A 72089-nucleotide genomic window follows, 5' to 3' on the forward strand; every position below is an offset into this window, starting at 1 on the left:
TAGAAAAAGTATCCAACTGTTCAAACTACAGTTAGATAGCAGTCATAACATAGAGGATCATTTCATAATAGAGAATAGTCCTTAAAAGATGTTATATTCAGCAGATCAAATAACAGTCTGTATGGGAGGCCACCATCCCAGTGATCAAGATGTAAAACGATTGTGTCCAGACAAATGCATTGTCACCAACAGTAAAATTGCACACACACTTACTGGCTACTGTTACAGCAGCTAAAGCACTTCAAACACACAGAAACATCTCTGAAAATATTTCAGTAAATCCGTATTTTGAACGGTTTGATTTTTTGATGAAAAAAAAAAAAGATCAAACACTGATTGCCCAAACCTATAATGTTAATTTCATTTATGTTTTAATATTTTACGTTTTTAAAAAGAGTATAAAGATATAACACAGTACAAAGTGTCTTTATATAAAAGGATTCATACTCATCAAATGCGGTTCTCTTAAGATAACCTAATATAAAGAATTACCAATTGCATTTGTAAACAAGTTCCCAGGTCATGCCATTACAACTGAAAATAAATGTTAGAGTTTGCCTACTACTAATGTAAGAAGTAATACGAATAGAGAGTAAATTATAAACCAGGAAATCATATTAATCAATAGGAAAAAATGCATTGCAATTTTAATACAAATGTTACAACATACATTGTATCCAGCTAGAGAACCCTATTCGAAAAAATAGCAGGGATTCTAACCTACCCAACAGGGAGCCCAAAAATTCTTGAATCTTTCACAAAACAACCTAGCCAGTAGAACTGGTTAGGCTGCGACCCTGCCTGTCTCTTCACAAAGAAGGATGTATATGTAGGTAGTTGGTGTTCAATGGAGTCATGCTAGAATAAACAATGCCTTACAAAACAAAACACGCCCCAAACAGGTAAGATCTTATCTTACAGAGTTGGTGGTGAAAAGAGACTGTAAAATAATTTTTTACTGTGGTTGGGCAGTTTTACTTAGATTTCAGTCTATTACCTAATGCTCAAACATGAGTTGCAGATCCAAAAAAAAAGTTGCACCAATGTTTTAAGCTCCTTTGTCCTTGTCTTTAGGATTTCTCCAGAGCGTCTCCCATCCTCTGGAACATGCTACCTCAACCTGTCCGGCTATCTCTTACTCTTGCCACCTTCAGGTGATCCCTGAAAACTCATCTCTTTAGGGAAGCCTATCATGTCTCCAACTAATCTTTACCACTTCCATCAGCTCATTTCCCACAGTTACAACCTTTTGTACCACCTGCCCCACCCTATTAGATTGTAAGCTCTTGAGCAGGGCCCTCTTAATCCTCTTGTATTTTATTGTATCATAACTGTATTGTCTCTCTTTTATATTGTAAAGCACTGCGTAAACTGTTGGTGCTATATAAATCCTGTATAATAATTATAACAATTTATTTGTTCTATGTTTTATTTTCAGAGTCCATTGGGATATTAAACTGCATATATTTCAATAAAAAAAATGGAAAAATGGGGTTGTTCTAAAATATTTGACCAGTTATGTATGTCCTTTGATGTAACTTTTAATTACCTGCCATGTAGGGTTGGTACTTTTTCTTCAAGTCAAATTCAAATAGCAGGTCACAGCAATTTTTTATTTATTTTTTAATAAACACTATATGATTGTAACAGACCTGGGGCTCCTTTGGGCACTCCAAATAGACTGTTAATGCGGCACACATAGGGCCCCTCACCCTCCTGTCAGGCCCAGTTCCGTGCCATTTTCCAGTCTGAATAATGTGTCCAGGTTTCAGGCGGACTTAAACCTGGACACATGATTTAAAACCCGTACTGTCCGGGTGAATGTATGTTTTCATCTTTAATTCATATAAAAAGGGCATGGTGAATACGTGGACATATTAACCCTTTGTGACAGTTTATTCATGCATAGTTTAGGAAGGATTAAATGGTGTGCAGAATTCATTAATGATCAGTGTGTATACATACTGTATATACATGCACCAGAGGTATAATCAACACTAGGGATGAGCCAAACACCCCCCAGTTCGGTTCGCACCAGAACTTTCGAACGGACCAGCAATTCCTACGAAATTTAGAACCCCATTGAAGTCTATGGGACTTGAACGTTCAAAATAAAAAGTGCTAATTTTAATGGCTAATATGCAAGATATTGTCCTAAAAAGGGTTTGGGGACCTGGCTCTTGCCCCAGGGGAAATGGATCAATGCTAAATTTGTTTTTAAAAACAGCTGTTTTTTCAGGAGAAAAAAAAGTGAAATATTCCTTTAAATATCATGCCTGGGGGGTGTCTATAGTATGCCTGTGAAGTGGCACGTGTTTCCTGTGTTTAAAACAGTCCCTGCACAAAATGACATTTAACGGAAAAAACGCCATTTAAAACTGCTTGCGGTTTTAATGTAATGTCTGGTTCCGGCAATACGGATGAAAATCATTGAGAAAAAAATGCCCATTACCAGCCCCTTTGGGTCTTGTATGTATATCAAGGGGAACCCCATACCCAAATAAAAAAAAAGGAAATACGTGTGGCCCCCAGGCCCTGTATACTCAGAACAGCAGTATACAGGTGGTGCAAACAAGACAGGGACTGTGTAAGTTTGTTGTGCTAACCACTTCGCGCCCGCTCGGCTACAGAGCGGACGCTAACTGCCGGGAGGGTGTCCCTGGACGTCCTCCTGTTTACTTCCCCAATGCGCGCCGCTACGGGTGCGCATCGGGGAAGTTCTGTGTTGGCCGTGTCCCTCGGACACAGCCAATCACAGATCTTGCTAAATGGCCAATCACAGCGGCCATTTAGCACTCGATCGGCCTGTCCAATGAGCGGTGATCTCATATGTAAACAGAGACAGCGTGTGAGGAGGGAGAGCTTCCGTGCTGCAGCGTCAGTGTCAGTGAGTACACATACAGTACACACACACACACACCACACACACACAGTAAAACACACACACACAGTGAAACACACACACATGCCCACCTGTCCCCAGTGCCACCTATCAGTGCCATCTGTCCCCAGTGCGATCTGTCCCAGGTGCCACCTATCAGTGCCATCTGTCCCCAGTGCCACCTGTCCGTGCCATCTGTCCCCAGTTCCACCTATGAATGGATGTTCGCTGATTTCCCTTCCCTCTACCCAGCAGCACCTGCCATGCTTGTCCCGGGTGGTCCCGATGGATGCGAGGAGCCTGGAAAACATGGCAGGGGTGCATGTGGGGGGTGTGGACTGAGAGTAACAGGGATGCAATCAAGTAGCTGCACAGCTGCCAGTTGGCTTGCATCTGAAAGCTGACAGTCGGCTTGTCAGATTTACACAAAACACCCCAAAGTGACTGACGTACAGTAGTTTCTAGATTGTTGGCAGTAAATGGGTTAATTCTTTCACTGTCCCAGTAAAATATTAGTACTCCTAATCTGAATACTTGTTCTGGGACAGAAAATACTGAAACTATTGGATCACCATGCATTTTGCATTTTCAGAAAGAGGTCAGCAGCAGCATGGGTGTTTTTTTTTAGAACAGGTTTACGTTAAAGATCTCCTATGCAGTGGAGTCAATAGGAGCCGTGTCTTTATCCAGGTACAACATCACTCCAACCATCTAATACACTTGTCTGTCTATTCCTTACAGCCAGTGCACATTACCTACACACGTCCTCACTGGAGGTAAGACTTTCATTTCCACCAGTTTCATTTTATTTGTGCAAAGTGTTTTATTTTGAAGACTCCCAGTTTGAGCAAGGACATATATTTGTATTCCATAAAAAAAAAATCAAAGACAGCAACCTAGCATCAGTAATTTTAGGATAGGTTCATGCCACAAACTGCACGCCGGGAATCTGCATTGTGTTTGTGATATGGTTTTAAGTGCATTCTTAAGAGATTACAGCTGACTATTAATTAGAAAAAAGTAAATCTTTCTGATCGTGTTCATGTCTAGATCCATTTTATAGTTAAAAAATGCTTGTGAGCGTAACCATTAAAAAAAAAATGATCATAAATTTAATGTAAAAATTTCTGCGCTGTGTGTCAGCAATAATGCATAGAAAAAACAATTCCGGCACCTGAGACATAAGTAGTATAGATAACGTATGACATAGATCATAGAAAAAGTATCCAACTGTTCAAACTACAGATAGATAGCAGTCATAACATAGAGGATCATTTCATAATAGAGAATAGTCCATAAAAGATGTTATATTCAGCAGATCAAATAACAGTCTGTATGGGAGGCCACCATCCCAGTGATCAAGATGTAAAACGATAGTGTCCAGACAAATGCATTGTCACCAACAGTAAAATTGCACACACGCTTACTGGCTGCCGTTACAGCAGCTAAAGCACTTCAAACACACAGACACATCTCTGAAAATATTTCAGTAAATCCGTATTTTGAACGGTTTGATTTTTCAATGAAAAAAAAAATATATATCAAACACTAATTGCCCAAACCTATAATGTTACTTTTATTTATGCTTTAATATTTTAAATTTTTAAAGAGAGTATAAAGATATAACACAGTACAAAGTGTCTTTATATAAAAGGGTTCATACTCATCAAATGTGGTTCTCTTAAGATAACCTAATATAAAGAATTAACAATTGCATTTGTAAACAAGTTCCCAGGTCATGCCATTACAACTGAAAATAAATGTTAGAGTTTGCCTACTACTAATGTAAGAAGTAATAAGAATAGAGAGTAGACGTGTATTGCATTGTATTAAACGAATAAAAAGTTATTTGACAAAAAAAGAATAGAGAGTAAATTATAAACCAGGAAATTATATTAATCAATAGGAAAAAATGCAATGCAATTTTAATACAAATGTTACAACATATATTGTATCCAGCTAGAGAACCCTATTCGAAAAAATAGCAGGGATTCTAACCTACCCAACAGGGAGCCCAAAAATTCCTGAATCATTCACAAAACAACCTAGCCAGTAGAACTGGTTAGGCTGCGACCCTGCCTGTCTCTTCACAAAGAAGGATGTATATGTAGGTAGTTGGTGCCCAATGGAGTCATGCTAGAATAAACAATGCCTTACAAAACAAAACATGCCCCAACCAGGTAAGATCTTATCTTACAGAGTTTGTGGTGAAAAAAGACTGTAAAATAATTTTTTACTGTGGTTGGGCAGTTTTACTTAGATTTCAGTCTATTACCTAATGCTCAACATGAGTTGCAGATCCAAAAAAAAAAGTTTCACCAATGTTTTAAGCTCCTTTGTCCTTGTCTCCAGGATTTCTCCAGAGCGTCTTCCATCCTCTGGAACTCGCTACCTCAACCTGTCCGCCTATCTCCGACTCTTGACACCTTCAGGTGATTCCTGAAAACTCATCTCTTTAGGGAAGCCTATCATGTCTCCAACTAATCTTTAGCACTTCCATCAGCTCATTTTCCACAGTTACAACCTTTTGTACCACCTGCCCCACCCTATTAGATTGTAAGCTCTTGAGCAGGGCCCTCTTAATCCTCTTGTATTTTATTGTATCATAACTGCATTGTCTCTCTTTTTTATTGTAAAGCACTGCGTAAACTGTTGGTGCTATATAAATCCAGTATAATAATTACAACAATTTATTTGTTCTATGTTTTATTTTCAGAGTCCATTGGGATATTAAACTGCATATATTTCAATAAAAAAAATGGAAAAATGGGGTTGTTCTAAAATATTTGACCAGTTATGTATGTCCTTTGATGTAACTTTTAATTACCTGCCATGTAGGGTTGGTACTTTTTCTTCAAGTCAAATTCAAATAGCAGGTCACAGCAATTTTTTATTTATTTTTTAATAAACACTATATGATTGTAACAGACCTGGGGCTCCTTTGGGCACTCCAAATAGACTGTTAATGCGGCACACATAGGGCCCCTCACCCTCCTGTCAGGCCCAGTTCCGTGCCATTTTCCAGTCTGAATAATGTGTCCAGGTTTCAGGCGGACTTCAACCCGGACACATGATTTAAAACTCATACTGTCCAGGTGAATGTATGTTTTCATCTTTAATTCATATAAAAAGGGCATGGTGAATAAGTGGACAGTCTATTCATGTATAGTTAAGGAAGGATTAAATGTTGTGCAGAATTCATTAATGATCAGTGTGTATACATACGGTATATACATCCACCAGAGGGATAATCAACACCCATACTTTATTGTCATTTGACATTATTATTATTATTGTGGTAATAGTCGTTGCAATTAGGATGTGAATGCCGCTTTGAGAGGAGTTCATAATTAAAGATCTGTATTCATGTGAAGTGAGTTTCAAGTCAAGTAATAATTTGACAATCAGAAAGAAAATAATAATATTAATAATGTGGAAATGTGAAAAATTCTATACTATTCTCACCATGCCCATAATCTCAGATTTACCATGCCCATAATCGCAGCCTCGCTGTTCCCATAATGCAGTCTCATCGTGCCCATAATTGCAGCCTCACTTTGCCCATAATCCCAGCCTTACTGTGCCCATAATGCTGTCTCACCGTGCACATAATCGCAGCGCCTATAATCGCAGCCTCACAGTGCCCATAATGCTGTCTCACCGTGCCCATAATGCTGTCTTACTTTGCCCATAATCGCAGTCTCACAGTGCCTATAATGGCAGCCTCACCATGCCCATAATGCAGTCTTATCGTGCCCACAATCATAGCCTCACTGAAGTCAGTGCCTATGCCTGGATTACACAGTCTGCGGGCATCTACTGTTGTGTGCCTCTGAGCTCTGAGTGTGAAAACTTTGGCCGAGCTGTGAGAAAAGTCCCACCCTCCTCCTAGATCAGCTCATGTGATAGACAGAACACTGCTGTGTACATGTACATCTTTACACACTCCACATGTAAATGAAAAAAACACAGCCTCCGATAGCGTAAAACCTTCACACACTTTAATCTCATAAAATTTCACTGCATTGCACTCACATGTGGAATATCAAAGGCACACCAGAAACAAGTGGCCATCCATTATCCAGCTACTTTGGTCTTGGAGTGCTGTGCAATTTGTTTATGGTGTGCCTTTGATATTCCACATGTGAGAGCAATGCAGTTAAATTTTATGAGATTAAAGTGTGTGAAGGTTTTACACTATCGAAGGCTGTGTTTTTTTCATTTACATGTGGAATGTGTAAAGATGTACAATGTACACAGCAATGGTAATAAAACTAGCATAGTTAGTGAGATAAGAAGAGGAAGAGCTGGGGCTGGAAAAACTGTTGGATAAATGAGTAACAAAACCCAAGTCAAGGCCCTTATCATTTTTATCAAATAGAACTATCATTCTTAAGCCCCATACACAAAATCAGAAAGTCGTCTGAAAATCACCACTTTTGAAGCAATTGTACAATAATCTGATTGTTAGTATGCAGCTTTTGAGAGCTGATCACGATAATTCATGCAAAATTTTCCAATGGAACAAGCACGAAAATGTTTCTCGTATGATACCAGATCGTCCGATCTTTGTTTAATCAGTACAGTTGTCATTAAAAATACAATACAAATACACTACAACACGTTACATCACTTCAGAATTTTTATTCTGTTGTACAAGCATTTTTGTAAATTTACTCTTCATTTTCCCCATGAGATTAGTATGTAAAAAAAGAAAAAACAGACGATCATTCGTCTGATAATCTCATTGTGTGTACCAGGCATTAGGCAGGCCATACATGGTGAAAGATTTGCACGATTCCCCAATCAACAAAGGAAGTTATAACCCCTGATGGGGAGTAGGGGCACTTAGGCTTTCTGCTCCTCTTCAGAAGGGGTTCTGCCTCTTTCTCTCGGCAATCCGGTGACCTGGCCACTGCCCTTTCCCAGTGGCATTGAGAAGTGCATCTGACTTCTGGTTTAGCATCCTGTTAAAGCCTCTTCCCGGGATCCTTCCTCAGCCCTGTGTTGGAAATCCTCACAAGTGGGCAACAATACATTTTGACCACTCTGCCCCTGGCTCCGATAGTCTTCTCCCAGCAGACAGTTAACTGTTCTCTGCCCAACTTATACTTGCATCTGACAAGCTGAAGCTCTGAGGGGGTAGTGGGTTTTAAGGAACCAACAGTTCCTCTCGCAGTTCTGAGGTAAGAGCTGAACAACTTCACCTTAGTAGCAGAGTCTGACTGTTCCTCACCCAGTTTTAAGCTTTTTTTAAGCCTCGTAAACAGCTGTTTCTGTTTTTCTGTTTTCTGTGTTTCAACCTACATACTGTATGAAATTGATAATCATCTGTTTGATATAATTGGTTAATTCCACACCTAACTGTAATCCTACAATATCCCTGACTTTGTGCAAGTGTTCAAAGTGTGCAAGTGTAAGAATTGATGCTGGTTTTTTGATTTAATAAAACTTTTTTATCACATTTTTTTTACACTGATAAAAATGAGAAATTAAAAAATATATTTGAAAGCATTATTACTTTACAGCATTTCTTCACACCTGACTAAAACTTTTTCACAGAACTGTATGTGGGAAGCGGTTCAAAAAAGTTTTTGGGAGGTTATTTTAGGTGCTTGGTTTGAACTTTAATTGTTTACTCTTTGTTTACCACTTTTTTACTAAACTTTTCTTCATCACATAAGGGACATGTCCCTTATGTGATGCATTTTTGGTAACAGGTTTAATGAGACATCAGAGGGCTAACAAAGCTATCCGAATGTAGATCAGGTTGAATTAGCTTCTTCCCAATGGTAAGTCACTTCCAGGTCAGTAACAGGAAAGGGAGATCAGCGAATGGATGTTCGCTGATTTCCCTTCCCTCTACCCAGCAGCACCTGCCATGCTTGTCCCGGGTGGTCCCGATGGATGCGAGGAGCCTGGAAAACATGGCAGGAGTGCACGTGGGGGGTGTGGACTGAGAGTAATAGGGATGCGATCAAGTAGCTGCACAACTGCCAGTTCACTTGCATCTGAAAGCTGACAGTCGGCTTGTCAGATTTACACAAAACACCCCAAAGTGACTGACGTACAGTAGTTTCTAGATTGTTGGCAGTAAAAGGGTTAATACTTTCACTGTCCCAATACAAGATGAGTACTCCTAATCTGAATACTTGTTCTGGGACAGAAAATACTGAAACTATTGGATCACCATGCATTTTGCATTTTCAGAAAGAGGTCAGCAGCAGCAGCATGGGTGGTTTTCTTAGAACAGGTTTACGTTAAAGATCTCCTATGCAGTGGAGTCAATAGGAACCGTGTCTTTATTCAGGTACAACATCACTCCGCCCATCTAATACACTTGTCTGTCTATTCCTTACAGCCAGTGCACATTACCTACACACATCCTCAGGACAGGAGCATACACTGGAGGTAAGACTTTCATTACCATCAGTTTTATTTTATTTTTGAAAATCGTTTTATTTTAAAAACTCCCAGTTTGAGCAAGGACATGTATTTGTATTCCATAAAAAAAAAAAAAAAAAAAATTAAAAACAAAGACAGCAAGCTAGCATCAGTAATTTTAGGATAGGTTCATGCCACAAACTGCATGCCAGGAATTTGCATTGTGTTTGTGATGTGTTTTTAAGTGCATTTTTAAGAGATTACAGTTGACTATTAATTAGAAAAAATCCTTCTGATCGTGTTCATGTCTAGATCCATTTTATAGTTAAAAAATGCTTGTGAGCGTAACCTTTAAAAAAAATGATCATAAATTTAATGTAAAAATTTCTGCGCTGTGTGTCAGCAATAATGCATCGAAAAAACAATTCCGGCAGCTGAGACATAAGTAGTATAGACAACTTATAACATAGATCATAGAAAACGTATCCAAATGTTCAAAATACAGATAGATAGCAGTCATAACATAGAGGATCATTTCATAATAGAGAATAGTCCATAAAAGATGTTATATTCAGCAGATCAAATAACAGTCTTTAGGGGAGGCCACCATCCCAGTGATCAAGATGTAAAACGATTGTGTGGGATATATATGTATATATATATATATATATATATATATATAGTAGGGAAAAAAGTATTTAGTCAGCCACAAATTGTGAAAGTTCTCCCACTTAACCACTTCAATACTGGGCACTTAAACACCTTCCTGCCCAGACCAATTTTTAGCTTTCAGCGCTGTCGCACTTTGAATGATTGTGTCCAGACAAATGCATTGTCACCAACAGTAAAATTGCACACACACTTACTGGCTACTGTTACAGCAGCTCAAGCACTTCAAACACACAGAAACATCTCTGAAAATATTTCAGTAAATCCGTATTTTGAACGGTTTGATTTTTCGATGAAAAAAAAGATCAAACACTAATTGCCCAAACCTTTAATGTTAATTTTATTTATGTTTTAATATTTTATGTTTTTAAAGAGAGTATAAAGATATAACACAGTACAAAGTGTCTTTATATAAAAGGATTCATACTCATCAAATGGGGTTCTCTTAAGATAACCTAATATAAAGAATTACCAATTGCATTTGTAAGCCTGTTCCCAGATCATGCCATTACAACTGAAAATAAATGTTAGAGTTTGCCTACTACTAATGTAAGAATTAATAAGAATAGAGAGTAGACGTGTATTGCATTGTATTAAACGAATAAAAAGTTATTTGACAAAAAAAGAATAGAGAGTAAATTATAACCGAGGAAATTATATTAATCAATAGGAAAAAATGCAATGCAATTTTAATACAAATGTTACAACATACATTGTATCCAGCTAGAGAACCCTATTCGAAAAAATAGCAGGGATTCTAGCCTACCCAACAGGGAGCCCAAAAATTCCTCAATCATTCACAAAACAACCTAGCCAGTAGAACTGGTTAGGCTGCGACCCTGCCTGTCTCTTCACAAAGAAGGATGTATATGTAGGTAGTTGGTGTCCAATGGAGTCATGCTAGAATAAACAATGCCTTACAAAACAAAACATGCCCCAAACAGGTGAGATCTTATCTTACAAAGTTGGTGGTGAAAAGAGACTAAAATTATTTTTTACTGTGGTTAGGCAGTTTTACTTAGATTTCAATCTATTACCTAATGCTCAAACATGAGCTGCAGATCCCCAAAAAAAGTTGCACCAATGTTTTAAGCTCCTTTGTCACCAGACAAAAAAAAATACCATTTATACCATTTATATGTTTAACCACTTCAGCCCCGGAAGAATTTAGTCCCTTCCTGACCAGAGCACTTTTTGTGATTCGGCACTGCGTCGCTTTAACTGACAATAGCGCGGTCGTGCGACGTGGTTCCCAAACAAAATTGACGTCCTTTTTTTTTTCTCTCACAAATAGAGCTTTCTTTTGGTGGTATTTGATTACCCCTACAGTTTTTATTTTTTTGCGCTATAATCAAAAAAAGAGTGACGATTTTGAAAAAAAATCATTTTTACATTTTGCTATAATAAATATCCCCCAAAAATATATTAAAAAACAATTTTTTCCACAGTTTAGGCTGATACGTATTCTTCTACATATTTCCACAAAGGAGGAAGAAATTAACTCTAGAATGGGTTACTGATGTTTGGTAATTGATTAATTGGCTCGTGCTGTAAATAACTGCTTGATGGGGATATATATATATATATATATATACATATAGATATATATAAATATATCTATCTATATATATATATATATATATATATATATATATATATATAGTGGGGAAAAAAGTATTTAGTCAGCCACCAATTGTGAAAGTTCTCCCACTTAACCACTTCAATACTGGGCACTTAAACACCATCCTGCCCAGACCAATTTTCAGCTTTCAGCGCTGTCGCACTTTAAATGACAATTGTGCGGTCATGCTACACTGTACCCAAATGAAATTTTTATCATTTTTTTCCCCACAAATAGAGCTTTCTTTTGGTGGTATTTGATCACCTCTACAGTTTTTATTTTTTGCTAAACAAATAAAAAAATACCTAACATTTTGGAAAAAAAAATGTTTTTTTTTTGTTTCAGTTTCAAAACTTTGTAAATAAGTAAGTTTTCTCCTTCACTGATGGGCACTGCTGGGGCTACACTGATGGGCACTGATAAGGCGGCACTGATGGGCACCGATGAGGTGGCACCAATGAAGTGGCACTGATGAGATGGCATTGATGGACACTGATATGTGGCACTTATAGGCGGCACTGATGGGCACTGATAGGTGGCACTGATGGGCGACACAGATGGGCACTGATAGGTAGCACAAATTGGCACTGATAGGCGGTACGGATGGGCATGGATAGGCGGTACGGATGGGCACGGATGGGCATGGATAGGCGGCACAGATGGGCATGGATAGGTGGCACAGATGGGCACGGATGGGCACTGATAGGCGGCATGGATGGGCACTGATAGGCGGCACAGATGGGCATTGTATTGTTTTATACTGTACTAATGGATGCCAATCAGTGCCAAACAATAATGTATGCCAATCAGTGATGCCCATTGTGGGCATTCCTGGTGGTCTGGTGGCGTCCCTGGTGGTCCAGGGTGGGCATCCTTGGGGGGGCTGCGCTGATAATCGATCAGCACAGACCCCCCTGTCAGAGGAGCAGCCGCGAGTGAGGAAAAGCCGATCACCGGCTCTTTCTATTTACACTGTGACCAGCCGTGATTGGACACGGCTGATCACGTGGTAAAGAGTCTCCATCTGAGACTCTTTACCCAGATCGTAGTTGCAGGGTGTCAGACTGACACCCCGCAACAACGATCGCCGCGGCTCAAAATCCTGATCACGTCATATGACGTCCGGTCAGGATTTTGAAACCACTATGCCGCCGTACTTTTGTTATAGGGCGGGCAGCAAGTGGTTAAAAAGATGAGAGAGGCCTGTAATGGTCATCATACGCATACCTCAACTATGAGAGACCAAATGTGGAAACAAATCCAATCACATTGTCTGATTTTTGAAAGAATATATTTGCAAATTATCGTGGAAAATAAGTATTTTGTCAACATCAAAAGTTCATCTCAATACTTTGTTATATATCCTTTGTTGGCAATGACAGAGGCCAAACGTTTTATGTAAGTCTTCACAAGGTTGTCACACACTGTTGCTGGTATGTTGGCCCATTCCTTCATGCAGATCTCCTCTAGAGCAGTGATGTTTTGGGGCTGTCGCTGGGCAACACGAACTTTCAACTCCCTCCAAAGGTTTTCCATGGGGTTGAGATCTGGAGACTGGCTAGGTTACTCTAGGAACTTGAAATGCTTCTTACGAAACCACTCCTTCTTTGTGGTGTGTTTGGGATCATTGTCATGCTGAAAGACCCAGCCACGTTTCATCTTCAATGCCCTTGCTGATGGGAGGAGGTTTGCACTCAAAATCTCACGATACATGGCCCCATTCATTCTTTCATGTACACAGATCAGTCGTCCTGTTCCCTTTGCAGAGTAACAGCCCCAAAGCATGATGTTGCCACCCCCATGCTTCACAGCATTCTCTCTCCTCCAAACACGATGAGTTGTGTTTCTACCAAACAGTTCTACTTTGGTTTCATCTGACCATATGACATTCTCCCAATCCTCTTCTGGATCATCCAAATGCTCTCTAGCAAACCTCAGATGGGCCCAGACAAGTACTGGCTTAAGCAGGGGGACACATCTGGCACTGCAGGAGTCCCTGGCGGAGTAGTGTGTTACTGATGCTAGCCTTTGTTACGTTGGTCCCATCTCTCTGCAGGTCATTCACTAGTTCCCCCCCTGTGGTTCTGGGATTTTTACTCACCGTTCTTGCGATCATTTTGACCCCACAGGGTGAGATCTTGCATGAAGCCCCAGATCGAGGGAGATTATCAGTGGTCTTGTATGTCTTCCATTTTCTAATTATTGCTCCCACAATTGATTTCTTCACACCAAGCTGCTTGCCTATTGCAGATTCAGTCTCTCAGGTCTACAATTTTGTTTCTGGTGTCCTTCGACCGCTCTTTGGTCTTCACCATTGTGGAGTTTGATGACTGTTTGAGGTTGTGGACCAGGAGTCTTATACTGATAACAAGTTCAAACAGATGCCATTAATACAGGTAATGAGTGGAGGACAGAGGAGCCTCTTAAAGAAGAAGATACAGGTCTGTGAAAGCCAGAAATCTTGCTTGTTTGTAGGTGACAAAATACTTATTTTCCATCATAATTTGCAAATAAATTCTTTCAAAAATCAGACAATGTGATTGTCTGGATTTGTTTCCACATTTTGTCTATCATAGTTGAGGTATAGCTATGATGACAATTACAGGCCTCTCATCTTTTTAAGTGGGAGAACTTGCACAATTGGGTGCTGACTAAATACTTTTTTTCCCCACACACATACACATATTATATATATATATATATATATATATATATATATATATATATATATATATCCCCATCAAGCAATTATTTAAAGCATGAGCCAATTAATCAATTACCACACATCAGTAACCCATTCTAGAGTTAATTTCTTCCTCCTTTGCAGTGAAGAATGAATGTCATTTGATAGCTGTCTTTCTGAAACACCAAAAACAAATGTATTAGGTGTTACTGATGTGTGCTAAATGATTAATTGGTTCCTGCTGTAAAGGAGAAGTACAGGAAAAGCTTGTTTGGCTATACTTTTCCTGTGGATAACAGGAGTACAGTTCGTTCTGCCCTCCTGTGACCCATTTTCTGACACCACAGGACAGGACCAGACTTGGGCAAGATCACAACCATGGATTCACCCACATGCCTGGACTGGAACCTGGCTCAGCCTCTCAGCGAGCTGCTGAGAGCCTGAGCCAGCCGATTCCTTCCCCTTCACAGCTCAGCGCTCCAGTGAGCAAGACGGGCTGAGCAGAGAGCGGTGACTGACAGTCAGCAGCTCTCTGCTCGGGGAGCTGGGAGAACTGAGCGATGTGTTTGCTCGCTTTTCAGTGTTATGCCCTGTACACACGGTCGGAAATTCAGACGGAAAAGGTCCGATCAGATTATATTGTTGGAAAATCCGATCGTGTGTGGGCTCTGACTTTTTCCGTTGGTAATTCAGACGGAAAAAATTTGAGAGCATGATCTCAAATTCTCCGACAACGAAATCCGATCAGTCTTTTTCCGATCGTTTGTAGAGAATTCCGATCGGACAAAGTGCCACGTATGCTCAGATCAAAGTACGAGAGCAAAGCTATTGGCTACTAGCCTGAACGTAGTCCCGTCGGAATGAACAAACGTCATCTTGTTCCGAACTATCGTATTTTCCGACAACTTTGACCGTGTGTATGCAACACCAGTTTCGGACAAAATCCATCGGAAAAAATCTGACGGATTTTGTGGTCGGAATTTCCAACCGTGTGTACGGGGGCTTAGAGGTGAACAGATGCAGCATCGAACCGTTGCTGCATCCACTTAGACAAGTATGATTCTTAAAAAAAAAAAACATACCTCTCTTTAACCACTAGAGATCCGCGCTATAGCCGAATGACGGCTACAGAGTGGACCTGCTTTGCCGGGACTACGTCTATTGACGTTGTCCCGTGCACGAGCAGCCTGTGCGCCCCCTGAGTCTATGAGACTCGCCTGATCACAGATCGGAACAAGGGGTCGATCCTGACCCCTTACCACATTATCAGCTGTCAGCCAATGACAGCTGATCATGTGACACAACAGAGCTGGTAATCGGCTATTGTTCCTCCTCACGCTGACAGTGTGAGGAGAAAAAAAAGCCGATCACCGGCGGCCGTGAGATGGACTTCAGTCCCGATCACGGCCAGCTCATCAGTGCCCACCTCCCCCCTGCTAGTGCCACCTACATATTAAAAAAGTGCCACCCATCAGTGCCCATAGTGCCACCCATCAGTGCCCACAGTGCCACCCATCAGTACCCACAGTGTCACCTATCAGTGCCCATAGTGCCACCTATCAGTGCCCACAATCTGCCTCAACAACAGTGCTGCACCCTAGTGCCACATATCCGTGCCCATCAGTGTCATCTACCAGTGCCCATCAGTGCCGCCCATCAGTGCCCAGCAGTGCCACCTATCAGTGCCCACAATCTGCCTCAACAACAGTGCTGCACCCCAGTGCCACATATCCGTGCCCATCAGTGTCATCTACCAGTGCCCATCAGTGCCCATCAGTGCCAAGCAGTGCCACCTATCAGTGCCCATCAGTCCCATCTATGAGTGGTACCTATGAGTGCCCCTTAGTGCCACCCATCCGTGCTACCCATCCATGCCACCCATCAGTGCCATCTTACCTGTGCCCATCTTTGCCCATCAGTGCCGCCTTATTTGTGCCCATCAGTACTGCCTTATCTGTGCCTATCGGTGCCACCTTATCTGTGCCTATTAGTGCCGACCTAAACTGTGCCTATCAGTGCCCACCAGTGCCCACCAGTGCAGCCTATTAGTGCCCACCAGTGCCGCCTCATCAGCGCATTTCAATAAAGGAGAAAAATTACCTGTTTGCAAAATTTTATAACAAACTATGAACCATGATTTTTTTTTTTTTTTTTTTGCATCTTTTTTTGTTTGTTTAGCAAAAAAATAAAACTCCCAGCTGTAATTAAATACCACCAAAAGAAAGCTCTATTTGTGGGGAAAAAATGATAAAAATGTAATTTGGGTACAGTGTTCTATGGCCGCGCAATTGTCATTCAAATTAGTGCTGCCTTATCAGTGCCCATCAGTGTAGCCCCATCAGTGTCCATCAGTGAAGGAGAAAACTTACTTATTTACAAAGTTTTTAAACTGAAACAAAAAAAAACATATTTTCCTGACGCCTTCATGGCAGCACACACTGGGTTGTGACTCCGCCCCCACAACCTGACAGGATTGGATTAACTATAAATTTGAAGGGGAGACACCCTGCTGCATTCTCTTTTTTATCCTCACCTGACAGGTTGGACGGACGGAGTTTTCCTGTTACAGATGAATAAGCCTCTACCGCATTCGCCCCAGCAGGTTCAAGCCTCTCCTGTTTGGAAGTCCCTCCTGTACAGTCTCTAAAGGAGCTTCTATGGAGGGAACCCCCGCTCTGGTGGTCTCAAGGGGCTACTGGATTTCTGGCATTACCAAAGCTTTAAAGAAGCTTTTTTACCTTTGCAGTGGACTCCCCTTCTTCCTTTGCCTATTAATTCCTCTTATTTAAATAATATCCATCTTTTATTCCTATAGTAAGTGGTGGTTTATATTCCCTTTTTTTCTCTACCTTTGGGATTGCTGTCTCTTGTAGTCCCTTGTCATGGCCGCCGTTTGTTTCTCCTTCAGTGGTGTTTTCTCTATGCTGTAATTCCAGCCTAGATGGCGCCGTTCGGCCACTCTGAGCACGTGCAGTGCTAGTGTTTTTTTTTTTTTTTTTTTTCCCCCTATGTTTTCAATGTGTGTTCCCTTATCCAAAATGGCGCCGGAACACTCGGGACGCTTCTGTGCATGCGCAGAGCGTCAATTAGCCGCCACAATGGCGCTATTTTCAAATACAGAGCTGTATTTCTCTGTGATTCTGCTGTGCAATCTGCAAAACTTAAGGAAGGTTGCTGCCTCTGCATGTAGATCACTCTGCAGTCTCCAGGTAAGTCCCTGTGGGACTCCTATATATATTATTATTATTGTTATTATATTGTTTCTTGCAGATAAACTTTGTTAATAAATAATATATATATTTATATTTATAAGTGAATTGTGTGTGTGTGTGTATGTGTATGTGTATGTATATATGTGTGTGTGTGTGTGTATATATGTATATATATATATATATGTATATATGTACACATTATTTCTCTCTATATCTCAGACTGTCCTTCACCCCTTTTTTTCTATGGAGTCCACTGCCCACGCAGACCACCATCAGCAAGTTAGGTAAGAGGCTTTACCGGGCAAGGTAAGTATTGAAGGGGAGAAAAAAAGAGTGCCAGACGTTAAATGCTGCATTTTTTTGGCAGCCCGTCTAGATCAAGAGGCGCAAGTTCCAGCCATGGGAGAAGGTCTAGCCATACGCCTAGCAGGATGTCCCGCAGGAGCCGCTCAAGATCTCCTTCATGGCACTGAAGACACAGCCACTCACAACATAGCTACTCACGCCACAGTCGATCAAGTCGCAGGAGATCTCCTTCCTCACAATGTCAAAGCCGCCACACCCAACCTGCAGCAAACGCTTGCTGGGTATGCGGCGCTCCGGCACTGCCAGATAACTAACAGATAATAAAGCCTGTCGCAGACGCAAGAATTGCTACAGACCTCATAAGAGAATCAGTGCGGGAGTCCATACTGGAAACAACAACACCAGCATTAGATAGATATATAAAGTGGAAAGTGCTAATGCGCTTCACCTCACTCACAAAAAAATGTCAAATAAAGGGGTGTATAAAAATCTAAATATACTAAAAAAACTAATGTTAGTATATGTGTAAAAAATACCGAATATACTAAAAAAGTGGAAGCAGCCAAGCAGTGAATAGTAATCTCAGTACTACATAAAAAGTAAGTGTTAATAATTAATGCGGCGCTGCCAGCAAACTATAATATAATATTACAAAGACACTAAATAAATAACCAGTGAAAAAAGTGAATCCACCTCACTGAGTGATCCAATGTGCAATAAGAGCAATATACTAGAAAACACTAGAACTAGTGCGTGTATAAAAACATCATGACCAAATAAATAAATAAATGAATGATCAAAAAATATTAGAACGTGACTAAAAATAAAATAAAAATAAACAGTGCACATAAATACAATAAACAATGTAACGTGCCGACTTAATTAAAAGTCCATAGAATTACTTCGTGAATATATAATCAAGTCCATGCAAGTGACGTGATTTCCAAGCCCGTGATACTCCAGCAAACAACTTCAGTGCCAAACAGGTGCACCAAAACATTTCCCCCAGCCTCTCACCTCAAAAGCTTAGTAAGCAGACTCTGAATACAGCCCAAAGGCTATTCCTTTCTCTTCCATCCAGCAGATAATAAATAGCTGCACATTCCTTTCCCAGACTCTTCCGTTATCTCCCAGTACAGTGTGCGGTATGGAGAGTATGAAATAAAGGACAGGGGGGCTCTCATGTGTAGTAATTCACAAAAAAGATTTAATGAAATAAGTAATCACTTACATAAAGGATAAGAACAGCAAATAGCGTCGAAACATTCGAACTTCCGGTCTCGGCCGCGACCGGAAGTGACACGTGTAACACCACAGCTCCTTCCCTGATGCGTTGCGTCACTCCCTCGTGACTTTCTCAAAGGGTTATGGGATATAACCCTTTGAGAAAGTCACGAGGGAGTGACGCAACGCGTCAGGGAAGGAGCTGTGGTGTTACACGTGTCACTTCCGGTCGCGGCCGAGACCGGAAGTTCGAATGTTTCGACGCTATTTGCTGTTCTTATCCTTTATGTAAGTGATTACTTATTTCATTAAATCTTTTTTGTGAATTACTACACATGAGAGCCCCCCCTGTCCTTTATTTCATACTCTCCATACCGCACACTGTACTGGGAGATAACGGAAGAGTCTGGGAAAGGAATGTGCAGCTATTTATTATCTGCTGGATGGAAGAGAAAGGAATAGCCTTTGGGCTGTATTCAGAGTCTGCTTACTAAGCTTTTGAGGTGAGAGGCTGGGGGAAACGTTTTGGTGCACCTGTTTGGCACTGAAGTTGTTTGCTGGAGTATCACGGGCTTGGAAATCACGTCACTTGCATGGACTTGATTATATATTCACGAAGTAATTCTATGGACTTTTAATTAAGTCGGCACGTTACATTGTTTATTGTATTTATGTGCACTGTTTATTTTTATTTTATTTTTAGTCACGTTCTAATATTTTTTGATCATTCATTTATTTATTTATTTGGTCATGATGTTTTTATACACGCACTAGTTCTAGTGTTTTCTAGTATATTGCTCTTATTGCACATTGGATCACTCAGTGAGGTGGATTCACTTTTTTCACTGGTTATTTATTTAGTGTCTTTGTAATATTATATTATAGTTTGCTGGCAGCGCCGCATTAATTATTAACACCAGCATTAGATAGAGCTGCTCCCAGTACATCTTCAGCAGACCCCCATCTCACTCAGGCATCACAATCTTCCTCTGAAGATGAGGGTCAGGAGATGTCAGTGGGCTTTGATTTTTCCCTGGTGGAACCCTTTGCAAAGGGCGTTAAAGAAGCATTCGGCTGGCAAGATGATGCGGCGGAACCTCCGAAAATACGGAAATATTTTCCAAACCTAAAAAGAGATCCGTTATCCTTCCCATTTATAGTGGAGCTGGAGGATCTCATTAAAGACGAGTGGGAGAGGTCTGACAAAAGATCTAGTCTTACAAACAGATTAGCCAAGATGTACCCTTTAAAAGAGTCAAAAGTGAAGCCTTTAATTAATGCTCCCATCATCGATTCCTCATTAATGTGCCTCACCTGCCACGTCACACTACCAATCGAGGATGCTGTTTCCTTTCGGGATATGCTCGACCGAAAGATGGACCTAGAATTAAAGAAGGCATATTCCATGGCTGGGGGAGCCTGTAGACCAGCAATTACCACAGCAGCAGTGGCCACAGCCATCTCAGGATGGGCATCTAATATAGAAAAAGACCTACAGGATGGCATTGAAATGGGAAAGATTATTTCCTCTCTGCAAGAAGTCAAGCTAGCAGAGGCATCAGTAGATATTATAAGATCTTCAGCCAAGGCTATGCTGGCCTCCGTAACAGCTCAAACCGTGGATGGCCGATACAGCATCAAAAATAAATTGGTGCAGAATTCCATATGATGGCGCAAATCTGTTCGGTGCCAAGTTAGACTCTGCCATATCCAAGGTAACAGGAGGGAAGTCAGGCCTGATCCCCTCCGACAGGAGACCCAAGACACAGAAGGGACCTGTTTACAGACGTAATCTTCCGGACAAATATAGAGAGTCCAGGTCCTACTCTCCTGGTAGGGAATTTAGAAGGGACTGGAAAAACACAAAACCTTCTTTTCTAAGGATACAGAAATCTAAGGCCACCCCGGCAGGGGAACAGAAGGAACTTCACCAAGATCTGGTCAGACCATATAAAGGATTTATGGACATTGTCCACAATCCGATTCGGACACAGGTGGAAATTAAAAAACAGACTCCCACCTAATCATTTCCAGGCAACCAGAGTACCATCCTCAGTACCCCAAAGGATTCTGCTAGTAAAGTACGTAGCAGAATTGAAACAAAAGGGAGCGATCCTGGAGGTCCCATCATGCCAAAAGGGAAGAGGGTTCTACTCTTCCTTGTTTCTGCTAAAAGACAGGGGATTTGCGTCCTGTATTAGACCTCAAGATGCTCAACAAGGATATCAAAGTGGAGGCTTTCAAAATGGAAGACTTTCAATCCATACTTCTAGCAATAAATCTGGGCGATTGGATGCTTTCAATAGATTTATCGGACGCTTATCTGCATATACCAATTCATCCGGCCTTTCAAAAGTTTCTCCGGTTAGCCATAAACCAACATCATTTCCAATTCCAGTGCCTCCCATTCGGCATCTCTTCGGCACCCAGGACATTTACAAAAGTATTGTTACCGTTGGTGGCTTTCCTCAGAGAAAAGGGATTACGCGTCCACCATTATCTGGACGACATCCTACTTTTAGCAAAGGATCAAGAGACGTTGATTCATCACCGAGAGATCCTCCTTACAACCCTCCAGAAGTGGGTGGATAATCAATTGGGAAAAGAGCTGTCTGCGACCCACACAAAATATGATATTTTTAGGGGCAGATCTAAACACCAAAACAAACAAGATACAGCTCCCACAAGAGAAGATCCGGCCTCTGATACAGAAAATGCAGAAGCTGCTATCAAGGAATCACTTACCAGCCAGAGCCTGTCTGAGTGTACTAGGGTCCATGTCCGCAACCATACCCATGGTGCGATGGGCACAGTGACACATGAGAACCCTACAGAACTCATTCCTCAGGCAGTGGGATGGAGTCTCAATGGGTCAGCCCATCTTCATCTCCAGATCGGTGAAGCAATCGATATGGTGGTGGACGCGCCCGAGCAATCTCAGGAAATACAAACCGATAGTCCCTCCAGACCCGGAAGTAGTCACTTCGGGTGCCTGCCAGAGCGGTTGGGGGGCCCACTATCAAGACCAGGCAGCCCAGGGCCAGTGGCATATTCAGGCTTAAGGTTTGGTCTCGAACATTTTAGAGCTCAGGGAAGCCGTTTATGCCTTAAGGGCATTTGCACCATTTCTGACGGACAAGAATGTGCTCATTCGAATGGACAACCAAGTAGCAGTGCCTTATGTTCAGAAGCAAGGGGGTATCAGGAGTGCCACCTTGATGGAAGAAGTTCGGCCCATCTTGGAGTGGGCTCAGATACATCTAACAAGTTTAAAAGCAGTGTATGTCCCAGCGGCACAGAACATACTACCCGACTGCCTGAGTCGAGAAACGCTATCCAACAACGAGTGGTGGTTGAACCCTCGGACTTTCTCCCTCCTTACGGAAATCTGGGGAACGCCGGAAGTAGATTTAGCAGCCACTCCGACGAATACCAAGTGCCACAGATTCCTGTCAAGAGGTTCATTCCCATCGGTGGAGGGAGTGGACTGTCTAGTTCACCCATGGAACTTCAAGTTGGGGTATATATTCCCTCCAACTCCGTTAATTGTGAGGTTCCTATCCAGGCTTAGGAGATCCTCGGTGACGGTATTTACGATTATTCCACTGTGGCCGAGGAGGCCGTGGTTCACGACTCTTACAGCTCAGCCTTCAACCTCCAGTTCCTCTCCCAATAACTCCGGATCTTCTGTCTCAAGGTCAATTTTTACATCCTGCATCAGAGAAATTGCACCTGATGGCCTGGAGATTGAGAGGGCTAGACTAAGAGCGCAAGGCTGTTCTCATGAAGTCAACCCTGATGCAAGCCAGGAAAGCCACTACCAATACCATCTATTCAAAGGTTTGGGGAAGATTCTGCTTCATGGCACAACAGAAAGGATGGAATTCCCTTTCTCCGCAACCCTCTCAGGTCCTGGAATTCCTCCAGTCGGGGGTCAACAAGGGTCTAAGCTTAAGTACCCTAAAGGTTCAGTTATCAGCTCTGTCAGCTAAAACAGATACTAAGTGGGCATTCCACCCATTGGTAATCCAATTTACAGAGCCTATCTAAACATTAAACCCCCCAGGAGGCCAGTCTTTCCATTATGGGATCTTTCAATAGTTCTCCATGCTTTCGCTTCTCCTCCGTTTGTTCCATTTGAAACTATCTCTTTATGGGACTTGACTTTAAAACTGTCTTTTCTCATTGTGATTACATCAGCTAGGAGAGTGTCGGAGATCCAAGCATTAAGTTAGTTCTCTTTCCTGACAAAGTAGTCCTCAGACCTTCCGATTCCGAACACTTCATACCCAAAGTGGCAACTTCCTTCCATTACAACCATCATCCTTCCATCCTTCACGGATGATCAGGGTAATCCTCATCCACTAGATGTCAAAACAACCATCATGAACTACTTAACTGCTACCACCTCTTTTAGGAAAACTAACTCTCTTTTGATCATTCCACATGGAACCAGGCGTGGGTAAGCCGCCTCCTCATGCATTATTGCATCCTGGTTAGTCAGAACCATTAAAAAAAGCTTACTCCACCCAGCATATGGCGATTCTTGAAGACATCAGGGCTCATTCAACTAGGGCAGTGGCTACCTCTTGGGCAGCGTATTGCAGGGTCTCACCAGAGACAATATGCAGGGCAGCAACGTGGTCCTCCAGGAATACCTTTTATTTCCCACTACAAGGTGGATTCTGCTCATTTATCCATGGCCGACTTCGGCAGATCCGTCATTAGAGCCAATTCTTCAGCATTATAAGGAATAAATATTATTTTACTTGCACCCACCCAACTGGCGAGTTATTTCCCAGTGTGTGCTGCCATGAAGGCGTCAGGAAAATGGAAAATTGTATACTCACCTTTCCGTAATTTTCCTTTCCTGACGCATCTTCATGGCAGCACACAGTTGCCCTCCCTGTTTCTTTTGTGATGATATTTACAGAGAATGCAGCAGGGTGTCTCCCCTTCAAATTTATAGTTAATCCAATCCTGTCAGGTTGTGGGGGCGGAGTCACAACCCAGTGTGTGCTGCCATGAAGATGCGTCAGGAAAGGAAAATTACGGAAAGGTGAGTATACAATTTTCCATTTTTTTTCAAAATGTTAGTTTTTTTTTATTTGTTTAGCAAAAAATAAAAACTGTAGAGGTGATTAAATACCACCAAAAGAAAGGTCTATTTGTGGGAAAAAAATGATAAAAATTTCATTTGGGTACAGTGTAGCATGACCGCGCAATTGTCATAGTGCGACAGCGCTGAAAGCTGAAAATTGGTCTAGGCAGGAGGGGGGTTTAAGCCCAGTAAGCAAGTGGTTAAATAATTTGCTTGATGGGGAGATATTTATATCTGAAACATGTATGTTATTCAGATTATGCTCCAGCCTGAAGAAGGGATTTCTGTACTTTGCCTAAAACTGTTGCTATTTGGAACATAACCTGTAACCTTCTCTCTCTTTTTCTCTCTCTCTCTCTCTATATATATAGATATATGTATATAGATATATATAGATAGATAGATATATTTAGCAGATGTTCTAGAGAATAAAATGGTGTTTTTGCATTTTTTTTATGTTGCACGGTATTTGCGCTGTGGTTTTTCAAACGCAAATTAAAAAAAAATACACTTTAATAAATTTTATGGCATACAAAGACAATATAATACCCAATTTTCTGCTAAAATAGAAAAGATGGTGTTATGCCGAGTAAATAGATACCTAATATGTGACGCTTTAAAATTGCACACGCTCGTGGAATGGCCACAAACTCCATAGGCAAGGCTTTAAGTTTAGCGTTTAGTTTAGTTTCACCAGTTTAGCGTTACAGAAAAGGTCTGGTGCTAGAATTATTTGTCTCGCTCTGGCATTTGTGCCATTACCTCAGATATGTGGTGTGATTGCCATTTATATGAGGGTTCTTTAAAAAGTTTCCGCACTTTTTTTTTAATACGTTTTGCAGCCATCCTAACCACAGCGTGACAACTCTTTTACTAAACTGTAAGGTCAGCCAGCATGCCAGACAGACTAGTCACATGACACTCTCAGACACAATTACTACTGCTCCTCCCTCACCATTTCTAATGAAAATATAAAAGTGTGGAAACTTTTGAAGACCCCCTTATATATATGTGCAAGACCAATGTGTGTATTTGCTTTTGTACACGAGCACGGGGGACAGGCACTTAAAAAAAAAATATATATATATACTGTTTCTTAACTTTTTTTTAGTGCTTTTATTGCTATTGTTAAACCCCAGATGTCTTCTCTGCCCTTAAAAGCATCTAATCACACCAAGATTGTTGTGCTCAGATGCTTTCACTCTTTAAAAATTGTGCTGTTTATATCCAGGGAAACCGGAAGTGACAAAAATGCTTGTTGCTTCCAGTTTCCTATACCATAGGGCTCACTTGGGACCTTCTGGTCCATGGTAAACCTGTGGAACCGCCAGCTTTATTTTAGGCTCGCCAGTGGGACAGGAGAGATACCGGTGGGAGAGGGCAACCTCCCGCCTCCTGTTAAAGCCATTCAGCAGCTAATTAGCCACTATAATGGCTTTTACCTAAAAGCTGATAGCCTCCTAAAAAAACAGTCCCCTGCTACTTGCGCCCAAGTTTTCTCCAAATTACCCCCGGGTTCATACATCAATTCTCCTTGCAGATCCTGGCTTTACTGTCCCACCACTGGGTTGTGAGCAGAGGGTTTAAACCTGGCAGTGGGGCAGCCAATAGGAAGTCTTTTTGATCCTGTAGTCCTCCCTTTGCCATTGCTAGGGGTGGGTTTAACAGCAGAAAATCAGATTCCTAGGCTGCACTCTTTCTTGTATAGTCAATTGCAGCAGGGGAGAGAGGAAAAAATGTGGGCTGTGCAGCAGAGGTGGAGTGTGCTGCTGAGTAGCTTAAAGGGACATCATGCAAACTGCAGCACACATGTATTGGGGGCCTGATAGGGTGACCACCCAATACTGGTCCCTCTCATTCATGCCCTGAATCCTGGGGTCCACATGTTTTTGAGCATGAAAGATAAAATTTGACACAAATTACTTACAGCAAAGCGCACTAAGGACAATACTTTCAAAATACTTTCACCTTCAGAATGTTACACCCATATTTAGGGTCTATCATGTTTCAGTTGGTGCCCCGCTTATCATCCCGATCCCGTTCCAAGGTTCTTCTCCCTGTACCAACTGTCACATTTTAAAAATGGCATGGCTGTGCGGGGCTCCAATCACACAGCCACATATAATTTATTCACAGGGATCTGTGAATAGGAAAACTACAAGTCAGGTCTGCCACTGTGGTAGAGGGACTGTGCTGGTAAAGCACCCACATAGTCCAATCATTTACCCACCAGCTTTGTAACTGAAAGCCTGTATGAAGGTACGGGCACAAAGCTGGAGGGAGTGTGCAGGAGCCTGACATTGCACACGTGATCTGCTGATCCTTAGTGCAATGCATTTTAGGATCCTGTAGGAAAAAATAATAAATGTACTTTTTTTCCCCTGAAAAAATATCTGCCTTTTTTTTAAATTTTCCTAAAAGGTGAACTTAGCTTTTAAATGCTTTTTTTTCCCATAAAACATCTAATAACAAATACACGTTCTTATTGTTTTTTTCCTATGAAATTCCTAATCTGTGTTTCATTTTGAAAGTTTCCTCCAGCTCTCTGTGTGTGTGTGTGTGTGGCTCTCAAAATATGGCATGTACAATTGATGTACAAAGCAGGAATGCATACGTGGAGGGAACTCCTGCAGGGACCAGCAGCACAGGGGGAAACACATAGAATTAGCAGCGTGTCAGCATGGACAGGGAGGAGAAACCTCCAAAAGTAAATGCAGAGGATTTTTTTTAGAAATTAAAAGAAAGCAAATATAAGTTTTATTATCTGTTTTATGGGGAAAAAAATAGGTTTTAATGTCACTTTATCAATCTTATTCCACCACGTACAACTGCACCATTTCTTTCTTTTTTCACCGTCTCCACCTCCTGGGATTCCTTCTCTGACCCACAAGGATGGAGGCATTAGGCAAAGGATCCTGCTCAGATTAGTCCTCTTCTTCTGCTGCACCTCCAGTGCCTGAGCTATGAGGCTATAGACTGTGTGTTGCAGGAGCAATATGAGTGGGATTATTATTATACAGATTTATATAGCGCCAACCGTTTGTGCAGTGCTTTACAACATGGGGGCAGACAGTACAATTACAAAACAATTCCATACAGGAGGAATCAGAGGGCCGAGTTTTTTATTTAGGAGGGAGGGTATTTGAATCACTAATCCCTGCCTCATTGCAACTCACCATTTTGATCATCTTTTTGAAAATTGCCAAAATGTTGCATGTTTCTTGAAGCTTCCCAGATCTTGTTTTTGTGCCATAATCACACAGGTTCTTTGATGGCACACTGCTGCTGGTGCATCCTCTGCAGTATGTCCAATGTTGAATTCCAGCACCTGGGGGTATTGCAGATGAAACAGTTGGCAGGAATCTTATGTTGGCACTGCATTTCTGCAGGTCAGTGTTCTGCAATGTTGGGGCCCTTTAATGTAGGCACACAGAAGTGAAGATGACTCAAGGGGGTAAGTTCAGCAACAGTCAGATGTAGAGTTATGCCCCATACACACGGTCGGACATTTTATATTTTTCCGACGGATGTTGGCTCAAACTTGTCTTGCATACACACAGTCGCACAAAGTTGTCGGAATTTCCGATCGTCAAGAACGCGGTGACGTAAAACACGTACGATGGGTCTATAAACGGGCCAGTAGCCTATACCTTTCGTCTCGTAATTTATTCTAAACATGTGTGGCACTTTGTCTGTTGGAATTGTCTACACATGATCGGAATTTAAACGATCGGATTTTGTTGTCGGAAAATTTTAGATCCAGCTCTCAAACTTTGTGTGTCGGAAATTCCGATGGAAAAAGTCAGATGGAGCCCACACACAATCGGATTTTCCAACAACACGATCCGATCGCACATTTTCCGTTGGAAAGTCCGGCCGTGTACAGGGCATTATGCCCTGTTCACACGGTTGGACATTCCGACTACAAAATCCGTCTGATTTTTTCTGATGGATTTTGGCCCAAACTTGTCTTGCATACACATGGGCGCACAAACTTGTCAGAAAATCTGATCATTCAGAATGCAGTGACGTAGTACACGTACGATGGGACTATAAAGAGGACAGTAGCCAATAGCTTTCATCTCATAATTTATTCTGAGCATGTGTGGCCCTTTGTCCCTCGGAATTGTCTACACACGGAATTTAAATGATTGGTTTTTGTTGTCGGAAAATTTTAGATCCAGCTCTTAAACTTTGTGTGTCGGAAATTCCGATGGAGCCCACACACGATTGGATTTTCCAACAACAAGATCCGATCACACATTTTCCGTCTGAAAGTCCGACCGAGTCTACAGGGCCTACGACTTAGTAGGTGGGTAGGATCCTTAGCGCAGTAAGGCAAAAATAAGGCAAGTTCAGATGGCAGTTGGCGCTGTACATACTAAGGTAATCTGCAGCACGAAAGGGGTAGGTAAAGAGAAAATCAGGGTCAGTGTTCTGTGATACTTACAGTTTTTGGGCTTTGTCTCTGATGTTGATGGCTGTTGCTTACAGGTGAAAGTGGCCACAGGTGCGATAGACTTCTTGTGGCAAAGTGTCAATAGTGAATAATGACTCCTTTCCAGGTTTAGCTTGAAGAAAGGGTTAAAAGTTGTAGCTGTTATGCGGGTCAGAGACCCTCTCACTGGATCCCTCGCCGGCAGTCCTGGAGCATAAGCAAGTATTCTGTATAGTGGGGGCCCCCCTTAATTAGAGGTGCAGCAACAGCAGCTGAGGCAAGGGCGACCTGACAGCGATTTTGGTTGGTGGTTGCCCATACTCACAATTAGTTTTGGCATGGCCCCATCTGGTGCAGTTCAGCCTGGCGTGGTTCAGTACAGCTTGACAAAGCACAGCTCACACACTCCTTGGTGAGTGCATCTCCCCCCCAACTGCCCAGCTTCTTCCTGGGCTTTTACTTATATATCATACCCCTGCTTATGAGCCTTGTAGTTGCAGCCCCTCGATTGGCTGTAGGTAGAATTCTCCTTCAAGACTACTTCTCCCAGGCTTTCCCTGGCAACTGTATTCTGATTACAGTCAATCACGCGTTGGCACTGCCATCTTGTGACCAAATTAATTTCTGCAACTCAGTATTAATGCCCAATGTTACACTTACAAAAACTGTATAAAGTGAGATAGTATGATGGTATATACATTATACTGAGAAGTAGGTTTAGGTTGTTTTTTAAGAACAGTCAGGAAAATGGTTTCCTGTTTGATTTCAGCATCATAAAGTCCAATACTATTAACTTTTGCACCATAAACTTTACACAAAATCAACATAAATTGAGCAGCTTGTAACAGATTATTGGAGACCAGCATAATGATTCTTTTCAGATTTACTGAGGTTTAAATAGTACAATGTCAATGTGCCTTGAAAGAGTATTCATACACCTTGAAATTTTCCACATTTTGTCATGTTACAACCAAAAACGTAAATGTATTTTATTGGGATTTTATGTGATAGACCAACACAAAGTGGCACATAATTGTCAAGTGGAAGGAAAATGATAAATGGTTTTCAATTTTTTTTTACAAATAAATATCTGAAAAGTGTGGCGTTCATTTGCATTCAGTCCCCTTTACTCTGATACCCCTAACCAAAATCTAGTGAAACCAATTGTCTTCAGAAATCAAAATGTGGAAAATTTCAAGGGGTATGAATAATTTTCAAGGCACTGTACAATGCCAAAAGCTTTACTTTTGTAAATCTCTAAACCAACTCAAAAAGTTTCAGAATGGTATTGGTAGGTTACCTGACCCACTAACTCTTGGAGTCTCTCATGGCGATGTTTCCCTAAAATTGTCTGACCCTGCCCTTCCCACAAGACCCCAATCAATAAATTAGTTCTCTGTTATGTCTGCATTGCATAGATTTTCTTTATTGTAAATGAACTATTGGTGGAAGATCAGCATTTTCTTATGGCTTTTGTAATGGCAACTGTAGTTGAGCATATCTGGAAAACCCGGTGGTCATATAAAGACAGTGAAGTTCCAGAATGCAAATCAACTTGTCAGATAAAAATAAAAACAAAATTTGAAATATCAGTTTAGCTGACACTTGGCTATAATCTGACTTTTTCCTTTTTGAATGTGCTTGGTTCTCAGATTTGTTTATATTTAACTGGTTTGTCTTTGTCAATTTTTTTTCAGGTATATAATGAAGCCAGACCTACAGTCATCATCACGTTCTCATTATTTTACTATATTTCTCATCCAAACTTTAGTTGCCTTTATGTTATTCAGTTATAATCATATTAGTAATAAACATATCAGAAATGAGGTTTCCATCATGACCACCAACTGCACAGATTCCGCAGCTCCCTCCAAGCCTGAATTGAATTTCACTGTCTTGTTATGGACGTGGCCATTTGGTACAAAGTTCCCTTTAGAAGAGTGTCCAAAACCCTTTGGTACTAAGTGCCTGCTGACAGCCAACCGTAGCTTATATAACACAGCAAATGCAGTAGTTTTTCATCACAGGGATGTATGTGGATCCAGACAGCAGATGCCACAAATGCCAAGGCCTGAAGGACAATATTGGGTGTGGTTTACTTTGGAATCTCCAAGTCATAATCCAAACCTGCACTTCATGGACAAACTCATCAACCTCACTATGTCTTACCGCAGTGACTCTGATATCTTTACTCCTTATGGGTGGTTAGAACGGAATGAAGCTGCTGCTAATTATACGATCCCAAAAAAGTCTCATCTGGTGGCTTGGCTTGTCAGTAACTGGAACCCTAATTCCAGACGGGTCAAGTTTTATAACGACTTCAAGAATTATATACTAATAGATGTTTATGGTCAACAACATCTCCCTTTAGCCAGGGACCAAACAATTTCAGTTATCTCTAAATATAAGTTCTACTTATCCTTTGAGAACTCAATACATACAGACTATATAACAGAAAAACTGTGGAGTAATGCATTTATGTCGGGAAGTGTCCCAGTGGTTCTTGGCCCACCCCGAGAAAACTATGAGAGATTTATTCCATCTGATTCATTCATTCATGTGGACGACTTCTCTAGTGCAAAAGAGCTGGCTTCTTACCTGCTTGAACTGGACAAAAATGATCAGAAATACCAGGAATACTTCAAATGGAGATCAAAACTGAAGCCAGTGAAAGATGTTTCTTGGATTGTGCATTACTGCAAAGCATGTGTAGAACTACAAACTGCCCCTTCGTATAGAACCATATCAAGTCTTGGTAAATGGTTCACATGAAAACATGAAAATGGAATATATCAAAGTGATAAGTAGTAAATACCTTGCGCCAAAAAAACTTAAAAAAATATTAGTAAATTCATTTAATAATAAGAGCTGCTATCCCCCAAACTAGGTGTGTTACCTCTAGTGCAAATTGAAAACAAATGTGATGGGGAGTCATAAATATATAGATTAATGATTATGTCTAGTAGTTGTTACATAACAATCAAAAAGGGAATAATATTATTAAAAACATAAATAACAAATAATAATGAACCAACTATTGGGAGTGCCACTTGCTGGATCAAGTGAAAACTACAGTTGCAAAAAAAAGTATGTGAACCCTTTTGGAATGATAAGGATTTCTGCACAAATTAGTCATAAAATGTTATCTGATCTTCATCCAAGTCACAATAATAGACAATTAGAGTCTGCTTAAACTAATGAACACACAAATAATTAAATCATGTTTTTATTGAACACACCATGTAAACATTCACAGTGCAGGTGGAAAAAGTTTGTGAACCCTTTGATTTTTGAACCTCCTTTTGCAGCAATATCATCAACCAAACGTTTCCTGTAGTTGCAGATCAGACGTGTACAACGGTTAGAAGTAATTCTTGACCATTCCTCTTTACAGAACTGTTTTAGTTCAATAATATTCTTGGGATGTCTGGTGTGAATCGCTTTCTTGAGGTCATGCCACAGCAACTCAATCGGGTTGAGGTCAGGACTGGGCCACTCCAAAAGGCCTATCTTCTTCTGTTTAAGCCATTCTGTTGTTGATTTACTTCTATGCTTTGGGTCATGGTGCTGTTGCAACACCCATCTTCTGTTGAGCTTCACCTGGTGGACAGATGGCCTTAATTTCTCCTGCAAAATGTCTTGATAAACATGGTAATTCATTTTTCCTTCGATGATAGCAATCCGTCCAGGCCCTGATGCAGAAAAGCAGCCCCAAACCATGATGCCCCCACCACCATACTTCACAGTTGGGATGAGATTTTGATGTTGGTGTGCTGTGCCTCTTTTTCTCCACACATAGGGTTATGTGTTTCTTCAAAACAACTCAACTTTGGTTTCATCTGTCCACAGAATATTTTGCCAGTACATCCAGGTTCTCTTGTGCAAACTGTAAACGTGCAGCAATGTTTATTTTGGGCAGCAGTGGCTTCCTTTGTGATATCCTCCCATGAAATCCATTCTTGTTTAGCGTTTTACGTATCATATATTCACTAACAGGGATGTTAGCATATGCCAGAGACTTTTGTAAGTCTTTAGCTGACACTCTAGGATTCTTCTTCACCTCATTGAGCAGTTTGCGCTGTGCACTTGCAGCTATCTTTACAGGACGCCCACTCCTAGGGAGAGTAGCAGCAGTGCTGAACATTCTCCATTTATAGACAATTTGTCTTATCGTGGGCTGATGAACAGCAAGGTTTTTGGAGACACTTTTATAAACCTTTCCAGCTTTATGCAAGTCAACAATTCTTAATCGTAGGTCTTCTGAGAGCTCTTTTGTGCGAGGCATCATTCACATCAGGCAATGCTTCTTGTGAAAAGCAAATCCAGAACTGGTGTGTGTTTTTTATAGGGCAGGGCAGCTGTAACCAACACCTCAAATCTCATCTCATTGATTGGACTCTAGCTGGCTGACACCTCACTCCAATTACTGTATTTGCCGGCATATAAGGCATTTGGGCGTATAAGGCGACCCCCTAATTGTCCAGCTAAAATTTTGGTTTTGACATATACTTGCAGTATAAGATGACCCCCTTCCGACTAGTCTGTCTAGTAGCTTGGGTAACATACTGAAACAGCAATAAGTCTGTGCAATTTAATCACAAGCTTTGTGAAGCAGTGCTGTGGTGGTAAATATCTCATGTGCCCAGCAAAATCCACTGATGGAGGGTCAGGTGCCAGATGGAGGTTCAGGTGCCAGATGGAGGGCCAGGTGCTTCAAACCAAAGCTCCGGTGTTGAATGGTGAGGTGGCCGTGGAAGGAAAAGGAGCCGAGGGGTAGCCACTTTCGGTAACATATTACTGTATACAGTAGTACAGTGTACCACGCTGAGCCAATCACGGCAAGCGATGTATTCTATTAATGAATACAAAGCCTGCTCAGATTGGCTTTGAGGTTCAGAGAGGCGTGGGCTGATGATATTACAACCACTGCCAATCTGTGTATTAATTAATAGAATACATCGCTCGCTGTGATTAGCTCAGCACGGACATTAATGCTGACATATACTGGCATATAAGATGACCCCGATATTTGGGGGATTTTTTTAAGTATAAAAGGTCATCTTATATGCCGGAAAATACAGTAGCTCTCGGAGATCTCATTAGTCTAGGGCTTCACTTACTTCAGATCACATTTTATGACCAATTTGTGCAGAAATCCTTATCATTCATTTTTGCAACTGTATGTGTACTAAAATGATACACATGTGCAGTGAAATGCCCTGATCAAAAACAAATGTACAACCATATGTTCTCAACATGTGCTGAAACAAACAAAAATTCCAATGTGAGAAACAGCAAATTTCTTTCTTCCACTGTATATACAGTGGAAGAAAGAAATTTGCTGTTTCTCAAGGCATTTCACTGCACATGTGTATCATTTTAGTAAACATAATTTTCTTACTTGATCCAACAAAAAGTAGCACTCCCAAGTGTCACTGCTATATAATAGTTGATTCATTATTATTTGTTATATATGGTTTTAATAATATTATTCACTTTTTGATTGTTATGTAACAACTACTAGACATAATCATTAAAGGGGTTGTAAAGTAAAATTTTTTATTTTTTTAAAATAACAAACATGTCATACTTACCTCCACTGTGCAGCTCGTTTTGCACAGAGTGGCCCCGAACCTGCTCTTCTGGGGTCCCTCGGCGGCTGTCTCTGCTTCCTCCCGCAGGTGCTTCTCACGTTAATGCGAGCTCCCTCGCATTGGTGAGAAGCACTGCGGGCGCGCTCCTGTGATACAGCCGGCGGCTATAGCCGCTCGCTGTATCACAAGGCCCCGCCCCCCGGCGCGCTGCGTCATTGGATGTGATTGACAGCAGCGCGAGCCAATGGCTGCGCTGCTTTCAATCCATCCACTCCAGCCAATCAGCGGCCAGGCTGAGCGGCGAAGAGGACGGCGGGGGCGAGCGCGGGATTTTCGAGGGGTCAGGTAAGTAAAACGGGGGGACTGGGGGCGCCGGCAGTGTGAGATGTTTTTTCACCTTAATGCATAGAATGCATTAAGGTGAAAAAACATTTACCTTTACAACCCCTTTAATCTATATATTTAGCACTCTCCATCACATTTGTTTTCAAATGGAATATATCATTTCTGGAGAAAAAAAATTCTTGACTGAAAAAGGGACCCACAAATGAACTCCAAAAATTGTAATACGGAAACATAAATAGTAAAGTATAAAGCACAAAGAACAGTGGCTTATAGGAGCAAGTCACAAATCATCTTCTAGCTGATTTGCAAACAATAAGGAAACTATGAATTGGTTGCGAAGGTGACGGGGTTAATAGAGTACCACATGAACCATCAGGCCATGCGATTTGATCCATATTGCATCTCTAAGAACATACAGTATCTCACAAAAGTGAGTACACCCTCACATTTTTGTAAAAATTTTATTATATCTTTTCATGTGACAACACTGAAGAAATGACACTTTGCTACAATGTAAAAGTAGTGAGTGTACAGCTTGTATAACAGTTTCAATTTGCTGTCCCCTCAAAATAACACAACACGCAGTCATTAATGTCTATACCGCTGGCAACAAAAGTGAGTACACCCCTAAGTGAAAATGTCCAATGACTTTCACGCGGATCATTCTACATATATGTTATTTGGACATTTATATTTATTTTATTATTATTCTTTAATCAGTTTAATAATTTTTAATTATCATGTATAGCACTGCACTGTCTGATTGATATGTTCTGATTTTGAGATTTGGTTATTGACCCTTGGTGTTCAGTAGCTTTTTCTTCAAAAGGGGTGTATTTTACTGTGATGATTTTGTATATTTTTTAATTAATGGCTGTGTGTTGAGTTATTTTGAGGGGACAGCAAATTTAGCTAAGAATACACACAGGTTGACAGGCTGCTCAGACACTCAAGCTTTAAGGATCTCAAGGCACCGCGCACTGTGTATGAGGACTTTAAAAAAGTGTGAAATGAAGCACCTAAACTGAAATCTACTAGGGGTATTGTTTTTTTTGCACCTTAAAATAATAATTATTTTATTATTGCCTCTCTGGATGTTCTTATATTGGTGTTAATGTTTCTAAGATACAAAAAACCTTGCGTATGACTGTCTAAACAGAAAATAAAAGTTGCCCATGGGAACAAATAACGAGTTTCCCTAATGCCGCGTACACACGACCGGACTTTTCAACGGACTTGGCCCGGCAGACAATCCAACAGACTTTGCAGCTGAGGTCCACCAGACTTTCAAACAAACAGACTTGGCCACACGCGATCACTCCAAAAGTCCAACGGATTCGAACGTGATGACGTAGAATATGGAAGTTCATAGCCAGTAGCCAATAGCTGCCCTAGCGTCAGTTTTAGTCCGTCGGACTAGCAAACAGACGAACGGATTGTCCGCTAAAAGCCAAATCCAGCAGACAAATTTGAGAAGAAAAAGTCCGCCGGACCCCACACACGATCGAATTGTCCAACGGACTCTGGTGTACGCGGCATAAGCCAAACAAAATCAATTGCACCATATTATTAACACTGTGACTAGAAATAGTCAGAAATGCTTTAAAGCGGTTGTATATCTAAAAAAACAAACAAAAAAAACATAAGGCAAAGGTATAATGAGCTAGTTTGCACAGCATACTAGCTCATTATAAAATACGTACCTCAGATTGAAGCTCCGACAGGGCCACCCGGTCCCTGCTGAGGGAGCTGAGATGTTCCCCCTGCGTTTGCAGCTCAGGTGCTGTGGGTGGCTGGAGCCACAATGACGCCACTCCCGCGTATGCGTGCAGGAGCCCTCTGTTCCAGCAAGTTTCGGCACTATACACTGGACCATCTGATGTCAGTGGCTGCATGCAAGGTGAATATCTCCTAAATTGTACAGGTTTAGGAGATACTCATTTTACCTACAGGTAATCTTTATTATAGGCTTATCTGTATTTAAAAATGACCAACGGATAATACAACCACTTTAAAGTTGAACTTCAAACAAATGGCCTATTTGTATTTTTCTCAATTCAGTTCTGATATTTACAAAGCTCTGCAAGTCAATACAGACAGTTTTCTGATCTGACTTTTCCCTAATGCAGTTATGCAATACAGCCTGGTTGCCTCTTCCTGTCTGTAGCTGGACCGTGAAGGAGCAGCAATAGAAGGGTCATCGAACCTTTGTTGGCATGTTCTTTGTCAGCAGATGAACATTGCATTACACCTGATGATGAAAGGGTGGCATGAGGCTCATGTAAGAAATATAGAAATATAATTACACTATAAATGGTGTATTACATGCTGTTCATAATCACTCAGTCAAGATGAGATTTATTTTTTGCGTATTCTGTAAAAATCCTGATTAATCCTCTTACTCTCAATCTCTATTGCTACCCCACTTATTACGTAAAAAAATACATAACTGCATTAAAGTGATTGTAAAGGCTAAAAGTTTTTTTTTTTTTACCTTAATGCATTCTCTCCATTAAGGTAAAAAACCTTAATGGTGCAGCCCCCACTAAATACTTACCTAAACCAAACCTTGAACCAGCGCTGTGCCCGAGAGCAGTGGTTCTCTATCTCTCCCTCCTCACTCGACTCAGTGAGAGCAGCAGGAGCTAAAGGCTCCTGCTGCAGTCAGTCAAATCCAGTTATGAGTGACCGGGGGATGGAGCCTGAGCCATGCTGTGTATGTCAATAGATGGAGTAAGCTCACATAAGTACCAGCCCTAGAAAGTAGCTTGTTAGTGGGGAACGCAAAGGCAGGAGGAGTCAGGAGCACCGGTGGGGGACCACAGAAGAGGAAGATTGGGGCTTCTCTTTGCAAAACTATTGCACAGAGCAGAAAAGTATAACATGTTGTTTCTTAACAAAAAAAAAAAGTGGAATAACAAGACTTAAACTACCTGCCTATTGGGCACTTTCACTTCCTTCCTGCTCAGGCCAATTTTCAGCTCTCAGCTGTCAAACTTTGAATGACAATTGTGCAGTCATGCAACTCTGTACCCAAACAACATTTTTATCATTTTGTAGCAAAATCTCAGGGGGCCCTGGAGCCTAATGGTGACCTCCAGAGTTAGGGACAACTGGCATTCTTCTGTGTAGAGTGGGTTGCAACACATGGTGGGTGTAATGCAAGATGAAATGGTGAGCGCCAGACACTTTTAGATTGCAAAGAGATTTATTGTCTCTTGAACAGAACTGGGGAGAGAGGGTTAGGGCGAGGACACCCTTAAGTAGATACAATGATAATTAGCAGACACAGAGACTTCTATATAAAGACAACTATACAGGTGAAGACCTCCAGCCATACACCACTTCTGTAAAGGTAGGACCACTGTCTCCTATGGCAAACGATCTTGTAGTAGTTACTAATTATGTTCAATTATCTGCAACACGAACAGTTCTCCGCTTACTCCACAATCACTCTTTGTGGATCTTCACTCAATGAACTCCCAGTCTCTTTCACAAGATTTTGGATACAATAGCCACTGGATCCCCTGAGCTCTTTCACTGTTAGCACTCATTATCTTCCTCAAGCATCACCCCCGCTTCCCTGCTGGGTCCCTGACTTGGCACTCACAGATACTCTTCAAGTGTCACCCCTGCTGACACGCCAAGTCCCTGGCTTGGCACTCACTGATCCTCCACAATCATCACATCTGCTGTCCCCCTGGGTCCCTAGCTTGGCACTTGCTGAGGTTTTCCAACTTCTTCACCATCCCCTGCTGATGAGAAGTCTGCTCTGGTACTGTCCTCAGCTTACTCACAGTGATCAAGGTGAATGGTCCCTGTGGAGACAGCTTCTCCTTTTACCTTCGACCACAGCTGGTTACCCGTCCAGCTGAACTGCTACTTCTGGTTAGACTACAAGCCTGCAGTCCCAAACCTGCATTGCTCTCCTGTGGACAGCAGAGCAGCAAAATCCCCCCAGGATAGGCCTCGGGTCCAGCCTAGCAGCCCAAGACAGTATAACACACGTCCATCCAGACAGGTGTCCAGGTGGCACAGAACCCCCGATCACCTGACTCCATCCAAATACTACTAGCAGGCCAATGGGCTTAAAAAAAAACCCTGCCAATTGGCTGAGGCACCCCATTTATTCATAATCTGTCATTGCTATGCCCTTGTCTTATCCAATGTCACCAGCTATCATGCCACCTAGTGAGAGATGTGCAGCAAATCCAGATTTAGGGGGGAATCACTTGATCTCCTAACAATTGGCCAAGGCACTATTGCCTGGCAACTAAATCTGATAGCAACCCTGTCTAAACTTCAGAGTGCTATATTTTATTTTTTGAGACAGAGCTTTTTGTTGGTAGTATTTAATATTATTTTTTGATTAACCAACCAAAAAATGCCCAAAATTTTGAAGAAAATTTCTGTAATAAAAATTGTCTAAATAGGTAATTTTTCTCCTTCACCGATGTGCGCTGATGAGGCTGGACTGATAGGCTGCTCTGATGGGCACTGATGGGCACTGATGGGCACTGATAGGCTGCAGTGATGGACACTGATGAGGTGGCGCTGATAGATGGCCCTGATGTGCACTGATAGGTGGCACTGAAAGCCATCATTAATGAGCAACGAAAGGCATCACTGATAGGCATTGACAGGCAGCAGTTGTGGGTACAGATTGGCAGCACGTGGGCACTGCACTGATAATCAGGACACTGATGATCAGTTCCCTGATTATCGATGTAGATGTCCCCTATGAGGCTTTGTTTCTATGCAAGTCTAGCACATTATATTACCTTACAGGAGGATTTTTTTTTCTTTTTCAGATGTTGACTAATGCTTTAATAACATTTGTCATAAAAGACTTTAAAAGAGCAGTGCCAGATCCAAAAAAAAAAAAAACTTACATACTCACATTGATGGCTGCAGCATCGGTCCAATGCTGCAACTGTTCCCTGCCGGCTCTACACTGAGAACTGAGTAATCAAAGACCACTGCTTAGTTCTTGGATCCACTCTTAACACAGATCCAGGACTGTGAGTGGCCGCTCTGTGCTTTGCCCCTCTAGCGCACACTGAAGTGCTGGATTGTGCTGGGGGGTGGGAGCGGCTGGCTCAGGCTCTCAGTGGCACGCTGGACAGCCTCTGTGATGTCAACCTGTTGGCTGCACCTGAGTCACGTCACAGTAGTGCTGAACTAATTGCACACCTGTGACCCACAGGAGAAGTATGACCAAAAGGACTTTCGATATACCAGTGTTAATTTTGTCGACTAAAATATTACTATTTTAAGCTACTAAAATAGGACTAAAACTAAAACAATTCAGATGACTAAAATACAACTAAAACGAAAATGCCACTTTAGTCAAAAGACTAAAATATGACTAAAATTAAAATGGTATTTTAGTCAAAAGACTATGACATAAACAAAATTGAAATTAGACATCAAAATGAACACTGTACTACCAAAAAGAATATGTAGGACACATCTACTAAGCTGCTGAAAGAAAAACAGTTAAGAAAAAGGCTTTTCTTATATTTTTTCTTAATATTTAATGTTATTAACATATTCAGGTAATATATGCAATTGCATTACAGCCAATAGAGTTTACAGTTTACAGTTTTTTGGGGATTTTTATATGTTCAAGTTGTACTTCTGCTGGTCAAAAAGCAATATTTTTGTTTGTTTATGAAACTTGGTTTTATTTATAAAGACGTTATATATCACAATTGCTGAATCTGTGTTTGTACTCTGCAGTGCATGTTCAAACCTTAATACTATAAATAATAACATGTTATTAGATTTTTACTTCAGGATTATATAATGTTTGGCAATTCTAAAGAAATAATGCACTCAAATTGAACTAAACCTATTCGATTTTAGTAAACTAAAATTTACTGGAGATTTTAATCGACTAAAATACAACTAAAACTAAAACAATTCAGAGGACTGAAATACGACTAAAACTAAAATGGCATCTTGGTCAAAAGTCTATAACTAAGATTAAATCGAAATTTGATGTAAAAATTAACACTGCGCCATACTTGTCCTTTTCATAAGGTAAAGAGGGATATGAAAGTTACAGTAACCCATAGAAAACGAGCAGAGAAGAAATTTGATTGTATTCTAAATGGCTTTCATTGTTCTGAGAGCTGTAAACTGAGAGAAAGTTAGGGAAAACCTGTACTCACAGTAAATGCCCTACTTGTATTTCCATTAACCACTTAAGGACTGAGCCTCTTTTTGACACTTGTTGTTTACAAGTTAAAATCATTTTATTTTGTTATAAAATTACTTATAACCTCTTTTTTCAGACACCCTATATAATAGAATGGCGGTCGTTGCAATACTTTGTCACACCGGATTTGCACAGCAGTCTTATAAGCGCAATTTTTTTGGAAAAAATACAGTTTTTTCATGTAAAAATTAGACAACAGTAAAGTTAGCCCAATTTTTTTTAAATATTTTTAAAGATACTGTTATATCGAGTAAATTATACCCAACATGTCATGCTTCAAAATTTCACCCGCTCATGGAATGGTGACAAATTTTGACCCTTAAAAATCTCCATAGGCGACGTTTAAAAACTTCTACAGGTTACTAGTTTTAAGTTGCAGAGGAGGTATTTTTCTAGAATTTCTGCGCTTGCTCTAACGATCGCGGTGATACCTCACATATGTGGTTTGAACACCATTTTCATATGCTTCTGCGAGTGGGCTCGGTGGGACGGGGCACTTTAAATATTTTTTTTTCCTTATTTATTTTACTTTTTATTCTTATTTTACACTGTCTTTTAAAAAAATTAATAAATTGGGTCACTTTTAATGTAAACATCCCTTATAATAGAAAAAAAGCATGACCATATCCCTTAAATGTGAGATCTGGGGTCAAAAAGACCTCACATCTCATATTAACACTTAAATGCAATAAAAAATAATAATAATCTAATGTCATTTTATGTCAATTTCCCCTTTAAGACCATTGGGCGGAAGTGACGTTTGGCGTCGCCTCCACCATCTAATGTTATAGAGCCAAGTGGGGCCATCTCACTTCGCTCCAGGCTTGTCATTGGAGAGGACGCGATCAGCTTTGCCACTACTGATGGCTAGCTGCTGCCATAACAACGATATTTAGTGTCAAAGGAATGACATACAGCTACGGCGATTTGCGGTAACTGGTTAAATAGCAAGCACCTCCAGAAGTGTGTAGGTACTTCTGTTATATCAATGAGAGACCTGGGGAGCCCCTAAATGGGGCACCCTGTTGTGCAAATCTCAAATTTTTAGAAGTGTTGTCTTGCCCCCTACCACAGTATGTACCCCTATATTGGCCCATATTTGTGATGGGTCTCCTTATATAATGAGGTTGTAAGCAGGTGCCTACTGAGGTATTACAGTGTTGATTGTGTTCAGTATTTCTGGAGTTAAGTGTGTTTTCTTCTGTACCAATGGTTCTACTTAGTTAATGTTTCCTGGTGGAACTGGTGCTGCCTGAAAAGCTAGGGTTAACGTTGCTAGCCAGATTTCCCCAGATTTTTCTGCAGAGCCCCGCCTCCTGCTGAAGAGACATATAAAAAGTGATCAGATTGTGTGAGAGACGGAGTTACAGCATGGGAACAGATAGAAGGAGTGCTGCATCATGTGAAACTGTATTACGCACTTGGCCTCCCTTTTGGGGTACCCAGTCGGGGTACAGAGAGGTGGATATGGACTTTTATGAAAGGAATTTTCTTATCTAGGAGGTATGATTTGGGTGGCCTAAGTTAGGATAAACTAGAGCTGTGTATGGAAGGATCTTTGAGATACTGTGCCACATTAATGTTGCAATTTGCTAGAAGTTTAAGTAAAAGTTCTTAACCACTTGCCGACCAGCGCACGACGATGTACGTCGATAGAATGGCATGGGCAGGCAAATGGGCGTACATGTACGTCCCTTTAAATTTGCCGCCCTGCCATCGGGAGCGCGCTGCCGGCGGCGCACTCCCGCGCTGGTCGGGACCCCCGGGAGTCCGGTCGCGGGACCCGCGGACTCGATCGCCGTGGGCATCCCCGCGATCATCTCACGGAGCGGCCGAATGGAGAAGTGCCGTTGTAAACAACATTTCTCCATTCTGCCTAGCAACTAGTGACGCTGATCTCTGCTCCATGTGATTGGAGCAGAGATCAGTGTTCACTAAATGAAAGCCCAACCCCCCCACAGTTAGTAACACGCCCCTACGAACACTTAACCCCTACACTGCCACCCACTGGTTAACCCCTTCACTGCCAGTGTCATTTACACAGGAATCACCATTTATATAGCAGTGATTACTGTATAAATGACAATGGTCCCAAAAATGTGTCAAAAATGTCCGATGGGTCCCTCACAATGTCGCAGTCACAATAAAAATCGCAGATCGCCGCCATTACTAGTAAAAAAAAAAATTATAAAAAATTATTAATAAAAATGCTATAAAACTATCCCTATTTTGTAAACGCTATAACTTTTGCGCAAACCAATCAATAATCGCTTATTGCGATTTTTTTTACCAAAAATATGTAGAAGAATACGTATCGGCCTAAACGGAGGGGAAAAAATGTTTTTTTATATATTTTTGAGGGATATTTATTATAACAAAAAGTAAAAAATAATGCGTTTTTTTCAAAATTGTCGCTCTATTTTTGTTTATAGCGCAAAAAATAAAAACCGCAGGGGTGATCAAATACCACCAAAAGAAAGCTCTATTTGTGGGAAAAAAAGGACGTCAATTTTGTTTGGGAGCCACGTCGCACGACCGCGCAATTGTCAGTTAAAGCGACGCAGTGCCGAATCGCAAAAAGTGGTCTGGTCTTTGACCAGCAAATTGGTCCGGCCTGAAAGTGGTTAAGTTAATAAATGTCTGGTCTGAAGTTCCAACAAAGGGGAGCATGTAAAAGCATATCAAAAGAACAGGGCTTGTACTAAAAATGGAAATGAAGAGGAGAAAGTTTGCCACCACAAAGCTTTACTCGTGCAGGGGAGTTGGCAGGAGATGCAGCCCTATAGCTTTTGTCATGAGTAACCAGTTGAGTTCCATACCAAGTTTTCCTCCCCTTCCTGAGCTTCTCCTTTTCTGGTTGGAGAAACACAATTGACATGTGGTCCCCTCGTCTTGCTAGGATTTTGCAGACCTATATCCTAGAGGGTAATAATATACTATTATAATATTTTTAATATAGAACTTTTTTTTAAATTACATTTAGATTTTTTTTTTTAATCATATTACGTGTGCCCCCATAGTGTCCCCTTATAAGCTATTCCAAATTTTGCGCCTTTAAATCGTTTTAGCCTAGACTGTCCAGATCGCTTTTTCTACAATTTTTTCTATAAAATGTGATACTGTAATATAATAATCTTTTTCATATCAAATCATTTTTGTTGTTTTTTGTTCGATAATTAGTCATAAATTTTCTCCAGAAGAAGCGTAAAGGTACGGGAAACATGTTGAGCACGAATCCAGCATCAGCATTTTGTCATCTCTGATGTTCCGCTATTCTGTCTATTGTATCAAAGTCTTGGATTATCTATTATTGAAGAAAATACTCTTTGTCTCTTAGTAACTATATTATGACTACGATACTAATAGTGGTAACATCTTTTGTTGATGAATTTTTGATTGCCTATGACTCTTTTTTTAAAATAATATTTATTTATGTAAATGCTATCTTTGTAAATAAAATTATACATTTTGTAAGGTGTGCCCCTCTAGTTCTGCTCGAGCTGGACTCTAGTGGTCATTGGAAAAACTCTCTGACTGGTCGGGTAGTCAAGACACCATACACAGTGTGTGGATGATCAAGAATACAAAGGTTTATTCCGGCTTCACAGAATAATATGCAATAAACAAAAAGGGGTCATATAGGGGGAAGGCTCCATGAAAAACCAATCACATTCAAGCATTATGTTAATACAATATACAATTAATATTAACCTAAAAGATATTCATAGTAATTCTGCCTAGAGACAGACTCAACGTCACAATGTTCAACCTTATCACCTTGGCTTGAGGCCAATGTTCTCAACACACAATATATGTTCTTAATGTCCAGCAACTAACCGCAGACCCATCCTACTTCACACTTCGCCTTAGCACGTCTGGTAATTTTAGCACAAGCTTAGCATTTTCTAAAACATTATCTTCTAAAACAGACCTAAGGAGTAACTCTACCTTCCCATACAATATCTAAAGAGTAACTCTACAATCTCTTACACCTTTTTAATAAGAATTTTTTGTACTGGTGCCTAGAAAGTCCATAGCCCTCCTTTCCATTCTCTGCTTCATTTATTTTAGCGGTTTTACACTTTGATATTTGACTATACACTATATTACCAAAAGTATTGGGATGCTTGCCTTCACATGTACATGAACTTTAGTGGCATCCCAGTATTAGTCTGTAGGGTTCAATATTGAGTTGGCCCACACTTTGCAGCTATAACAGCTTCAACTATTCTGGGAAGGCTGTCCACAAGGTTTAGCAGTCTATTGGAATGTTTGACCAGTCTTTCCAAAGTGCATTTGTGAGGTCAGGCGCCGATGTTGGATGAGGAGGCCTAGCTTGAAGTCTCAGTTCTAATTCATTACAATAGTGTTCTATCGGATTGAGAGCAGGACTCTCTGCAGGTCAGTTAAGTTCCTCTTTCCCAAACTTGCTCATTCATTGCTCCTGTGTCCTTCATGCATGTCTTCTTCCTGTTCCGCACAGCGGCCAATGGGATCACCTCTGCCTTCAGCCAATCAGGTTATCGGTATTACATCCACGCCTCCTGATTGACTGAGAGGCAGTTCTGTGTTAGCAAAGCAAACACTCATTTGCTTTGTTAATACAGCTGGGTGAACCACGGCCCACTGCATTGCGCTTGCAGTTCACCTTTTTTGAAGCCTATGGCTCTAATCAGGTGCTTCAACCCCCCACCTCCGCCACTATAATTCAGGCTCCCCGCATCCAAAATGGGGCCAGACGCCAGAATAGGGGTTGGCTACAGCATGGCGCTGAGTGGATGTAATTAAGGAGACCTCCGCCCAGCATTCAGCGTTCCAGTTCCAATTAGGCCAGCGAAGACACCTAAGTCCCGCTCCATATCTAACAAGAGCTCAGGGAAGGGACCGGTGCTTAACCCAACTGCTACCAACTCCATGCAACACTTTCTGGCCGCTGACAGATCGGGCCACACAGCACGTAGCGGACAGGCCAGGGCCGCAAGGCAAAGCGCATCCCCCTCCTCGCTTGCTGCCTCCATCAGAGAGAGCTCTCCCGTCGTGTCCTCGGGCTGTTACAACCTTATGGACGACCCCGGGTCTCCTACTGGCTCCAACATGTCATCCCTGGTATGCAGTCTTAAAAAGGAATTAGCTGGGATGTTCCACGGAGTAGAAAAATTCATAAAAAGGAGATCACAGGAGTGAGAGCAGATATGGCGCAACATTGTGGACAGGGTGTAAGAAATGGAGCATAGACAAGACTCCCACGCCACGGCCATAAAGTAATTACAAGAGACTGTCACCCAACTTGCCTCCGCTCACCATACCTCATTATACAAACTCTAAGACCTTGAGAACAGAAACCGCAGGAACAACCTACGCATTAGAGGGCTGCCGGTGGCAACAGACGACAACGACCTTGAACCATCGATCCCTGGCATTTTTAATACAATCTTGGGTAAACCTGTGACGGACCCGCTGTGATTCGACCGAGTCCACCATGCTCTACTCCCCCGTAATTTCAATTCTGACCAACCCAGAGATGTGATATGCCGTTTACACTATTTTACAGATAAGAATGCCATGACTGCCTTGCTTCCCTGGGTCCCTCTCAGACTGGTTGGATATGCCTGCAAGTTATACCATTTATTTTATACTGTTTATTTTGCCAGAAAATTGTTTATATGGTGTTGCTAACCCAAAGTGTCTATCTCTCTTTTACCGTTACTGGAGCTAATTTCTTTCAACATCTGTTAGTCTCTAGCTGAATGCTGGTGGAGCGTTATGCTCCCATGTACCTCTCACATGGTACACCCCCCACCCCCCTCCTTCTGGGGTTGTTGAAAGCGGGTTGCCCCCAGGTTGCATCACCTGATCTCCCCTCAGAGCTCTGGGCTGCTGCCGACTTTCTCTCTCCCCACAGGGACCACCGCAGAATTCTGCGTGACATACTATGATTCCCCATGAGTGTTCTGTTGGACGATTATATCCTCCACTTATCCTTTCTTACCTACCCTCTCACTCTTTTTCTAAAGGGCTTTCTTGGCAACACCCAGTGCACTTTAGCTAACATTTACTGTCCAAATCACAACCAACCCACCTTCTTCTCCCAGATTCTCTCCAAACTGTCACACTTTGCCAAGGGGGTAACCATACTGGTGGGAGACATAAATATGCCCCTAGATCCCATTTTGGACACCTCCCAAGGTCGCTCTAGTATTTTGTTTTAGCGTCTGATGCTCGTTAAAAAAACTCTTAGACCTTCAATTACTAGACGTCTGACGTATATTACATCCTAAAGAAAAAGATTTCTCACATTTCTCTAGAACGCATCAATCATACTCCCAAATAGATAATATCTTTATAGACCACCACCACCTCCCGCTCCCACTTACAATCTGCTCACATAGGCACTGCCACCATATCCGATCATGCACTGGTGACGATGCGCATGGCCATGCCTACTTTGACTCACTGCTCTAATAGTCGAGAAACTTAATGACTCACTTCTTTCTAATCAGAGGTCTCCATGTTGTCCTCTCATTTAACACAATACTTCAAAGAAAACACATCCTCCGATATTTCCCCCTCCATCGTATGGGAAGCCCACAAAGCTACCATGAGAGGCCAGTTTATCGAATTAGGAGCGAGGAAAAACAGGGAGCATGGTCAGCAAATTGAGCAGGTGCTACACCAAATAGCAGTTCTAGACAAACAACATAAGCTTTCTCTACACTCAACTCACCTTAAGGCCCTCACATTGAAGCGTGAAGAACTAAAAACCCTGCTAGACCTCGACACTAAAAGGAAATTCCAGTGTTTCTCGCAGACACTATACGAGTGGGGAAATAAACCTAGCAGGCAACTGGCGAGATCCCTTAAAGCAAAGCAGTCTAAATTCTTTATCCCCAAAATAAAACTCCCTAACGGCAATCTTGTACACGCAACCCCACTCATAGCTAAAGCCTTCAGGGAGTATTATGCCAATCTATATAATATGACCCATGATTCGCCCTCCCTGACCTCTGAAGAGAGGCGCAACCGCATGCTCACCTACCTGAAAGAAGCGAACCTACATAGATTATCCGACTCCATTCTTAGAGACTTAGAATCAGAATTTGGAAAAGAAGAGAAAATCTGCGCTACAGTGAAAAAACAAAAAAATTATGTCATGCAGCAATTCAAAATATATACCAAAAAATGCTATATGGAAAAAACTTAAAAAAAGAAGAAGTAGAACTGCGCAGAATTCTCTGTTGAGGAGTTCGAAACGGCTCTGAAGTCCTCCCTTACAGGGAAAGCCCCCGAACCAGACGGATATACTACTCTTTATTTTAAAACATTCAGCGACATCCTACTCCCTCGGCTTACAGCATATGCTAACTCAATCTCCCATACATCAGGACTTCGCCCAAAATCTCTCGCAGCCCACATTACAGTAATTCCCAAGTCGGGAAAAGATCCCACCCAGTGTAGCAGCTACAGACCAATTTCCCTGCTAAATGTTGATATTAAATTGTATTTCAAGGTCATGGCCAATCGCTTAATCCCCTTGATACCTATCTAGGTCTCACCTGACCAGACAGGTTTCATACCTCACAGAGAAGCCAAAGATAATTCCCTTAAAGCAATATCCCTTATCCAGTATGTGCGGAAGTGTGCCCAACCCACCCTACTCATATACACTGATGCTGAAAAAGCGTTTGATAGGGTGGATTGGGACTTTCTCAAATTGACCCTGCAGCATTTCGGTCTGGGCCCTCGAATGTTTCATCCTATCTCTTCCCTTTATATTAACCCCATGGCTCAACTCTGTATAAACGACACTCTCAGTGACCCATTCACACTCTTTAAGGGGACCAAGCAGGTCTGCCCCCTGTCTCCTCTCCTGTTCGCACTCACCCTAGAACCTTTTTTGGCAACAATTAGATATAACACTAACATCCACGGCATCCAAGTAGATAACAAAACCCACAAATACGCGGGAAATATGTGGACGACATTTTATTCTTTATACAACAACCACGCATCTCATTAACTAATTTGATGTCTGCTTTTTCTACTTATCAAACGTTGTCCAACTTCAAAAAGTCCGAAATTTTAAACATCAACCTCCCTGAACGGGAGGAGAGGCTACTAGGGCCGCTCTTCCCCTTTAGATGGGTACAACGGTGCATGAAATACCTCGGAATACATCTCACGCCCAAAATTCACTCCCTCTTCAAATTTAACTACATCCCCTTACTAAATAATGTCAGAGACGATTTAAGGAAATGGAACAATCTGTCACATTCCTGGCTAGGAAAAGTAAATATTGTTAAAATGAACATTCTTCCTCGAATCTTATTTTTCTTTCAAATGATCCCACTGGGTGTTCCAATAGGGTTCTTTACCACACTACAATCCATGATCTCCCATTTCATTTGGCGGAACAGTCACCCCAGAGTGTCCAGAGACATACTTTTTCGTTCCAAGGACTCGGGGGGGGGGGGATTGGCCCTCCCAAACTTCAAAGCTTATTATTATGCTGTAACATTATCTAGAATAGCCGATTGGAAATACTCTGTTAACTCCAAACTATGGGTTTACTTAGAACACTCCCTAAACAGTGTTGATCTCACTGTTACCCCTTGGATACCCCACTCACATCTTGCTGAAACAACCTCTTCACTCACTACCTCCACCTTGGATATGGGGGACGCTCTGCATAAGAAGCTTGGCTGGTCCTATGACTCCCCCTTCTACCGCTTCTTAACCATAATTATTTTTTACCAGGCTTACTAGACCCAGGCTTTAAGGCCTGGTCTCCGGAAGGCCCCCTTTTACTATATCATATCCTCCATGCTAATACTCTTAAGCCACTACCCGAAATCCTTGGCTCCAAACCGATAACGTTCTTAGACAAATGGAGGTACCTCCAACTACAACGCTTCCTCCGAACCCTACCTCAGCCCCTGAGGGGATTACAAGATCTTAACGGCATTGAAGAAGTTTTCCACCCAAATGGGAATCGAATTTGACGTCATACATCTCGAAGTCTCAGAAGGTCAAAATCTTGCAGTTAACCCACGTCACGTCTCTCGTATCAAAAATGGCTGAGGTCAACTACAAACTACTTACTAGATGGCAGTATACTCCTTCAAAACTACACCAGATGTTCCCTGCCAATTCCCCATTGTGTTGGAGGAATTGTGGGAACATAGAAACTCACGCGCATATCTGGTGGTCATGCCCAATTATTTGTCCCTTCTGGTCCAACGTCATCCAGCTTATACAACAGATTACAGACGTCAATCTTCAATCTTCAGGTAGGAATGTGCTTAGCGACAACAATAGTAATTATCCAGGCAGCAGGCAGGAATATTGTCTATAGTCAGCACAAGGATATTGTCGGCACAGCACAGTCCATAGAAATTGTCCAGGCAGAGACAGCCAGCACAGCCATAATATTGGCACTGGTACACTGTTACCTGCAGACACTCATTGTTCCGCTCTCCAGCCCTTCATAAACACACTGCCTCTTGCTGCAGCTAATTATTTGCATAGTTTAGGTAGCGGTGTGGTCCATTCATGCAGCAGGCAGAGGCATGATGGCAGTAAGTCAGTAGCAGGCTGAAGGCCGCAATCAGGTAAGACCTGTGTACAGGGGCACAGGGGTAGAAGCTTCCACCCACCCAAATCTCTATGAAGCCTCCGGACTCCGGACCCTAATCCGGAAATTCCAAAACCCAGAGAAAACAAAAAAAATAGTTTTCTCCATATGGAAAAACAATTATAGAGCCCCTCACATATGTAAGACCCCTGTGTACTACAATAGCAGGGCAACAGATCAGTCCAAGCGGTAGTCCATAAAACAGGCCAGGGTCAGTTCACGTGCAAGTAGTCCAAGCGGAAGGCAGTAGCATAGTTGATAAAACAGGCCAGGGTCAGTTCATGTGGAGACAGTCCAAACGGTAGGCAGAGGCATAGTCACAAAACAGGCCAGGGTCAGTTCACGTAGAAGCAGTCCAAATGGTAGACAGAGGCATAGTCAAAAAACAGGCCAGGGTCAGTTCACGTGGAAGCAGTCCAAACGGTAGGCAGAGGCATAGTCAAAAAACAGGCCATGAGGAAATGGTTAAAAATATGGGATAATATTTTAGGGATGTATGATAAAGTTGGAAGCATTCACCAATGCAAAGGCCAGGTTGGGAAGGGCACTGGGGACAATGGTAGCTGGTATCTTTTCAAAATCCTCTTTTGGTGCACATGCAACATTTTTTTTTGCCATCTTCTGCCTGCTTCAGATGGTGGAATGTTGAAGGGGAAGTAGCGCTCATGAAGTCGGCAAACAGCCTCAGAGCGAAGGTCTTCTGGGTAGGGGGTCTTTGGTGATAGATGAGGGACGTGACAACTTCTATGAATTGTAGGAAGGGGGCAGGGCTTGGATTTGGTGTAGACTACATAGGAATTATAAACGTCCAAATGTATGAGATAAATTGCTACCTGCTTGTACCAGAATCGGGACCTCCTTATCGACAAATAGGGCTGAATCATTTGATCATTGAAATCCACCCTCCCATGTAGAGATTATAATCTTGGACACATACTGGCTTTTCAATGGGACCTCATCTTCTTTGAACCTCAATTGTAGTGTCATCATGGATGGTGAACATCATGTGCACGTCCCCTTTATCCTTCCACCTCAAGGCCAGCCCTTCCTATTTTTCCTGGAGGTTCCGCAGGCCAGGGTTTTTGCAAGGTATAAGTGTTTGAAAAGGGGCAGGCTGGTCTAGAAGTTGTCATGGTGGGGGCGTGGCCTGGATGGGATCCGAGATGGTAGCTTAAGGAGAGAGCTCCCGCACAACGAGGAAACAAAAAGCTATTAAAGTGGGATCTGCCTGATCTAACAATCATGGTTAGATCCAACAGAAGCACCTCGACCCCCAGAACCCTGAAAGATTCAGGAACACAGCTCGGTAAGAACATTCCAGAGCTGTTCCGGTCCCAACAGTCAGGGAAGCACGCGGCAGCAGCTCCACTTCACTGATGGACGGTGACAGCAGCCCTAACCATCCCTCAAGCCTCCTGGATCTGCAAAATGATCTACAAAAAGTCACCTTGGATATAAGGCACATCATCACCGCTGCAATATCGGACCTAAAAGCGGACATTCTTAACATGTTTCACCGACTCACAGATTCACAGATGTGGAACAAGCCCCCCCATTCACAAGCTACGGCAATCAGGCAAGTACAAAAATCGAAAATAATAGCTGAGCAGCATTTTTCATTACAAAATGACTTTTCATTGTGAAAAACAAAGACATATTTACAGAGTACTGGCTGTACACTCCTGTGGCCAGAATGGCCTGTTAGCTTAATTGTTGGTATGCTGACTTTTCAGCATATGTAAATAAACACAGACAATTCTACATACAATGGACACGAGATACAAAAGACAAATATGACTTCAACATGGCTAAACTACTTTTCAAATATATATATCCCTTACAATTAAAGTAATTGAATCAAAAATTACCCTAGACTGTGATTGCAAGAGGGAAACAAATCAAACACAGAGATTTCTTTAATTTAGTCATTTTTTGCAGTGTCTGGTATGGATGCAGGTGACTTTTCCTTCAAGTTTTGCAAAACTGTACATGAAATAGATGCTGTATTGAGTCTTGAAACATTTCCTTATATATAAATGTCTCTTAACAATCCACAAGTGACCTGGCTTTAGTTTTAGATCCTTCCAAACTTTTAGGATCTGGAATTAGGGAGAAAACACATAAATGAGTTTGTCAAAAACCTTAAAAGATCAGCAACATTCTCTGTGAGATCCGAATGGAGGACTTCAGCTGATGAGACAAAATATAAGCAAGTGAGTAACACACTCTCAAACCAAATCCCATAGGGAGAGAGTCCAACATCCACTTAGGGGCTTGATAATATATAAGAAAACATTCAGGCAAAAGTTTTCTAGTTTCTTACTCTACTTTGTCAGCTACATTGTAGACAGTAGGGGGTGTAAAAATAAAACCTCAAAATTTCTAGTAAGGACTCTCCTATAAAAATGATTTCCTCTTTTCTTTCAAAATTTTTTATTAGCAATTAACAAAATAATTACACAGTACGATATAGACATAGAGCATGTGAAGAGATTTGGTGTACAGCATGTAAGCAGTAACAGTGGGACTTAGTCCCTATAAAACTTTGTCAAAAACAACATTGGATTATGCAGTTCCGATCATAAAAGAGAATAATTATCTGATTAGACAGTCAAGTGTCATATAATCCGGGATCACCGGGGAAGGAAAAGAAGGTGACTCCCCGGGATAAGATCTATACGTTAGCGGAGAGTACAAGTACTGCGAGTGCAGTGGTTTTCGGAGATAGGGAAATAGGATAGCGATAGGAGTTAGACTGGAGACAAGGAAAGGGGTAGAGGGGGGAAAAGAAGAGAGAGAGAAGTAGAGAAGGATAGGAAGGCTGTGGATCGACAGGTCCGCACGGACCCAGGCCATTTATTGTGAGGGTCTCCTTAATGAGGAATAATTTAGACCTCTAAAAGGTCGGAATCTAGGTCAGGGGGTAAAAAGTGTGTTATCCATGGCTGCCAGATCTTACGGAACCGGGGCATGCGATCTAGAATTTTCGCGTCTATTTTGCAGTGGATCATAGCCTGCGTGACCCTATTTTTAAATTCCGCTACGGGGAGTATAGGTGTCTTCCAGGCCCTAGCAATCGTTTGCTTTGCTGCCGTTGTAAGTTGGAGAAATAGGGACAATTGGTACCGAGTGCAGTTGTGGGGTGCAAGGTTAAGCAAGGCTAGAGATGGATCGGGTGGTATAGGGTATCCCAAAAGTAATGATGATTTCCTCTTTTACTCTCTGTAGATTCTACACTCTGTACTTACAAACTACTTCTGATAATACTTTTTTACTGTAGCCTTTGCAGTAGCATTTGCCACTGGACATCCAGAAAACATGTCCATACAAACAAAATACATATTTGTAAGATCCTGACTTGGGCATCTGGATATATCTTTTTGTTATCTCTGTAAGGGATGTTTAGCTTTTGGTAACACCTTTGGTAACAGGTAAAACAAGAAGTGGTATGTTATAAAAACAAACTGTGGTGAACCCTGGCTCTATCCCATGCTCATTTACTAAGGCAACCATAACTGCTTGTGACTGATGACACAGTCCATGTGTCAAGCTGGAGAGAAAAGAGTGTCTGGCAGACATAAATGGTCACCTATTCCAAAGTCTTGTTTTGTAAGAAGTTGCCCTCTGTGGACCACTTGTTCTTCTCGTTCTGGGGTCCTTAAAGTTGAATTATTAATCTCAGCTATACTGGGCCACAACTAGGGTGGAATCTGTGAGTTGCACAGACCCAGCAAGTGTCCGGGGCTGTAAATGCAGCATCCTTAGAGTCGCCTGGTGTGCTTCCATGTGTGAGTTTTACTGTTAGTATGGCTACCTCAGCAAGAACCTGGAAGGCTGAAAACAGCCGATCAACTTAACATAGCATGCTTGATTGGTTTACCTGACGAAGTAAAAACAAACTTCTGGCCCTTCAAATGGAACCAAAAGCTCTCTATATCTCGACTATCTATATAAATATATACTCTTTTTATAGCTCACAGGCTTTTCTAAAACATGAAGCTCTGCTTCTTGAGCTGGGGAAAAAGGATCCAATGACTCTAAATACAGAGTATCCTTCTGGGTGATAAACTTCATCCTCAGTATAAAACCAGGAATAACACTACAAAAAAGTAAATACTCAGGTCTCCAGGGAGTGTGTCCTGCACTGGGCTCACAGCAGCTGATTCCTACATCATCAATTTAACACATGTGGTTTTTCTTTGTCTCCAGCCTCCTCCAATAGAGGCAATAAGGTGGCTGGATTCAAATGTACACATTTTTCATTGTTAGATTTGTACATAAACAAACAAAACAAATTAATATTTTGAACCTTTCATTAGACAAACATTTAGTTAGCTAAATATTTGCTGTGCAGAATGTCGGACCATTAAAAATTAAATATTTGACCAAAATAATATCTGTAACTTTGTCTAATAGCACCTTTGCATAAAGCTACAGCTCTGATATATCGGGGTGAACCCTTCATTACTGGGTCCAGCTTGCATAAATATAACAATGGCTTGTTTTCTATCATGCTGTTTGTGTAAGAACTCCAGTTTCATGTTTCAAAAAGACAACTTTTTCCTAATAAATGATAAGAATACCCTGCAGTCATGCAGAGATGTCCATAAATCCTAAATATTCTTCTACTTATACCCACTGCACTTACAAGGAAAAGGGGCACATCATTTCACAATCCACACATTCTGCTTTGTATTTCAAAAATAAAAATACATAAAAACAAAAGGACCAACAATATGTATGATGGACCAGAAAGCACTCGGCCATCAAAAACCATAAACCAACTGGCTGCAGGCAGCATCTATCCTAACAGGGTGCGTGGACTTGATGTGATGGGTCTGTTATATTTACATTTTATTTATTATTACTCTCACATCATGGACCGCACATCAAGTTATACTCAGACTTTAAGATTTCATTTTTGTAGAAAAACTTCTTATGTATCCCATCCATCTTGGCTTTGTTAAACATTATTGCAGCTGTATTCAAATTAACAACCTCATCTTAATCTTTGTTTTTCTTTCCACTCAATAAATGTATAATTACAAAATTGTCATCTTAACCACTTTCAGACCGGACCATTTTGCTGGTAAATGACCAGAGGTCTTTTTACACTTTGGCACTGCGCTGCTTTAACTGGTAATTGCGCGGTCATGCAATGTTGTACCCAAACAAAATTTGCGTCCTTTTCTTCCCACAAATAGAGCTTTCTTTTGATGGTATTTGATTGCCTCTGCGATTTTTATTTTTTGCGATATAAACGTAAAAAGACCGCAAATTTTGAAAAAAAATGATATTTTCTACTTTTTGTTATTAGAAAAATCCAATAAACTCAATTTTAGTCATACATTTAGGCCAAAATGTATTCAGCCACATGTCTTTGGTAAAAAAAAAGTCAATAATTGTATATTTATTGGTTTGCGCAAAAGTTGTCACATCTACAAACTAAGGTACGTTTTCTGCAATTTACGCAGCTTTTAGTTTACGACTGCCTATCTCATTTCTTGAGGTGCTAAAATGGCAGGGCAGTACAAAACCCCCCCAAATGACCCCATTTTGGAAAGTAGACCCCCTAAGGAAATTGATAAGAGGCATGTTGAGCCCATTGAATATTTAATTTTTTTGCCTCAAGCGATTGAATAATGACAAAAAAAAAAATTTTTTTTTTTTTTTACACAAAGTTGTCACTAAATGATATATTGCTCACACATGCTATGGGCGTATGTGAAATAACACCCCAAAATAAATTCTGCTGCTTCTCCTGAGTACGGGGATACCACATATGTGGGACTTTTTGGGAGCCTAGCCGCGTACGGGGCCCCGAAAACCAAGCACCGCCTTCAGGCTTTCTAAGGGCGTACATTTTTGAGTTCACTTCTCACTACCTATTACAGTTTTGAAGGCCATAAAATGCCAAGATGGCACAAAACCCCCACAAATGACCCCATTTTAGAAAGTAGACACCCCAAGCTATTTGCTGAGAGGCATGTTGAGTTCATGGAATATTTTATATTTTGCCACAAGTTGCGGGAAAATTACAAACTTTTTTTTTTTTTTTTTTTTTTTCACAAAGTTGTCACTAAATGATATATTGCTCACACATGCCATGGGCATATGTGAAATGACACCCCAAAATAAATTCTGCTGCTTCTCCTGAGTACGGGGATACCACATATGTGGGACTTTTTGGGAGCCTAGCCGCGTACGGGGCCCCGAAAACCAAGCACCGCCTTCAGGCTTTCTAAGGGCGTAAATTTTTGAGTTCACTTCTCACTACCTATTACAGTTTTGAAGGCCATAAAATGCCAAGATGGCACAAAACCCCCACAAATGACCCCATTTTAGAAAGTAGACACCCCAAGCTATTTGCTGAGAGGCATGTTGAGTCCATGGAATATTTTATATTTTGCCACAAGTTGCGGGAAAATTACAAACTTTTTTTTTTTTTTTTTTTTTTTCACAAAGTTGTCACTAAATGATATATTGCTCACGCATGCCATGGGCATATGTGAAATGACACCCCAAAATAAATTCTGCTGCTTCTCCTGAGTACGGGGATACCACATATGTGTGACTTTTTGGGAGCCTAGCCGCGTACGGGGCCCCGAAAACCAAGCACCGCCTTCAGGCTTTCTAAGGGCGTTACAGTTTTGAAGGCCATAAAATGCCAAGATGGCACAAACCCCCCCCAAATGACCCCATTTTGGAAAGTAGACACCCCTAAATTTAGGGGTACACTAGTGAGACTAGGTAATAAATGGCGGGTGCCCTGAAACTATAAAAAAATAACTAACCAACCAGCGTCACCTGTAACAGTTATATGGTGATCACTGGTGAAAGGGTTAACTAGGGGGCAATCAGGGGGCTTTATGCGGTAGTATATGGGGGTCCCTGGCGCTATAAAAAGCTGCGGCGAACCTAAATACCTACCTGCCTAACTAGCGTCACCTGTGACACTAATACAGCGATCAGAAAAACGATCGCTTATTAGGCTGGGTTCACACTGGAGCGATGCGGGAACGCCACGAATGCGCGGCGGGTTCCCGCATCGCATGCCTCCCGGCGGCAGTTCACACTGCCCTATGCGAACTGCTGGGAGTGTCAGTGAAATGTTAATGACACCCCCAGATCAGTTCGCATATCGCAGTGCGATCTGCAAACTCGGATCGCATGGTGTGAACACCCATGCGATCCGATTCTGCTGCGGGCCAAAAAAAGGGTCCCGTGCGAATTTGCGGCGGGTGCGGCGGGTGTGGCGGGTGCGGCGGGTGCGGCGAATGGCTGAACTCGAATCGCACAGAGATCGGATGTGATTTGCACTGCAGTGCGGTGCGAATCACATCCGTTCTCATAAACCGCTGCAATGTGAACCCAGCCTTAGTGACACTGGCGACGGGGGGTGATCACGGGGTTAAACCTTTATTGGGGGGGTTAGGGGGGTACCTTAGAACTAAAGGGGGCTAACCCTAACTGCCCTAACAGTTATTAGTCACAAATGACACCCGCCGGGTGATCAGGGGGTTAAACCTTTATTAGGTAATAAATGGCGGGTGCCCTGAAACTATAAAAAATAACTAACCAACCAGCGTCACCTGTAACAGTTATATGGTGATCACTGGTGAAAGGGTTAACTAGGGGGCAATCAGGGGGCTTTATGCGGTAGTATATGGGGGTCCCTGGCGCTATAAAAAGCTGCGGCGAACCTAAATACCTACCTGCCTAACTAGCGTCACCTGTGACACTAATACGGCGATCAGAAAAATGATCGCTTATTAGGCTGGGTTCACACTGGAGCGATGCGGAAACGCCGCAAATCCGCGGCGGGTTCCCGCATCGCATGCCTCCCGGCGGCAGTTCACACTGCCCTATGCGAACTGCTGGGAGTGTCAGTGAAATGTTACTGACACCCCCAGATCAGTTCGCATATCGCAGTGCGATCTGCAAACTCGGATCGCATGGTGTGAACACCCATGCGATCCGATTCTGCTGCGGGCCAAAAAAAGGGTCCCGTGCGAATTTGCGGTGGGTGCGGCGGGTGTGGCGGGTGCGGCGGGTGCGGCGAATGGCTGAACTCGAATCGCACAGAGATCGGATGTGATTTGCACTGCAGTGCGGTGCGAATCACATTCGTTCTCATAAACCGCTGCAATGTGAACCCAGCCTTAGTGACACTGGCGACGGGGGGTGATCACGGGGTTAAACCTTTATTGGGGGGGTTAGGGGGGTACATTAGAACTAAAGGGGGCTAACTCTAACTGCCCTAACAGTTATTACAGTCACAAATGACACCAATGCAAAAAAAAAAAAAAAAAAAAAAAAATGACATTGGTGTCACTGTGACTGGGGGGCAGGGGTAATTGGGGGGGTGATCGGGGGGTAAAGGGGGGGTGTGAGTGTGCCTGGCATGTTCTACTGTGTGTGGGATGTGTTGGTGCAACTCACTGATCCGCTCTCCTCCGTGTCGGAACGAAAAATACCGACACGGAGGAGAGAATACATCACTTCCTCTCCTGTGTTTACATTACAGGAGAGGAAGTGATGTCACGGGGGATTCCTATTCGTCGGGAGCGATCGCGAGGGGGTGGCCATGAACGAATGGCCGTCCCCTCGTCCGGGATCGCTCCCGCACGAATACCGACCGCCGCAGGCACCGGGCGGGGGCCCGATCGGGCCCCCGACCCGCGGGAGGCAAGGGACGTACATGTACGCCAATATGCCTGCCCGTGCCATGCTATCGACGTACATCGTCGTGCGGCGGTCGGCAACTGGTTAATCTAAACTAATCCAATTTTTACCAATTTCCCCATTAACCTGGATTTAAATGTCCTTAAAGGGGGACATATTACTTAATTTTACTCAATTTCTCTTTTTTTTAATGCACTGTTTCCACTATCACAGGATATTCAATTTGTGTAAGACACAGTTAAATGTAACATTCATTATAAAATAATTGTGATCACATTGTTTATCATTAGATTTGTTAACCTGGCACATTTTGTTATAAATGTTTTGTCTAAAAAAATAAAATTGGCATGGTGTCCTTCCAGCTTATCACCAACCTCTCATCCCAGCTACATTCTTTCATGAGAGCACAAAGGAGGGGGCCACATCTGCATACATGACACATACAAGCGATAGAACTAAAGGTTCCAGCATTCACAAACATACACAACTATATCTCTAAAATTGCTTATATTATTCCCATTTGTACACAACACATGCATATCATTCTCTCACTTTATTTTAATGCTTTTTAATACTTCCTTGCTTAAACTTCTACTTTCTTTATTTTGTTCTGATATCCTTTGCATCCAATGTATTGTAATACCATACTTCACATACTGTACCTTCTATGATCAGACGGGCAGCCATAGTGCTCGTCCCATCTTCCCTCTCTGACAACATATAAAGCATTCTGTTTTAACTCTCATTACTGTTTCTTGACTTTACTAGTTGTAGTGCCTGACCCCAAATTCATCCCACAACTTAACATCAAAATATCCCTTTCTGTCTAGTGTTAATTGTCACCCTTGATCCATCCTGCTCACATAGATAGCTGTTTCTCTAGCTGTATACTCTGCATGATTCTTTGTCCCTGTGGACTTTGGTGGTAACCCAGTTACCCTTTGTGGATCCCTCTCCACTTTAACCATTAATCTAAGGGCTCAGTATAGGCGGAACCGCACCTTCGGTTCATATATAGCGCTCCTCTTGATTGGCCAGTCTTCCCTACATGTGCCTATACCCTCTTGCCTCTAAACTACTTTATCTAGCAGATGTACTACATATACCTGTGAACAGCACTATTCCCTTTCTCTATAACACTCCGATGGACAGTAGACAATGACAACATAACATATAACCACCAATCAATACAGTTCAATTAAGGGGAGTAAAATAGGTACCCTTTGTCCCAAAAATGCCTTACCTAATTAGGAAGTCTGATAACTCAAATGTAAGCAAAAAGCTTACCTCAGCCGGCTGATTATCAGAAATTCCCATATCAGCTCCAGCTCCTCGCTTTGGATACTCAGGGTCACCTGGTAACCCCTGCTGGCCAAGCTCACCATCTGATTTCATTTCTGAAATGGATATTTTATAGATAGGCAACTCCTATCCTCATATTGATTAGTGGTTCCAAATTAATAATAACTACTGCAATAGAGAACAGACACAAAAGATACGCTCAGCATCTTTCCAAATAACCGTTCTCCTTTATTATGACGCATTTGAAGGTTTTTATACACATGATTACGTAGGTATCACATTAATATTACAATTGTACGTTTATGGTAACAAGAGGCATTACATAGGCAGGCTAATTCTAATCAGGACTAGAAAGAATGCAAAACATGTACTGAAAACATTATTAGTGCCGTGTGCACAGTGAGGGCATTGTGCAATACATATAAAATAGAATATAATTATATACAGAACCAACAAATTTCCATTACAGCACCTTCTTCACTTTCAGAAAGCGGCGTGGCAGATAGGTGCTGAACTGCGCAGAGCCAAGCCTCCTTCTCATGGAGAGGCCAAGCTGGAGACAGTGCCTTGCGAAAGTATTCGGCCCCCTTGACCTTTTCAACCTTTTGCCACATTTCAGGCTTCAAACATAAAGATATAACATTTTTATTTTTTGTGAAGAATCACCAACAAGTGGGACACAATTGTGAAGTGGAACGAAATCTATTAGATTTTTGAAACTTTTTTAACTAATAAAAAAATGAAAAGTGGGACGTGCAAAATTATTCGGCCCCCTTGCGTTAATACTTTATAGAGCCACCTTTTGCTGCGATTACAGCTGCAAGTCGCTTGGGGTATGTCTCTATCAGTTTTGCACATCGAGAGACTGAAATTCTTGCCCATTCTTCCTTGCAAAACAGCTCGAGCTCAGTGAGGTTGGATGGAGAGCATTTGTGAACAGCAGTTTTCAGCTCTTTCCACAGATTCTCGATTGGATTCAGGTCTGGACTTCGACTTGGCCATTCTAACACCTGGATACGTTTATTTGTGAACCATTCCTTTGTAGATTTTGCTGTATGTTTGGGATCATTGTCTTGTTGGAAGATAAATCTCCGTCCCAGTTTCAGGTCTTTTGCAGACTCCAACAGGTTTTCATCCAGAGTGGTCCTGTATTTGGCTGCATCCATCTTCCCCTCAATTTTAACCATCTTCCCTGTCCCTGCTGAAGAAAAGCAGGCCCAAACCATGATGCTGTCACCACCATGTTTGACAGTGGGGATGGTGTGTTGAGGGTGATGACCTGTGTTGCTTTTACGCCAAACATATCGTTTTGCATTGTGAGCAAAAAGTTTGATTTTGGTTTCATCTGACCAGAGCACCTTCTTCCACATGTTTGGTGTGTCTCCCAGGTGGCTTGTGGCAAACTTTAGACAAGACTTTTTATGGATATCTTTGAGAAATGGCTTTCTTCTTGCCACTCTTCCATAAAGGCCAGATTTGTGCAGTGTACGACTGATTGTTGTCCTATGGACAGACTCTCCCACCTCAGCTGTAGTTCTCTGCAGTTCATCCAGAGTGATCATGGGCCTCTTGGCTGCATCTCTGATCAGTCTTCTCCTTGTCTGAGCTGAAAGTTTAGAGGGGCGGCCAGGTCTTGGTAGATTTGCAGTGGTCTGATACTCCTTCCATTTCAAAATGATCGCTTGCACAGTGCTCCTTGGGATGTTTAAAGCTTGGGAAATCTTTTTGTATCCAAATCCAGCTTTAAACTTCTCCACAACAGTATTACGGACCTGCCTGGTGTGTTCCTTGGTCTTCATGATGCTCTCTGCGCTTTCAACAGAACCCTGAGACTATCACAGAGCAGGTGCAACTTATACAGAGACTTGATTACACACAAGTGGATTCTATTTATCACCATCAGTCATTTAGGACAACATTGGATCATTCAGAGATCCTCGTTGAACTTCTGGAGTGAGTTTGCTGCACTGAAAGTAAAGGGGCCGAATAATTTTGCACGCACCACTTTTCAGTTTTTTATTTGCTAAAAAAGTTTAAAATATCCAATAGATTTCGTTCCACTTCACAATTGTGTCCCACTTGTTGGTGATTCTTCACAAAAAATTAAAATTTTATATCTTTATGTTTGAAGCCTGAAATGTGGCAAAAGATTGAAAAGTTCAAGGGGGCCGAATACTTTCGCAAGGCACTGTATGATGACATTAAAGGGGAAATACAATTACTATTTTAAAAAACGGCCTGGAATTAGTCACGCACTTCTGATTTCTAACCGGAAGTGATGTTAGGCGGAAGTGTTTTGGCGCCATGAACGTTTTGGGGTCACCATTCTTTTATAAGCGATGCTGTTGGGGGGGTCCTCACCCCAGATGATGACTCTGCAGTCGAAACGCATCAGTGGACCTCTTTGCAGACATCACTTATATTAATCTATATGATGAGTGATACTCCTAAAATGTGAGTGTTCTTCTTATCTTTTATATTAAAGCTTTTCTGTGTGACAGTATTACGCTATGTTAGACTTTTATTTACATGGTTCCATGCACAATACTACTATCCCGTCCTCTATCTGACACCTTTGGAAAAATATTGATCATCTGCCATTTGATGTTTTGACGAATCGTGGTGTGAGCTGAGACTGAGGACTACTTATATCCATCGGGCCGAGTTTTGTACACAAGCTTTTTTGACTTGGGGGCCATATGCCTAGCTAAGTCCAAGTCCTCCGGTAAGCCTCCTCCCTTCTCACGGTGGTGGTGGTGTTGCACTTGGGAAGAGTACACTTCTGGAAGAGTTTACTGAAATTGGGCACTGGAATTTCCTTTTTTAAGACTGTAGTGGCACTTGCACTTTAAAAAGTGGTTATGGACTACACTTTCTAAAACAATATTTTTAAAATAATATTTCTTCACTGAATATTGTCTTGATCACTATGTTTGGGTTTACATATTATATATGAATCAGATCCAAGTTTGTATTTTGGATATATATATATATATATATATGTTTTCACATATATTTCCGACTTAGTACTTTGGTATAGCGCTACACGTATTTTTCTTTTATCACATAGATCATAGAAAAAGTATCCAACTGTTCAAAATACAGATAGATAGCAGTCATAACATAGAGGATCAATTCATAATAGAGAATAGTCCTTAAAAGATGTTATTCAGCAGATCAAATTACAGGCTGTAGGGGAGACCACCATCCCAGTGATCAAGATGTAAAACGATTGTGTCCAGACAAATGTATTGTCACCAACAGTAAAATTGCCCACACACTTACTGGCTGCCGTTACAGCAGCTAAAGTGCTGCAAACACACAGAAACATCTCTGAAAATATTTTGAACGGTTTGATTTTTCCATGAAAAAAAAAAAATTAAACACTAATTGCCCAAACCTATAATGCTAATTTTATTTATGCTTTAATATTTTACGTTTTTAAAGAGAGTATAAAGATATAACACAGTACAAAGTGTCTTTATATAAAAAAATTCATACTCATCAAATGTGGTTCTCTTAGCCCCCATACACACGGTCAGGCATTCCGACAACCAAATCTGTCGGAAAAATTCCAACGGATTTAATCCGGAAGTGGTCCGGAAGTGGTGTTGCATACACACGGTCGGACTATGTTGTCAGAATTTCCGGTTGCCAAGAACGCGGTGACGTAAGCTGCTTACAATGGGACTGGAAAAGGGAAGTTTAGCACCACGTCCGACACCCTTTGGGCTCCTTCTGCTGATCTCGTGTTTATCGTGTGTTAGTAGAAGTTTGGTTAGAGACGATTTGCGCTTTTCCGATTTGTGCTTCAGTTCGCTTGTCGGTGCGTATCTGCTTATCAGTGCGTGTAGTCAGTAAGCATTTATTGCTCATTGTGGACTATATCTTGGTATAGTATGCTTTGATTTTCATTGCTTATTGTCTGCTCGTTTCTGGTTTTCAGGTCGTTCTTTCAGGCATTGCTGTTTATCGGTGCTTTCTGTTGTCCGTTCTGACCAGCCGACCGTTTTAAGCCATGTTTCGTGTACGTACTTGTCGTAGAGTTTGTGCTGTGCAGGGGCTTGGTGTTGGGCTTTTAGCTTTGACACAAGCCCAGTCCATGAACAGGGCAAGGAGGAGTTTGTGGACCAAGAATTGGTTGCGCCAGCGTGACCAGTTCTCGCACATGCCTTTGCTTTGTGAGATCCAGGAGAATAATCCTGATGATTTCAGGAATTATCTCCGGATGACGGACTCCATTTTTCACCGTCTGCTGGCTTTGCTGTCCCCTTATATCAGCAGGCAGGATACCTGCATGTAGCAAGCCATCACTCTGGAGCAGAGGCTCATCGCCACGTTGCGCTACTTGGCGACAGGGAGAAGCCTTCAGGACCTGTAGTTCTCCACAGGCATCTTCCCCCAGGCTCTGGGGATCATTATTCCAGAGACCTGTTCTGCCATCATTCAGGTCCTGCAGAAGGACTATATGAAGGTAAGTTTTCTCCTTTAACATCACATTCTAAGTATTTAATGTTTGCCAATGTGTTGTATTTCTTTCCTCATTCCCTAATTACCATGATTGCAATATGCTCTAATTGATATGCTGTGCCCCTTTGTCCTCATGCATGCTGGAAGCTTTTCAAGTTCTTTTTTTTCCTTCATGCATGTTTGCCTTCACTAACTTCCCCAGCATGCTCTTCTGGTGCCATAAACCTAAAGCCTAGTCACTTAGCAATGTATTTTGGCAGCTGCATAGTATTGCTTTCCTCTACACACCCCCTAAAATGTGTACAAATGTTATGTGTGTGCTTAAATTCATGTAGAGTGCCAGATTTATTTTTTTGGTTGGGCCAAACTCATTAGGAACCCCCCTCCCCCAACTGCTAGGTCAGCTGATAGCAATCCTCTGTCTGCTGACTTTGCCAAACCCAATACACACTATAACTACCTTTTTTTCTGGTCAGATTTATGGACAAATTCACCAAAGCATGCAGTGCAAGGGCCTGCCTCAATACTTTCAAATGTTACAGTTTCAAGTATTTTTTATCCTATTATTATCTTGCTAGGTAATAGGAGAATGTCAAAATGTGCTTCCATTTGTTCCTTTTTTTTGTATTATGACACTTCTTACCTGTCAGATGGGCTGATATTGTCCACAAATGTTTGTGTCTAATCTGCTTGCAATGTTGTTGTGCAAAACTAATAATTTTTTTCATGTTTCACTCCACAGTTTCCTTCAACGCCACAGGAATGGCAGACCGTGGCCTCCCACTTTGCCAGCCGTTGGGACTTTCCCAATTGTGGAGGTGCAATTGATGGGAAACATGTCCGCATCGTCCCACCCCCCCAACTCAGGGTCGTACTATTATAATCACAAGGGATTTAATAGTATTGTGATGTTGGCGGTGGTGTCAGTGACCTATGACTTCCTTTATGTGGACGTGGGGCAAAATGGCCGGATGTCAGATGGTGGAGTGTTTGCATGGACAGAATTCTACTGGCATCTCCAGAGTAGCAGTCTGGGCTTGCCACCTCCAGAGGAGAATCTGGAAGGACTCCCGTTCATTTTCGTCGCGGATGAGGCGTTTGCTCTGTCAAATCATCTGATGTGGCCTTTCCCGATGAGGACCCTCACCCCAGATCAGAGGATCTTTAATTTCCGGCTGGCCAGAGCCAGAAGAGTTGTGGAGAACACTTTCAGAATACTGGCCAGCCGGTTCTGCCTATTTTTGATGCCAATCCACGTGGCGGAATATAAACTAAATCACATTGTGCTTGCCTGCTGCATTCTGCACAATTTTTTGAAAAAACATTCAGCTAATTATGTAGTCTCAGTTGGCCCAGATGCAGACTTGCCGGAAAATGACAACCTCACGGCCCTTGAAGCGGCTCGTCCTGGCTTGCCCCCCAAAGCGCCTGTGAGGTCAGAAACCAATAAATGGAGTACTTTGTTTTGTGGGTAGGGGGGGCATTGATATGCCGGACAATGTCTGAAAGGCATTTTTCTTATAATTTTTTCTTTGAAACTCCAATAATCTTTGTTTTCATTTACTGCTTGGCTTTGTTTTAGGTGTCTCATAGGTATTTTTGCTGGGTTTTTTTTGCCTTTTTTAACAACAGTGCAAACCCAAGTTCTGTGCAAGATGAGGTGACAGTCTCTTCTTCAGATAATCTTATTATGTCGTGGGTCTGCTACACACACACCTTGTTTTTGTTGATAATGTATGTAGTGCATTCCTGACAAAAATATTGCTCATTTTCAGCACCATGGTAGAAATATGTGGGATCATGAAAATGGCGTGATTGGGGAAATTTAAACATTACTGTGGGTGTTATTTACTAAAGGCAAATCCACTATGTACTACAAGTGCACTGCAAAAGTGCACCTGAAACTGCACTTGGAGTGCAAAGTGGATTTGCCTTTAGTAAATAACACCCATTGCCACAGAAAACAACAACTTTACTCCAAATACTGCTTTTGCGCATTGCAAAAGGAAGCCACACATTGTTGATAATTTATTTCCCTTTTTACTCAAAGCACATTCACATGTGTGTTTAGAAAAGGGTTTTACAACAAACCAACATATTTGGTGCATAGGAAACATTATTTTGGGTAACATTTTTATAACTTGGTGTTTTTGTGTAAACAGGCATGAATCAAAGCATAACATACAGTACACAGGAACTTACAAAGTTCAACTTTGAAAAGTGAAGACAATATCAGACATGAGTATGTACAAACTGTGCTGATATTGCCTTCATCAGATGGGGTGTCACCCCTGGAAAAGCCAAATTTGGAAGATGCCCACACATTGACAATACACAAGTGTCCAGTTTCCTCCTGATCCCATACCTAATGTCAACATGTGCTATCTCCCATCATGAGGTATCAATGTACATGTTTTGGGGTGCAACCCCTTTATCTCAGCTACTTTAGTAGCAAGGAAGGGGTTGCACTCACAAAACACGTACATTGATCCCCCATGATGGGAGATAGTACATGTTGACACACTGTGTGCATCTTCCAAATTTGGCTTTTTGAAAAATATAAAAGTTTTGTGGAAAAATCAAAAACTATGCTAGCTAGTTTGGGGTGTTTCAGACTCTCCCCAAAACATCAATGATGTTCTTCATTTTCTGTTGAACATCATTGATGTTTTTCTGTATATTCTCTAAATCGCGATTGCACCCCATTATCTCCCCAATGAGGATCTGGGCACTTTCACTGGTAAAATGTGATTCTTCTTTCACATCACCTAAAAAAATAAATAAACACACCATGTATTATAAATATGCAGACATACATTGATTAGCTTACCGGAAGCTGTGGTCTCCGACACTCACTTGTTGTGGTGACAATTTGTCCAACTTCAACAATCTCTCCTTCCTCCTCCTCCTCTGCTTCTGGTGTTGGTATTTCCCCTTCTTTGGGAGGTGTGGGGTCCCTGGTGTCCTCAGACGTCCCGAGTCTTCTCTCCCTTATGAGAATGTAAAGAAGGAATACTTAGCACACAGAGGGCAGAAATAGGAATATGAAACATTGCTTGGAAGTGTCGTACAATTGTATTTTTTGGCCGAGTTAAAAGAAGTAATAAGAATAGAGAGTAAATTATAAACCAGCAAATTATATTAATCAATAGGAAAAAATGCAAAGCAATTTTACATACAAATGTTGCAACATATATTGTATCCAGCTAGAGAACCCTATTCGAAAAAATAGCAGGGATTCTAACCTACCCCACAGGGAGCCCAAAAATTCCTGAATCAACCTAGACAGTAGAACTGGTTAGACTGTGAGCCTGCCTCTTCACAATGAAGGATGTACCGTATTTGTCGGCGTATAACACGCGCTGGCGTATAACACGCACCCCAAGTTTAGGAGGGAATTTTAAAGAAAAAAACTTTTAGGAGCCTTGCATTGCAGCCTTGTCAGTCATTTGCAGCCGTATCAGTCATTTGCAGCCTTCCATTGCAGCCTTGTCAGTCATTTTCAGCCTTGTCAGTGTCTTTTGCAGGCTTGCCTTTTAAAAATGGCGCCACTGAGATACAGAGCGGATGTCCTGTGTATCTCGGCGGCTTTCGGCTTTCCGAAAGCTGTCGAGAACAGCCGAGTGTGGCTGAAAATAGCCGAAAGCCATGAGAGCAGCAGGAAAAAAAAATTGCGTGTTATACGCCGATAAATACGGTATATGTAGGTAGTTGGTGTCCAATGGAGTCATGCTACAATAAACAATGCCTTACAAAACAAAACACGCCCAACCAGGTAAGATCTTACAGAGTTGGTGGTGAAAAGAGACTGTAAAATATTTTTTACTGTGGTTGGACAGTTTTACTTACATTTCAATCTATTACCAGATCAAAAAAATAAATAAAGTTGCACCAATGTTTTATGCTCCTTTGTCACCAGACAAAAAAAATACCATTTATACCATTTATAAAGAAAGGGAGTAAGTGTATCAATACACCATGTAGTGTGGTAGATACACAATAAGTAACAGAGCGCGCCACATCCTAAATTAGAATTTAAAAAAATGGAAAAGAAGGCTATGGACTTTTTAGGCACAATTACAAATTTTTTTTATTAAAAAGGTATAGTTTTATTTACAAAGATAGCATTACATAAATAAATATTAAAAAAAGAAGAAGTCATAAGCAATCAAAAATTCATCAAAAGAAGATGTTACCACTATTAGTACCGTAGTCATAATATAATTGGTAAGAGACAAAGGACATTTTCTTTAATGATAAGTAGTCTAAGACTTTAGTATAATAGACAAAGTAGCGGAACGTCAACATGCTCGACATGTTTTGTGTACCTTTTCGCTTCTTCTGGAGCAAGTTTATGACTAATTGTTAAACAAAAAACAACAATAGAAAGTTTATTTAATATGAAAAAGACAATTATGTTACAGTATCACATTTTATTTAAAAAAAAGGGACACGATGGGGGCGCACGTAATATAGTAGAAAAAGGGTCTAAATGTGAGAAAAAAAAAAAAAAAAAAAAAAAAAAAAATATATATATATATATATATATATATATATATATATATATATATATATTAAAAACTTTATAATGGTATATTATTACCCTCTAGGATATAAGTCTGCAAAATCCCAGCAAGATGATGGGAGCTACATGTAGATTATGTTTCTCCAGCCAGAAAAGGAGAAGCTCAAGAGGGGGAGGAAAACTTTGTATAGAAAACCAAACGTGTTTGTAGTAAATTGAAGCCAGCAAGGCAGAGATTAAGAAAGTTCCCTAGAAATAAAAGGAAAAACATTTTTTTTAAATAAATTAGGCTGAAAGTGCGTTTTCATGGAAAAGTTTATAAATATATATAGGAATCCATTCAATGTGATTTGCTAGGAAGCAAATATGGACTCATTGCCAAAGCATAAACAAACCGGTGAAAAAACAGTTTTAAATGTCCTCCAATGAGCAGTGGCAAAATATCAGTAACAAGAGCCTGTGCTCTTTTTAGGAAGAAAGTAACAGCAATGAAGCCGACTAGCCTGAAATAGTAAAGATAATAAGTTGGAGGATTTGGAAGGGATTAGCACTTGAGACAAAGAATGTAGCAAAGTGATTAAAAGTAAAATCATTAGACATGATACCTGAGTGCAGGAGTCTCTCCAATAAGCGCCGATCTGCCGGCAAGTGTTACAAATGTATTTCAAACTAATATCTCATTGAGACACGTCGGAGGGCATGTCTTAAATGCCTGTGTCCCAGCCGTAGGCATCCAATCAGCAACATGCCGATGTGACGTCATTTGGACCGGCCAATACTTCAACTGCGCGAGCGCCAGCCACCACAGCATTGCGCCTGCGCATTAAGATGTAGTAAAGACAGTACGCAGACAGGGGTACAGCGCAGCGAAGCTGGAGAGGACCGGTCGGAGAGACAGGGGAGACATAGCCACTGTGACGAGCCGATCCTTGCATCACAAAGGCAATCATAGCCTGTGACGCTGGGTGGCCGCATAGTACCCAGAGCAAATCTGTATGCACCGACACATCAATCACGGCACAGTGGTGTAGTGGTTAGCACTCTCACCTAGCAGTAAAAAGGGTTACTGGTTTGAATCCCAACCACAACACTACCTGCCTGGAGTTTGCATGTTCTCCCTGTGCCTGTGCGTGGGTTTCCTCCGGGTACTCCGGTTTCCTCCCACACTCCAAAGACATGCAGGTAGGTTAATGCAGCGCGGTCATACGATCTGGCTCCCAAACAAAATTGATGTCCTTTTTTTCCAACAAACAGAGCTTTCTTTTAGTGGTATTTGATCACCCCTGCAATTTTTTTTTTTTGCACTATAAACAAAATACAGTGACAATTTTGAGAAAAAAAACATAATTTTTTAAATTTTGCTATAATAAATATCCACCAAAAATATATAAAAAAAATTTTTTTTCCTCAATTTAGGCCGATACGTATTCTTCTACATATTTTTGGTAAAAAAAATGGTTTGCACAAAAGTTATAGCGCTTTCAAAATAGGGGATAGTTTTATGGCATTTTTATGAATATATATATTTTTTTAAATGGCGGCAATCAGCGATTTTTACTGCGACATTATGGCGGACACATCGGACATTTTTGACACATTTTTGGGACCATTGTCATTTATACAGCAATCAGTGCTATACAAATGCACGGATTCCTGTGTAAATTACACTAGGGGTTAAGTGTGTCCTGAAGCATGGTTCTAACTGTGGGGGGGGGGGGGGGGCATGGCTGTGCTTGACACATCACTGATCTCTGCTCTGATCACAGGGAGCGGAGATCAGTGACACTGTCACTAGGCAGAATGGGGAGATGCTTGTTTACATTACAATGTAAACCTGTGAGGCGATTGGCGTGAGGCAGTCGGCAAGTGGTTAATTTGAAGAGCAGGTGTCTGACACCTTTGTTTACAAGTAAAAATATATTTTTTTTGCTAGAAAATTACTTCTAAACCCCCAAACATTTATATATATATATATATATATATATATATATATATATTGATCATACATCACGGGACACAGGAGCTCATTACATAGTGGGTTATATAGTCACCTCTGGTGATTGGACACTGGTTAACCCCAATTAAGGAGAATTTCTCCCCTATATAACCCCTCCCATATGGGAGGCACCTCAGTTTTTTCGCCAGTGTCTATGGTGGTTGGTCACGTAAAACATGTGCTATGAAGAAAGCTCTGTGCAGTTCCCTGCGGGGGCCTAAGGGCTACAACAAACCGGATCCATATTTCGGGCTGATATTTGACTCCAAGATGGTATGGTACCCGGGCCTCGTCAGCCGAAGAAACAAGGTTTTGGCCTGTAAGTCCTCTCCTATTGGAAGACTGGGCTCTGGGAAAACCAGACTTGGTGTACTGTTTGTGAAAATATGGCTGAAGAACAACAGCTAGTAAACTCCGCGCCACTTATAAAAGTGTGAAAGAATAAACTAATCATCAGTGAATCAAATAAACCAAGTGGAAACACTAATAGCTGCTCCCTAGAAACAAGAGAAAAAAAAACTTGTAGTGCTGAAAATAGAGTGATAGTAGGGGCGCTGAAATTTTTTTAAATATTGTAAATATAAACGTCAATTACAAATGTGAAAATTAATAATCATAAAACACCTCAAGTAATAGTCACTACCACCATGAATTGAAAAACAAATATTTGCAACGAAATGAATAATAATATAATGAAAAATAAAGTCCCACTTAGATACTAGAAAAACTAAAATATCCACAGTCCAAGACAGTGATTCATTCAGTGAAAAAATCAGTCTAAATCCATATGCCAGAAGGT

At 41.5% G+C, this 72089-nt stretch overlaps 1 protein-coding gene across 1 annotated transcript; it reads left to right on the plus strand.

Moving 5' to 3' along the window:
- The first annotated feature begins 9155 nt into the window (after positions 1–9155).
- On the plus strand, positions 9156–34405 carry LOC143937452 (4-galactosyl-N-acetylglucosaminide 3-alpha-L-fucosyltransferase FUT5-like). The gene is made up of 2 exons (XM_077460809.1): positions 9156–9292; positions 30217–34405. Exon 2 carries the CDS (start codon positions 30224–30226, stop codon positions 31289–31291), a length of 1068 nt encoding a protein of 355 aa, XP_077316935.1. The 5' UTR covers positions 9156–9292; positions 30217–30223; the 3' UTR covers positions 31292–34405.
- Positions 34406–72089: the final 37684 nt, after the last annotated feature.

The sequence above is a fragment of the Lithobates pipiens genome, unplaced genomic scaffold, assembly GCF_037356315.1.
Source record: "Lithobates pipiens isolate NorthernLeopardFrog02 unplaced genomic scaffold, aLitPip1_a1.2 Scaffold_10, whole genome shotgun sequence".
Taxonomy (NCBI): domain Eukaryota; kingdom Metazoa; phylum Chordata; class Amphibia; order Anura; family Ranidae; genus Lithobates; species Lithobates pipiens.

Excerpts from the sequence above, each read along its gene's own strand:
- LOC143937452 (XM_077460809.1), top strand. The coding sequence starts at position 30,224 with ATGAAGCCAGACCTACAGTCATCATCACGTTCTCATTATTTTACTATA.